Below are 70,115 nucleotides of genomic sequence, written 5' to 3' on the forward strand. Positions count from 1 at the left end.
CCGTCCCCAAGCCCACGCAGTGAAAAGACCACCCTTGAGGCTGATTCCGGGTCCAGTTGGGAGCGGCCAGCCGTAAATCACCGCCCCCGTGGGCCGTACCATTCTGGCCGGGGGGACCTGGGAGGGGACGCGCGGAGGGCTTCCCCCGGGGACTGCTCTATCGAGACTCTCTCCAGCCCAACAGGAGGATGGGAAGGAGACTTGTGTGGGGTCCTCGGGCTGGCGGGTCTCGGGTTCCTTATCCTCCGCCTTGGCGCCTCTCCGCCCACCGCCCACCGCCCCTCCCTGGCATTGGTTGGCGCCAGGGGAAGCCGAGGCTCCATCCTTTCTGCGCAGGTTCCCGCCGCACTGGCGCAGACCTAGCGCGTCCAGGTGGGAGGTTGGTGTGGCCCGGGCGTCCGCTCCTCAGCGGATGTGGCAGCCCCGAGCCATGGCTCTCGCCGTCCGAGTCGTTTATTGGTAAGCGCAGCGGCCAGCGGCCCCCCTCCCCGACCCCCGCCGGGACCCGATTCTCGGAGCCGGGGTCAGGGAGCCCCGGGGAGAGGACCCATGGGAGCCCCTGTATGGGAAAAGGGATTCCGGTGTGGGTGGGGTGGGCGTACGGAGGGGCGAAAAACAGAGGGCGGTCGTCCCTAGGCCCCGTCTTCGACTTGTGACACGCTGGGCATCTCGGGTTATAAAAGGTGGGGCTGAGACGAGTGTGTGTCAATTTCGAACCCCCGACTCCGGGGCTCCGCTGGGGAAGGGGCTGGCGGTCAGCTTTGTAAAGGGACCTAAGGCTCCTCCACCCTAAGGCTTCCCCTCCCCCAATATCCCGAACAGTCGCGGGGTGGGGACAGTGAGAGCCCAGAAGGTTCGAGAATGTCTCAGCCTGTGTTTCAGAAGCACTTGAATTGTTGGCCTCTGCCCAGTGGGTTCCCTTGGCCACGAACCCCACTCCTTTTCTGGCCTCAGTTTTCCGTCTGTGACAAGAGGGAGGCTCTGTGTCAACACCGAACACGCTTAATTTCTGCAAGTCTCAGGAAGGGTATAATAGGATAGGATATAAATTACGTTCTCTTCACTCCCCAGCACCTAATACTGTGTGGCATGCTGTAGGTATTTAATAAATACGTGTTCAATGAATTTATCCTCCCAGGAATCCCTTAAGAGAGGGGAATTTTAGGCCAGGCGCCGTTGATCACGCCTGTAATCCAAACACTGGGAGGCTGAGGCGGGTGGATCGCTTGAGCCCAAGAGTTCGAGACCAGCCTGGGCAACCCAGGGAGACCCCCTCGTCTCTACAGAAACTTAAAAAGTTAGCCGGGCATGGTGGCGCACTCTTGTAGTCGCAGCTGCTTGGGAGGCTGAGGCAGGAGGATCACTGGACCCCGGAAGGCGGAAGTTGCAGTGAGCTGAAATCGCGCCACTGCACTCCATCCTGGACAGCAGAGCGAGACTCTGTCTCAAAAAAAAAAAAAAAGTAAATTAAAGAGAGGAATTTTAGTTCTGTGTTACAGGTGAGAAAACTGAGGCTGGGACTGGGGTGGGGGCAGGTCAGTAGCTTCAAGTCTGGACTGCAGGTGACGGGTAACTGGAACCTGGGTTTGTCGGCAGCTTTCCAACGTCTCTGTCTGCTCGACAAAGCAGAGGCAAGAGTGACATTTTGAGACGCCTACCAGGCCTGTGCACCAGATTCCAGTCCCGAAATAGCCTGCTGTGGGGGTTGGGTGAGCCTGTATTTCACCCTGGGGACTGGGAAGGTGTTCAGAATCTAGGAGCTGCGGGGCCGGGTGCGGTGGCTCCTGCCTGTAATCTCAGCACTTTGGGAGGCTGGGGCGGGCCGATCCCCTGAGGTTAGGAGTTCGAGACCAGCCTGGCCAACATGGTGAAAATACAAAAATTAGCTGGGCGTGGTGTAAGAATCCAGGAGCCGCAGGGTTTTCCTTGGAGTGCTGCGAGGGCTGTGGGTGAGGGTGGTGGGTACAGGGAGTGGGTGGGGACCTTACGTGTGCTGTTCTCCTAATCCAGTTCTCCTGGTTTTCCCCCGTCCCCGTCTCTCGTATTTGTGGTCTCCTTGTCTCCTCTCTCCCCTTTTCCCCCTCCCCCTTCTCTGTCTCTTGCTTGGTGTTGGTTTTCTGTGTGTCTCTGTGTGTCCCCGCGCCACCCCCTGTGCTGCGTCCCAAAACTCTGCCTGGCTGGTGCCTGTCTTCTCTCTTGAGGGCATCTGTCACCTCTTCTGCTTGGTCATCTGTGTTCCTCTTTATTTCTTCCTGGCCCCATCTTGCTCTCTCCCCACACCGCCTGTCTCTACCCTCCTCTCCCCGATCCCCCACTTCTCCCTCTCTCCCCTGGGCCCCAATGTCTTGGACTCTCCTACCAGTGGCGCTTGAGGCTACAAGTCCAAGGTAAGCAGAGTGGATGCCCGGGGGGGGGCATTCCTGGGAGCTGGGGAGGGGTAGAGTGCATATCGGGAGGGGGCTGACTGGTATGACCCCTGCTGTGACCTCTCACCGCGTTTTCAGTATCTTCAGCTCAAGAAGAAGTTAGAAGATGAGTTCCCCGGCCGCCTGGACATCGTGAGTCTTGGGATGGGGAGAAAGACTTGAGCACAGCCACTGTGTCGGTCCGTTAGGCCTGGGTGGCACTGCAGGGGGTTAGGTCAGCCCTACGCCCTTCACCCATGTTCTCATCCCCCTGGGAAGGGGAGGGTCTCCCCAAGAGGACATCTTAGCCCCTCCAACATCTCCCCTACCCCCTTTCCTCAGTGCGGCGAGGGAACTCCCCAGGCCACCGGGTTCTTTGAAGTGATGGTAGCCGGGAAGTTGATTCACTCTAAGAAGGTATGTCTGTCTGTCCGTCCTGCCTGGTTTTGGGGCTAGCATGGGGTTGGGGCTGAGGTTGGTGTCTCGGTCCCAGCTCACCCCTTCCCTCTTCCTCCCCTCCCTAGAAAGGCGATGGCTACGTGGACACAGAAAGCAAGTTTCTGAAGTTGGTGGCCGCCATCAAAGCCGCCTTGGCTCAGGGCTAATGCGCCCTGAAGGCAGAGGTGAGGGGGCCCACTAGACAGGGACACCACCCTTTGGATCTTCTCCCTGCCCCATGCTCTGACTCCTTGGCCCAGGGTGGAGAGCCTGGGAGATGGGGGGGACATCAGTGTGTCCCCAGAGCAAGCGGGATAAAGTTAGACCCGGTTGGTGGAGGACGACAACTGAGATGGGGTCAGAGGTGTGCAGGGTGACAGCTGAGATGGTGATGGGTCAGAGATGTGCAGGATGACAGCTGAGATGGGGTCAAAGGTATGCAGGATGACAGCTGAGATGGTGATGGGTCAGAGGTGTGTAGGATGACAGCTGAGATGGTGAGTCAGAGGTGTGCAGGATGACGGCTGAGATGGTGATGGGTCAGAGGTGTGTAGGATGACGGCTGAGATGGTGATGGGTCAGAGGTGTGCAGGATGACGGCTGAGATGGTGATGGGTCAGAGGTGTGTAGGATGACAGCTGAGATGGTGATGGGTCAGAGGTGTGCAGGATGACGGCTGAGATGGTGATGGGTCAGAGGTGTGCAGGATGACAGCTGAGATGGGGTCAAAGGTATGCAGGATGACAGCTGAGATGGTGATGGGTCAGAGGTGTGCAGGGTGACAGCTGAGATGGTGATGGGTCAGAGGTGTGCAGGATGACGGCTGAGATGGTGATGGGTCAGAGGTGTGTAGGATGACAGCTGAGATGGTGATGGGTCAGAGGTGTGCAGGATGACGGCTGAGATGGTGATGGGTCAGAGGTGTGTAGGATGACAGCTGAGATGGTGATGGGTCAGAGGTGTGCAGGATGACACCTGAGATGGTGATGGGTCAGAGGTGTGCAGGATGACGGCTAAGATGGTGATGGGTCAGAGGTGTGCAGGATGATGGCTGAGATGGTGATGGGTCAGAGGTGTGCAGGATGACGGCTGAGATGGTGATGGGTCAGAGGTGTGCAGGATGACGGCTGAGATGGTGATGGGTCAGAGGTGTGCAGGATGACGGCTGAGATGGTGATGGGTCAGAGGTGTGCAGGATGACGGCTGAGATGGTGATGGGTCAGAGGTGTGCAGGATGACGGCTGAGATGGTGATGGGTCAGAGGTGTGCAGGGTGACGGCTGAGATGGTGATGGGTCAGAGGTGTGCAGGATGACGGCTGAGATAGGGTCAGAGGTGTGCAGGATGACAGCTGAGATGGGGTATGCAAGATGACAGCTGAGTTGGTGGTGGGGTCAGAGGGCTGCCCTAAAACAGCTCTCCTGGTTTGGGAATGAAAAGTGCTAGCAACCCAACGGTTCAGAATCCAGAACTCTAGGTCTTTGTCCCATTGCCAAGAAACAGTTCCCAACCCAGCAGGTCATGTGACAGCGTCCGGCCAAGTTCCCAGCATGTTTTGAGACAGAATTTCCTTGCTCCACAATTTCGAGTAGGTCACTAATTATCACCGGGCTCTGAACCTGAGAATTAGTTCTAGGAATATTCCAGACCTGATCCAGCTCCAGAAACTTACCCACTTTGGAACTGAACATGAGTCCAAAAATGCTCTAGAAACAAATGCTAACTCTAGAATGGATTGTCTGCTCCAAAAAAACCCTAGAGCTGACTCCCAGTTCTCCCCATAGAGCCGAGAATGAAATACACCACCAGCTCCCAACACACTGTAAACCTGAGCCCCCCTTCCCAACCCAGCAATTGAAAAATGTGAACCAGCTCCTAAGCACTAGAATTGACCACTAGTTCCTGGAGTTGGCTACTGGTTCCTTATCACTGTTTTTTTCTTTCTTTCTTTCTTTTTTTTTGAGATGGAGTCTTGCTCTGTCTCCCGGGCTGGAGTGCAGTGGCACGATCTTGGCTCACTGCAGCCTCTGCCTCCCGAGTTCAAGCAATTCTCCTGTCTCAGCCTCCCAAGTAGCTGGGATTACAGGCACATGCCACTATGCCCGGCTAATTTTTGTATTTTTAGTAGGTCTGATCCTGTTGGCCAGGCTGGTCTTCAGGTGATCCACCTGCCTTGGCCTCCCAAAGTGTTGGGATTACAGGCGTGAGCCACCGTGCTTGGCCTCCTTATGCACTCTGAACCAAGTATTGTTTCCAGCCTAATACATTGTGGAACAAGTGGCAATTTCTATATGAACCTCAGGAACAAAGAACTACTTTCCAGCACCTTCTGAGTCTGATTTTCCAGTTTGTAAGCCAGTATGGTCCAGATAAGCTTGAAACCCAGCCCATTCTAGAACAGTTACTAGCCCTTTTTCTGGTCTCTGGCACTGCAGGGCCTGGAGCATAGTTTATTTTTTGAGGTGGAGTCTCGCTCTGTCGCCCAGGCTGGAGTACAGTAGCGTGATCTCGGCTCACTGCAACATCTGCCTCCTGGGTTCAAGGGATTCTTGTGTCTCAGCCTCCTGAGTAGCTGGAATTACAGATGTCTGCCACCATGCTGGGCAAATTTTTTTTTTTTTTTTTTTTTTTTTTAAGATGGAGTCTCTGTCGCCCAGGCTGGAGTGCAGTGGCATGATCTCGGCTCACTGCAAGCTCCGCCTCCCGGGTTCACGCCATTCTCCTGCCTCAGCCTCCCAAGTAGCTGGGACTACAAGCGCCTGCCACCACGCCTGGCTAATTTTTTGTATTTTTTAGTAGAGACGGGGTTTCACCGTGTTAGCCAGGCTGGTTTTGAACTCTTGACCTCAGGTGATCCGCCGGCTTTGGCCTCCCGAAGTGCTGGGATTATAGGCGTGAGCCACTGCGCCTGGCCATACTTTTTACTCCCCTCTAAACTTCAGCACCAGTTCCCATTCCATGTTGATCTAGAACAGAGTATCCCATCCCAACACACTGTGGACCCAAGTACCAGCTCCCAGTGTGCCTTGTGCCAGAAAACTAGTTTTCAAATGCGTTAAACTCAAGTTCCATTTCCTAAAATTCTTTACCAGAGCAGAATGAGGTCATGTTCAATGTGAATTGGGACGTGCCAATTTGAAGTAATGCAGAAATGATATCTTGCCTTATGTGCAGGTCTGAAACAAAGCAAATCCCTCTAACATAAAGGAAAAGAAAAATGGAATTGCCTAATTCCAAAGCTGCATCAGCTGAATGCATTGTGGACTGTTGCTGTTGAGCGTGGGGTGGGGTACCACCAGGCAGGCTTTGAATTCTTTTTTTTTTTGAGACAGAGTCTCGCTCTGTCACCCAGGCTGGAGTGCAGTGGCGCGATCTCAGCTCACTACAACCTCCACCTCCCAGGCTCAAGCGTTTCTCCTGCCACAGCCTCCCAAGCAGCTGGGACTACAGTTGTGCACCATCACGCCCAGCTAATTTTTCTAGTTTTTGTAGAGATGGGTTTTTTTCACCATGTTGCCCAGACTGGTCTCAAACTCCTGGGCTCAAGTGATCCGCCCGCCTCAGCCTCGCAAAGTGCTGGGATTACAGACATGAGCCACCACACCCGGCTGTCTTTCTTCCTTTTGACATGGGCCCCACACCTGGCCTCTGTTCCTGCAAACTGACTCCCTACCCCAACCACCTCTTTTTCTCTCCACAGTCCAGGGACCTTGACCCAGCCCCTCTCAGCAGACGCTTCATGATAGGAAGGACTGAAAAGTCTTGTGGACACCTGGTCTTTCCCTGATGTTCTTGTGGCTGCTGTTGGGGGCAGAGATTGACGCCCCCGGTCTTTGCCTCTGAGCGGGAGAGTCTGTGTATATGTGTCTTCCCCGGAATCCACACCACCCCACCCTCCTCCTGTCCCGTGGTTTCATCATATCTCTTTGCATACCCCATGTCTTCCCCAGTTGTCCCCTGGAGTTTGGGGGGACATCCTGCCTCAGGCATCCTTCTCAAGGGGAAGCCAAGAGAGGCATCAGGATGGGTGGGTTTCTGATTGTGGCAACGTTTGCAACCGTTCACGATTCAATAAATATTGGACGAATTTAACCGAATGTGCCTGTGAGGAGTGTATCTTGTTTTACCCCTGTGCCTCCTCCCTCCAGGACCCCGTCGCAGAAATTAGCAACCACGTGTTGAGTGCTCAGTGCACCAACCCTCTGTAGGGAAGCACCTTACAGCAATGCTGAGGTTGTTATTTTTTAAGACAGTCTTGCTCTGGAGTGCAGTGGTGCGATCCCAGCTTACTGCAGTGTCCCTCTCCTGGGTTCAAGTGATTCTCCCGTCTCAGCTTCCTGAGTAGCTGGGACCACAGGTGTGCACTGCTATGCCTGGCTAATCTTTTTCTTTTTCTTTCTTTCTTTTTTTTTTTTTTTGAGACGGAGTCTTGTTCTGTCGCCCAGGCTGGAGTGCAGTGGTGCGATCTTGGCTCACTGCAACCTCCGCCTCCCGGGTTCCAGCGATTCTCCTGCCTCAGCCTCCCATGTAGCTGGAATTACAGGTGCCCGCCACCACACCCAGCTAATTTTTTGTATTTTTAGTAGAGATGGGGTTTCACCATGTTGGCCAGACTGGTCTCAAACTCCTGACCTTGTGACCCTCCCGCCTCGGCCTCCCAAAGTGCTGGGACTACAGGTATGAGCCACCGCGCCGGACCTAATTTTTGGATTTTGTAATAGAGACAGGGTTCACCATGTTGGCCAGGCTCGTCTTGAACTCCTGACCTCAGGGGATCCGCCCGCCTTGGCCTCCCAAAGTGCTGGGATTATAGGCGTGAGCCACCATGCCCGGCTGTTTTTGTAACTATTGATAGCCATGAAGTGCATGGACACTTTCCTCAAATCAGGTACAATTCTAAACTGTTTCACTCTCAAACCTTGACCCACTCATTCTGGGAGGACAGAAATAAAATTGTTCCTCCCCCAAGTCAAATGCTGCTGACTCCTGAAACCCACCACATTCCATGGATCTCTGCTCAGTGACATCTGGGAAACACAAGACAGCCATCAACAATAGCAACAAGAGGCCGGGTGCAGTGGCTCACGCTTGTAATCCCGTCACTTTGGGAGGCCAAGGTGAGCGGATTGCTTGAGGCCAAGAGTTCGAGACCAGCCTGGGCAACATGGTGAAACCCCACCTCTACTAAAATTAGCCCAAGTGTGGTGGCAGGTGCCTGTAATCCCAGCTACTCGCCACCTGCCACTAGGTTGAGAACCGCTTCAACCTGGGAAGCAGAGGTTGCAGTGAGCTGAGATTGTGCCACTGCACTCCAGCCTGGGCGACACAGTGAGACACTGTCTCAAAAAACAAAAAACCCCCAAACCAAATGAACAATAGCAACAAGAAACAAGCCCCCACATGGCTTCATTTCTAATGATTCTGAGGATTTTCTTAGTATGACTCCTTTGGCGGTATAGTTCTTTATTTTTTTTCTAAGACAGGTTCTCTGTCACCCAGGCTAGAATGCTGTGGTAGGATCGTGGCTCACTGCAGCCTCGACCTCCTGGGCTCAAGTGATCCTGCTTCAGCCTCCTGTGTATCTGGAATCACAGGCACATGCCATCATGCCTGGCTCTTTTTTTTTTTTTTTTTTTTTTAGAGATGGGGTCTTGCTATTTTGCCCAGGTGGTCTCAAACTCCTGGCCTCAAGTGATCCTCCTCCTTTGGCCTCCCAAAATGCTGGGATTACAGGCGTGAGCCACGGAGCCTGGCCTGGTGGTGTATTTTTTTTTTTGAGATGGAGTCTCACTGTGTCGCTGAGGCTGGAGTGTAGTGGCGCGATCTTAGCTCACTGCAACCTCCACCTCCCTGGTTCAAGCAATTCCCCTGCCTCAGCTCCCGAGTAGCTGGGATTACAGGCATATGTCACCACGCCTGGCTAATTTTGTGTGTGTGTGTGTGTGTGTGTGTGTGTTTTGTTTTTCTTTTTTCAAGTAGAGACGGGGTTTCACCATGTTGGCCAGACTGGTCTCAAACTCCTGACCTCAGGCGGTCCCCCCCGCCTCGGCCTCCTAAAGTGCTGGAATTACAGGCGTGAGCCACCGCACCGGGCCCTGGTGGTGTAGTTCTAAGCTAGGTAGAGAGAGATCACAGAGAGTGGCATCTGAACATCTGAGACTCAATGGAGGTTGACCGTAATCCCATTTGCCAACTGGTCTCACATTTGGGGTCAGCCCAGTATCAACATCCTCAGCTGTCAGCACTCCACCTGTTAGCCAAGGCACACTGTGGCACCCGTTCATCATTTAAATGACACGAGACTTTTCAGTTCTTTGTTTAAGCAAGAATTCTGGCAGGGCTGGGCTAGGTTGGCTTATGCTTCAGTGGGAACAAACCAGAACGAACCTAAATCTCCATGGATGAACACAGCACATGCAAAGCCCTCTCCAGAGCAACAGTTCTCCTGCTTCTAGTCAGGAATCTAGCGCAATGTTGTCCAATAGAACTTTCTGCACGATGGAATTTTTCTTTTTTTGTTTTTTTTGAGATGGAGTTTCACTCTTGTTGCCCAGGCTGGAGTGCAATGGTGGGACCTTGGCTCACTGCAACCTCTACCTCCCGGGTTCAAGCAATTGTTCTGCCTCAGTCTCCCAAGTAGCTGAGATTACAGGCGCCCGCCTGTAGCCACCATGCCTGGCTAATTTTTTTTTTAAATGTATTTTTAGTAGAGATGGGTTTCACCACGTTGGCCAGATTGGTCTCAAACGCCTAACCTCAGGTGGTCCACCCACCTCGGCCTCCCAAAGTGGTGGGATTACAGGCGTGAGCCACCGTGTCGGCTAGCACGATGGAATTTTTCTATATCTGCCCTGCCCAACACCATAGCAACTGACTTCATGTTACTGGTGACAACTTGAAATGTGACACGACCAAGGAACTGAATTATTACATTTATATTTGGCCGGGCACAGTGGCTCACGCCTGGAATCCCAGCACTTTGGGAGGCTGAGCTGGGAGGATCACTTGAGCCCTGGAGTTTGAGACCAGCCTGGGCAACATAGTGAGAACCTGTCTCTACAAAAAATACAAAAAACAGCTGGGCATGGTGGTGCATGCCTGTAATCTCAGCTTCTTGGGAGGCTGAGGTGGGAGGATTGCTTGAGCCTGGGAGGTCGAGGCTGCAGTGATCTGTGATGGCACCACTGCACTCCAGCCTGGGCGACAGAGTGAGTGCCTGTCTCGAAAAAAAAAAAAAAAAAAAAATAACATTCAACCCATGTAATATGTGGCTAGTTGTTATGGGACTGCAATTCTGTTATTCTGTTGCTGCACCTGGCCCCAAAGCAGCTTTAGTAGACAGAGCGGAGACAGCGTAGGCAATCTTTCATTGGCTTTTCTTTTCTCTTTTCTTTCATTTTTTTTTGAGACAGAGTCTTGCTCTGTTGCCCAGGCTGGAGTCCAGTGGCATGATCTTGATTCTCTGCAACCTCCACCTCCGGGGTTCAAGCGATTCTCTTGTCTCAGCCTCCTGACCAGGTGGGACTACAGGCGCACGTCAACACGCCCAGCTAATTTTTGTATTTTTAGTAGAGACGAGGTTTCACCATGTTGGCCAGGCTGGTCTCAAAGTCTTGACCTGGTGATCCACCCTCCTTGGCCTCCCAAAGTGCTGGATTACAGATGTGAGCCACCGTTCCCGACCTGCTTTTCTTTTTTTTAAAGAGACGAAGGTATCGCTGTGTCGCCCAGGCTGGAGTGTTAGTGGCATGATCATGGTTCACTGCAGCCTGGAACTCCTGGGCTCAAGCGATCTTGCCACCTCAGTCTCCGTAGTAGCTGGGACTACAGGCGCACCACCACTTCCAGCTAATTTATTTTTTTTTCATTTTGTTGGGGAACTGGGCGAGGATGGGGCAGGGTGGGAGGCCTTGCTATGTTGCTCAGGCTGGTCTCGAACCTGGCCTCAAGCGATCTTTCCCGCTTCGGCCTTCAGAGCAGGCATTGGCTGCTAAAAGCATCAGCCAGGAAGTGATGCGCATCAGCTTTCGTCACAGCCCATTGGCCAGAACCAGTTACACAGCCCCGCCCACTTTGAGAACCCCTACCTGCAGATCTTGGCTGGGGAACTTAGTCTTCCTATGTTTAGGAAAGGGATGAGAACTTGAAAACTTGGTGAGCACTACAAATATCTACCAGGGCTCTTATTTTAATCGTACCGTATGCATGAAAACGCCACCATCTGATTTTGGCGTAATCAAGACAATTCACACCTTCAAAGAATTCAGCCTGAACATCACCCAGCCTGAAAAGGGGAGACACCGTGAATTCCTTTCTAACAGCGACAGCATGTGGCCGCGTCTGAGAACTGCATCTTCTCAGTTCACCTCGGATCACCGCGGAAGACCAGGAATCACTGTGGAATCCCTGTGGGTCACCAGGAATCACCTCCGGTCATCTAGATTTTAGGGTAGTCAAGTGAATCACCATCTTTGAATTGGTGACATGACACTTTCTTTTTAAAACTTAAAAATTAAAATTTAGCCGTGCGCGGTGGCTTACGCCTGTAATCCCAGCGCTTTGGGAGGCCGAAGAGGGCGGATCACGAGGTCAAGAGATCTAAACCAGTCTGGCCAACATGGTGAAACCCCGTCTCTACTAAAAATGCAAAAATGAGCTGGGTGTCGTAGCTCCCAGCTACTCGGGAGGCTGAGGCAGGAGAATCGCTTGAAGTCGGGAGGCAGAGGTTGTAGTGAGCTGAGATCGCGCCACTGCACTCCAGCCTGGGTGACAGAGTGACAAAAAAAAAAAAAAAATTAAAATTTTTCTAGGTACATAGTAGGTGTATATATTTATGGGGGACATGGGCTATTTTGATACAGGCATCCAATGCATACTAATAACATCAGGGTAAATGAGTTATCTATCCCCTCAAGCATTTAACTTTTGTGTTACAAATAATCCAGTTAAACTCTTTTTTTTCTTTCTTCTTTTTATGAGACGGAGTCTTGCTCTGTCCCCCAGGCTGGAGTGCAGTGGCAAGATCTCGGCTCACCGCAACCTCCGCCTCCTGGGTTCAAGCGATTCTCCTGCCTCAGCCTCCCGAGTAGCTGGGATTACAGGCATGCGCCACCACTCCCGGCTAATTTTTGTATTTTTAGTAGAGATGGGGTTTCACCATGTTGGCCAGGATGGTCTCGATCTCTTGATCTTGTTATCCGCCCGCTTCGGCCTCCCAAAGTGCTGGGATTACACGCGTTAACCACCGCACTTGGCCTTTTTCTGTATTTTTAGTAGAGACAGGGTTTCACCATGTTGGCCAGGCTGGTCTCAAATTCCTCACCTCAGGTGATCCACCCACCTCGGCCTCCCAGAGTGCTGGGATTACAGGTGTGAGTCACTGTGCCCGGCCATACAGGCGTGAGCCACACTGCGCCTGGCCAGGAGATTCTTTTTAATTTAACAGTTTTCAGAATATTAAATTGGAGCCTCAGCAACTTTCTCTAGTTTTTTTTTCTTTCTTTTTTGAGGACCATTGTGAACCAATGGACTTTCATGCATCTGACGTCTTTCAATTCATTGCAGCTCTTCTTTGTAAGCTCAAGTTGTTCAGCCTTTGGTTTCTTTTCTTTTCTTTTAAAAAATATTATTATAGAAACGGGGTCTTGCTATGTTGTCTGGCTGGTCTCGAATTCCTGGGCTCCAGCGATTTGCCCGCTTCGACCTCCCAAAGCAGGAGGGGCTTTTGTTTTATCCAAGCTCTCTGTCCCCGCCCCCTCCCCCAGTAGCCTGTCGGGTGTCTCCTGCCTCCAAATCGGATCTAATTCTCTGCTCTGCTGAGACTGGCCTGGCTTAAGAGGATTGGGACACTTGCTAAATGGGACCAGGACAGGGTCAGAGAACCAGCGCTGGGGAGACCCAAGGGCCAGGATTGCCACCAGGGGGCAGCAGAGAGGCAGAGTAGCAGAAGGAAGAGATGGGGTTGCTTCCATCTGACGGCGGGCAGTGGGAGGGCGGGGTGGTGGACGAGGAGGGGATGGTATAGAGGGAACAGTCCTCCCACCCCCACCAGAGTGGGTTAACAGTACTTACATGGTCACTGGATGCGTATTGAAAAATGAGCCCGGGCTCAGTGATTCACGCCTGTAATCTCAACACTGGGAGGTTGAAATGGGAGGGTCTCTGGAGGTCAGGAGTTCGAGACCAGCCTGGGCAATGTGAAAAAACCCCGTTCCTACCAAAAATACAAAAGATTAGCCAGGCGTGGTGGCACGCGCCTGTGGTCCCAGCCACTCGGGAGGCTGGGGTGGGAGGATCCCTTGAGCCCAGGAGGTGGAGGTTACAGTGAGCTGAGATCACACCCATTGCACTCCAGCCTGGGCGACAGAGTGAGACCCTGACTCAAAAAACAAACAAACAAACAAACAAACGAAAAAACAACAACAACAAGATAATTGAAGAAGATGTGGGCCAGGCGAGGTGGCTCACGCCTGTAATCCCAGCACTTTGGGAGGCCAAGGTGGTTGGATCACTGGAGGTCAGGAGTTCAAGACCAGCCTGGCCAACATGGTGAAACCCCGACTCTACTAAAAACACAAAAATGGCATGGTGGTACGTGCCTGTATTCCCAGCTACTTGGGAGGCTGAGGCAGGAGAATTACTTGAAACTGGGAGGCAGAGGTTGCACTGAGCTGAGACCGCATCACTGCACTCTAGCCCCTGGGTGACAGAGAGAGACTTCATCTCAAAAAAAAAAAAAAAAAAAAAGAGAGAGAGACTGACAGAAAAAGACCAAGAACATTCTGTATGTGATGCTATTATTAGCTATAATAATGGCAGATATGGTTTGTTGATCACTGACCATAATCAGTGTTAAGATTTACATGATTTGACTCATCTAACCCTTCTCCAAACCCTCCCTTTCACCAAAAAATCTTTCATATTAAAAATTCACAGAGTTTTTTTTTTTTGAGATGGAGTCTCACTCTGTCACCCAGGCTGGAGTGCAGTGGCATGATTTCAGCTCACTGCAACTTCTGCCTCCTGGGTTCGAGAGATTCTCCTGCCTCAGCCCCCCAAGTAGCTGAGACTACAGGCACGCACCACCACACTCAGCTAATTTTTTATTTTATATTTATTTATTTTTATTTTATTTTATTTTTTGAGATGGAGTTCCGCTCTTGTTGCCCAGGTTGGAGTGCAATGGTGCGATTTCTGCTCACTGCAACCTCTGCCTCCCAGGTTCAAGCAATTCTCCTGCCTCAGCTTCCCGAGTAGCTGGGGTTACAGGCATGTGTCACCACGCCCAGCTGATTGTATATTTTTAGTAGAGACGGGGTTTCTCCATGTTGGTCAGGCTGTTCTCAAACTGCCGACCTCAGGTGATCTGCCCGCCTCGGCCTCCCAAAGTGCTGGGATTACAGGTATGAGCCACCGCACCAGGCCCAATTCACAGAGTTTTAAAACATCAACTTTTAAAGATAGATGCTTTCTTTACATTAGATAAAACACACTTGTCTTAAGTGTTCAGTATAATTGCTTTGATAAATGTATGCAACTGTCTGGGTGCCGTGGCTCATGCCTGTAATCCCAACACTTTGGGAGGCTGAGGCAAGAGTATCACTTGAACCCGAGAGTTCAAGAGCATCCTGGGCAACATAGCAAGACCCTGTCTCTACAAAAAATAAAAAAAATTGGCTGGGCATGGTCGTGTGCACCTGTAGTCTTAGCTACTTGGGAGGCTGAGGTGGAAGGATCACTTGAGCCTGAGAGCTTAAGGCTGCGGTAAGCCATGTTTGTGCCACTGCACTCCAGCCTGGGTGACACAGTGAGACCCGTCTCAAAAAAGGATCATCAACAACAAAGTATACAACTATGATACCAGCACCCAAACAAGAAGCATCCATCAGCCCCCAAATTTCCCTGGGACCTTTTTGCAGTCATTTTATATTCATTCCCAGACCTGCCTGGGCAACCACCAATCTGCTTTCTCTAACTATAGATTACTTCTGTCTCTTCTAGAATTTCATATAAATGAAATAGTATCATATAGAGCTTTCTGTGACTACAGATTATTTCCATATCTTCTAGAATTTCATAGAAATGAAATTGCATCACATACAACCTCTTGTGTCTGGCTTTTTTCACCCAACATAAATGATTTTGAGATTCTTCCATATCACATGTGTATCCACAGCTTGTTCCTTTTCAGTGCTGTGTTATAGTCCATTGTATGGACATACCATAATTTGCTTAACCATTCACTTGGGCTGTTTCTATTTTGGTCTTTTATGAATAAAGTTGTTATGAATATTCTTGTACAAGTCTTCCTGTGGACATATGTTTATTTCTTATTTATTATTTTTCTTGAGACAGGGTCTTGCTTTGTCACTGAGGCTGGAGTATAGTGATCATGGCTTGCTGTATCTTTGTCCTGGGCTCAAGTGATCCTCCCATCTCAGCCTCCTAAGTAGCTGGGATTACAAGTGTGTACCATCATGCTCAGTTAATTTTAATATTTTTGTAGAGATGGGGTCTCATTATATTGCCCAGACTGGTCTCAAGCAGTCCTCCTGCCTCAGCCTCCCAAAGCTTTTTTTTTTTGAGACGGAGTCTTGCTCTGTTGCCAGGCTGGAGTGCAGTGGCATGATCTCGGCTCACTGCAACCTCCACCTCCTGGGTTCAAGCAATTCTCCTGCCTCAGCCTCCCAAGTAGCTGGGACTACAGGCATGCACCACTACACCCAGCTAATTTTTGTATTTTTAGTAGAGATGGGGTTTCACCATGTTGGCTAGGATGGTCTCGATCTCTTGACCTTGTGATCCACTCGCCTCGGCCTCCCAAAGTGCTGGGATTTCAGGCGTGAGCCACTGCATGTGGTCCATTTTAGTTTTAATATGCATTTCCCTGATGATTTTTGATGTCATGGGCTTACTGGCCTTTTTGCATATCTTTTTTTTTTTTTTTTTTTTTTTTTTGAGACGGGAGGCTGGCTCTGTCACCCAGGCTGGAGTCAGTGGCACGATCTTGGTTCACTGCAACCTCCACCTCCTGGGTTCAACCAATTCTCTAGCCTCAGCCTCTGGAGTAGCCACCACACCTAATTTTTGTATTTTTAGTAGAGACAAGGGTTCACCACGTTGGTCAGGCTGGTCTCGAACTCCTGACCTTGGGTGATCCTCCGGCCTTGGCCTCCCAAAGTGCTGGGATTACAGGCATGAGCCACTGTGCCCGGCTTTTTTTGTATTTTTAGTAGAGACAGGGTTTTGCCATGTTGCCCAGGTGGTCTTGAACTCCTGGGCTCCAGCCATCCTCCTGCCAAAGCCTCTCAAAGCGCTGGAATTACAGGCATGAGCCACTGTGCCCAGCCTGGTCTAAGAAATCCTTGCTCACTCCAAGAGTTTAAAATATTCTCCTATGGATGCTTCTAGAAGCTTCCTGGTTGTAGCTTTTCATTTGGAGTGAGGTGGGAGTCAAGGTTTTGTTTTTTTTTTTTTTGAGACAGAGTTTTGCTCTTGTTGCCCAGGCTGGAGTGTAATGGCGTGATTTTGGCTCATTGCAACCTCCACCTCCCGTGTTCAAGTGATTCTCCTGCCTCAGCCTCTCGAGTAGCTGGGATTACAGTCATGCACCACCACGCCTGGCTAATTTTTTGTAGTTTTAGTAGAGATGGGGTTTCTCCATGTTGGTCAGGCTGGTCTTGAACTCCTGACCTCAGGTGATCTGCCCGCCTCAACCTCCCAAAGTGCTGGGATTACAGGTGTGAACCACCGCGCCCAGCCCAGTTTATTTTTATTTATTTACTTTTTTATGGTGAAAAGATATACATATATTGAGAATTAGCCAGCTGGACTCAGTTTAGATGATCCCAATTTTGTTGGCAACATCCAAAGCATTGTAACCAGGAGTCGGTTGAACATGTGTCTTCTTCTCTCCGTCAGGCCGAATCAGAGCTTCTTCACAGCCTGTTTGATCTGGTGCTCCTTGGCTTTAACATCTATAATGAAGGCAAGCGTGTTGTTGTCTATCTTCTTCATGACGGACTCAGTGGTCGGTGGAAACGTGATGATCGCAGAGTGGCCAAGCTTGTTTCTCCAGGGGGCGCTCTTCCGAGGATATTTGGGCTGCCTCCGGAGTCGCGCTGTCTTGGGCCGCCTGAAGGTGGGTGACCTGCGGATCTTCTCTTCTGTGTGGCTGTGGACGGCTTTCAACACTGCTTTCTTGGCCTTTAAAGCCTTCGGTTTGGCTTGGGCTTTAGGAGAGGCAGGAGCTTCCTTCGCTTTCGGCACCATCTTGTGAAAAGACAAGGTTAATTTTTGTTTTTGACCTTTTTTTTTTTTTTGAGATGGAGTCTTGGCTGGGCGCGGTGGCTCACGCCTGTAATCCCAGCACTTTGGGAGGCTGAGGTGGGCGGATCACGAGGTCAGGAGATCAAGACCATCCTGCCTAACACGGTGAAACCCTGTCTCTACTAAAACTACAAAAAATTAGCCGGGTGTGGTGGCGGGCACCTGTAATCCCAGCTACTCGGGAGGCTGAGGCAGGAGAATGGTGTGAACCCGGGAGGCAGAGGTTGCAGTGAGCCGAGATCGCGCCTGGCCTTATTTAGGTCTTCTTTAACTTCTACGGGCAATGTTTTGATAATTGTGGTCGTAGCTGTCCTGCACATCCTACTTTCTTCCTAGGCATTTTATAGGTGTGTGTGCATGCGTGCGTGTGTGTGTGTGTGTATTTTGAGACAGGGTCTTGCTCTGTTGCCCAGGCTGGAGTGCAGTGGTGCAGTGATGCTGCCTCAAACTCCTGGGCTCAAGCAATTCTCCTACCTCAGTCTCCCAAGTAGCTGGGACTACAGCTGTGCACTACCATGCCCAGCTAGTGTTATTTTTAATTTTTTTTTGTGTAGATGGAGTCTTGCTTTATTTTACAGGCTGGTATTGAATTCCTGGCCTCAAAGTAGCTGGGACGACAGCTGTGCACCACCATGCCCAGCTAGTTTTATTTTTTATTTTTTTGTGTAGATGGGGTCTTGCTATGTTGTACAGGCTGGTCTTGAATTCCTGGCCTCAAGCGATCCTCCTGCCTCGATCTCCCAAAGTGCTGGGATTACAGGAATGAGCCGCCACACTCAGCCTATTTTATGTTTTTTAATGCTTTTGTAAATAGTGTTTTTAAAAAACTTATTTTCCAATTTTTTGTTGCTATTATATAGAAATATAATTTGTTTCTTTTTTTAAAAAAAAAATTCCCACACAACACCAAGATATACAGTTGGTTTTTGTTTATTGATTTTGTATCCTGGAACCTTGCCAAATTCATGAATTAATCCCAGGAGTTTGAGTATGTGTGTGTGTGTGTGTGTGTCTGTGTGTGTGTTTATTCTGTAGATATTTTCTTATGTTAGCTACAAGAGTTACCACTTTATCCAAGATACAGTTCTGTAATGATAAAATAAAAGCACTTCTCTAGCAAGAAATTCTGAGTGTACAAAAGTGAATAGGCCGGGCGTGGTGGCTCACATCTGTAATCCCAGCACTTCGGGAGGCCAAGGCAGGTGAATCACTTGAGGTCAGGAGTTTGAGACCAGCGTGGCCAGCATGTGAAACCCTGTCTCTACTAAAAATACAAAATTAGCCAGGTGTGGTGGAGGGCGCCTGTAATCCCAGCTACTTGGGAGGCTGAGGCACGAGAATTGCTTGAACCCAGGAGGTGGAGGTTGCAGTGAGCCGAGATAGCACCATTGCACTCCAGCCTGCGTGACACAGCAAGACCGTCTCAAAAAAAAAAAAAAAAAAAAAGTGAATGAATCCAGAACTAAAAATAAATTTCCATTCCATCCCCATTCCCAGAGCTGACTGCAGCCAAAAGACAGAAGAAAAAAGTGGAAGGGTTTACTTTTTTTTTTTTTTTTTTTTGAGATAGAGTCTCGCCCTGTCACCCAGGCTGGAGTGCAGTGGCACGATCTCGGCTCACTGCAGCCTCCGCCTCCAGAGTTCAAGCGATTCTCCTGCCCCAGCCTCCTGAGTAGCTGGGATTACAGGTGCCCGACACCACGTCTGGCTAATTTTTGTATCTTTAGTAGAGACGAGGTTTCACCATGTTAGCCAGGCTGGTCTCAAACTCCTGACCTCGTGATCGGCCCGCCTCAGCCTCCCAAAGTGCTGGGATTACAGGCGTGAGCCACTGCGTCCGGCCGGTTTACATTTTTCATCACATATGCAGAGAAAATCAGGTGTGTCTGTGGAACATCTACAACACGTTGTTCCACTCACTGCCCCAATCGGGGAGAGCAGATTCTGCAGCTTTGTTTTGTCTTCCTGGGGAGTCTCTCTGGGGCTTATATAGGGGAAGGGCTCCAGGAGACCCTGACAGCACCTACTGCTGTAACTGAAGTCTCACGGCCAGTAAGGAGGCATGAGAAGGTGCCAGCACGGGCTTGAGAAGGGTTTTGACATCATCCACCAATATGTCCCATCTCCCCTTCAACTCTTCTGTGACCCGGCTGAGATTCTGCAGATGCCGCCTCACCTGGCTCTAAGAGGATTGGGGCAGGTGGTGAGTTAGATTAGGTCAAGGCCAGGGAGACCGGCTAGGGAGAAACGCAGGGACTGAGAGGGAGGGAGAGAGACTAGGGAAGGAGAGGGAAGGGGAGCATGGGTCTGCACAGGGCAGAGAGAGGTAGGAGATGAGTCAGAGGAGGGAAGAGATATGGGAAGAGGGTGTTGTCTAAATGGCAGAATAATAAGATCACCCGTTTCCTCCGAGCTTCCTGTAAGCTAGGCTCTGTGCTGGGCATGTCAATGACACAGCTCCATGTTGCTCACACCCCACACGTATGGAGAAGGTGTAGTTGATACCCAAAGTCTCATGGACATCCAGCTGTCCACAGGTCCTCCTCCAAACAGTCCAAGAAGCAGATGAGCTTGGTATCACTCGATAGAGTGGAGGAGTTAAGGGCTGTGCTCTTTGGCTGGGTGGCCTGGTACATGCTCAGACTGAATCTTTTTGGTCTTCTCAGAAAGGGACTTAAACACCCTGATGTTTGGCGTAACCCCCCGTAGGCAAAGGGATTACAGGCTGCCAGCCTCAAAGGATCTTTTGTAAGGATATTAGAGCACATAGGACAGCTGCTGTCACGTGGGAAGTGACACGGGCTGGGGAGACCCTACCTGTTCTGGTTTTGAGGGCAGGAAACTCCCATGCCTCAGTTTCCCCTTTTCTTTGCACCTCACTTTCCCTCTCTCCCTCCCCCTCAGTCTCTCCCTTTTCCCATCGCTCTGCCTCCCTTGGGACAGTCTCAGTGTGGTTTTCTGTGTACATCCCTCTCAGGGTCTCTCTGAGGAGCAGGAGCATTTTTCATTATATCCCGGCAGTCTGTCCCCACCTCCAACCACAGCCTGTCACATGTTTCCCCCAAATCCGCACTAATTCTCCCTATGTTTTGCTGAGGCTGGCCTGACTTAAGAGGATTGAAGCATTTGCTAAATTAGACTGGGACAGGGTCAGAGAACTAGCTGTGGGAAGACACAGGGGCCAGGATGGCCACAAGGTGATGGCAGAAGAAGCAGGAGAGGAGAGAACAGAGGCAAAGGGTGGCATGCTATTGGTGCAAGGATATAGAGACCAAGAACCCAATAGAGACTTTCTGTAGAGCCAGTCATTGTGGCTCACACCCGTAATCCCAGCAATTTGGGAGGCCAAGGTGGGAGGATCACTTGAACCAGGAATTCAAGACCAGCCTGGGCAACATGGTGAGACCTTGTTTTTGCAAAAAGTAAAAGGAAATTAGCCAGGCATGGTGGTGTGTGCCTGTGGTCCCAGCTACTCAGAAGGCTGAGGTGGGAGGATCAGTTGAGCCTGGGAGGTTGAGGTTGTAGTGAGCTGTGATTGTGTCACTGCACTCTAGCCTGGGCAACAGAGTAAGATACTGTCTCAAAAAAAAAAAAAAAAAAAAAAGCCAGGTGTGGTGACTCATACCTGTAATCCCAGCACTTTGGGAGACTGAGGCTAGTGGATCAATGAGGCCAGGAGTTCAAGACCAACGTAGCCAACATGGCTAAACCCTGTCTCTACTAAAAATACAAAAAATTAGCTGGGCATGGTGGTGCACGCCTGTAAACCCAGCTACTCAGGATGCTGAGGCATGAGAATCACTTGAACCTGGGAGGCAGTGGTTGCAGTGAGCTGAGATGATGCCATTGCACTCCAGCCTGGGCAACAGAGTGAAACCGTCTCCAAAAAAAAAAAAAACAAAAAATAAAATACAAAAGAGTTTGTAGATACAGACTCATACATTAATGAACCCTTGATTTATGACAAAATACAAAATAAATTGCAAGCTTCTCAATAAATTGACAATTAGAAATCCATGAGAAAATAAAAATCCTTACCTCACACCATAAACAGTCAATTATACATGTATTAAAGACCTAAATATGAAAGGTAAAACTATAAAAATTTAGAGAAAAAAATGGAATACCTTCATCATCATGTGATAATGCAAGATTTCTTTTTTTCCTGCTGTTTACCTGATCTTGGGGAAAGTTTTTTTTTTTTTTTTTTTTTTTTTTTTTTTTTTTTTTGGAGATGGAGTCTCACTCTGTCACCCAGGCTGGAGTGCAGTGGCACGATCTCGGCTCACCGTAACCTCCGCCTCCTGGGTTCAAGCGATTCTTCTGCCTCAGCCTCCTGAGTGGCTGGGATTACAGGCATGTGCCATCACACCCGGCTAATTTTTGTACTTTTAGTAGAGGTGGGGTTTCACCATGTTGGCCAGGCTGGTCTCAAACTCCTGGCCTCAGGTGATCCACCCTCCTTGGCCTCCCAAAGTGCTGGGATTACAGGCATGAGCCACTGTGCCCGGCCTGGAGAAAGACATTTTAGACAAGCTATTAAAAAAAAAAAAAAGCATTACTCTTAGAAGGCAAAAGTGAGAAAATGTAGCAATTTTCGAAGCAGTAAGCTGGACACCTCAGACTGGTGCCACCTGTGGGCTTTGTCTCCAATTAGTAACAATTAGTAACAGAGGACTTTTAGAAACACCAGCTTTTAGAAGTTTTTCTGTCAATTTGAAAATACAGATATATTGAGATATTTTGTAAAAGTCATTTTATTTTATTTGATTATTTTATATTTTTTAGACAAGGTCTCATTCTGTACTCCAGGCTGGAGTACAGTGATACGATCTCAGCTCACTGCAACATCCACCTCCCAGGTTCAAGTGATTCTCCTGCTTTAGCCTCCCAAGTAGCTGGGACTACAGGCACCTGCCAGCATGCCCGGCTAATTTTTGTATTTTTTTTTTTTTGTTAGTGAAGATGGGGTTTCACCATGTTGGCCAGGCTGGTCTCAAACTCTTGACTTCAAGTGATCCACCTGTTTTGGCCTCCCAAAGGGTTGGGATTACAGGCATGAGCCACCATGCCTGGCCCATTTTAATTTTTATTAATAACTTCATTGTGTTTTACAACATTATCAGTCTGCCACTGATGGAAATGAAAAATAAAACAAGACAAAACTGGTCCATAACAATAGGTAATTTGAAAAGCAGTGAAATAGACAACATTAAAATCAAGAAATACTAATGAAACAAAATGCAAATAGGAAAGGCATCTGCAGAACTTTAATTGCCAAGAGAATATAAGAATACATTCAAATAAATGAAGGAAAAGGGGTAAACAAATACACATTATGAAGATTTCTAAGGTTCAATTAACATGTGAGAGTTTAACTTCTCAATCATCAGGGAAATGGATATTACAACCACAACAAAACCACAAGTCATTGGATCGACAAACATTAAAAAGTCTCACAATCCTAAGTGTTGGGGAAGATGCTGACCATCAGAAGCACTGGGAAAAGCCCTTTAGAAAGCTCTCGAGCAGCATCCACTAATGCCAGATATCCCAGTGAGCAGCGACTCCAATCCCAGCAGAGAAACGCTCAGGCTCAATTCAAATGAGAGGCAGGCACATTCACAGCAGAGCCACCTGTGATGGCTGCACAGTGGAAGACAGCAAATGTCCACCTGCAGCAGGGTGGGTAAAGGGTAATGCATTCACTGCAGAAAGTCACCAGCAGTGTAGATCAGCCACTCCAGGCCCACTGGGATCTGAAGAACTTTGCAGGCACAGGCCCCCTATAAATCCAGTAATAACCTGGGGCCTGAGTGATTTTCATTCACAGAGCCACCCTCCTCTTGGGGATGAGACCCTGAGTGTTTTTTGCCCATAGAGTCATCCCCTTCTTGGTACTGAGAGGTCATGGTGGAGACTGAGGATCCCTCCAAGGGGTCTAGGGGTGGGAGCAGCTCTGTGAAGTGAGGGAATAACTGGTTGTCTGGCAAGAAGTCGGAGGCATCGGGGCTCTGAGGCCATAAGGGGGCTGGGGCTGGGAGTGATCCTGGGCCTGGGATTGGAGCTGGGACTGGGACTGAGCCTGAGCCTGGGCCTGGGCCTGGGCCTAAAATCGGGGCTAGGCCTGGAAGTGAGCCAGGGCTTCGCATCCGGCCAGGACTTATGATGGGACCTGGGCCTTGGAGTCTGCCTGGGCCTGGGATCTGGGCTGGGCTGGGAATCGGGCCTATGATTGGGCCTGGGCCTGAGATTGGGCCTGGGATTGGGCCTGGGATCGGGCCTGGGATCGGGCCTGAGATCGGGCCTGAGATTGGGCCTGGGATCGGGCCTGGGTTTGGGCCTGAGATTGGGCCTGGGATCGGGCCTGAGATTGGGCCTGGGATCGGGCCTGGGTTTGGGCCTGAGAATGGGCCTGAGATTGGGCCTGGGATCGGGGCTGGGCCTGAAATTGGGCCTGGGATTGGGCCACGGAATGGGCCTGGGATCTGGACTGGGCCTGAAATTGGGCCTGGGATTGGGGCTGGGATCGGGCTTGGGATCTGAGCTGGGCCTGAAATTGGGCCTGGGATTGGGCCTGGGATCTGAGCTGGGCCTGGAATTGGGCCTGGGATTGGGCCTGGGATCTGAGCTGGGCCTGGAATTGGGCCTGGAATTGGGCCAGGGAGTGGGCCTGGGATCTGGGCTGGGCCTAGGATTGGGTCAGGGAGTGGGCCTGGGACCTGAGCTGGGCCTGGGATTGGGGCAGGGATCGGGCCAGGGCCTGGACTCAGGGCAGCTGGGATGCCCTTCTGGGCTCTGCACCCAGGGCCACCCCAGGCCTGGTGGAGGCTGCAGATCGTGGGTTCCGCCGCTGGAAGGATTCCCGAGGGGCCCGGCTGAGGTGCGGAGGCAGCGGCTGCAGGGACTAGGGGCGCAGCGCGGGCTCCTCGGCCTCTCCGCCCAGGGACGCGCTGGGGCTGCTGCTGGAGCCGCCGCTCCCGAGCTAGTTTGGCGCGGCGATTCTTGAACCACACCTGGGGGGCAGAGGGGACAGGGAGAAGGTGTGAAGAAGGGGCTTGCGCGGCCCAGTGAGCCGTTTGGGGTCGGGGCCAGCCTCAAGCCTCTCCCTGTGCTCAACAGCCCCCCAGCCCCCACCCCACCAAAAGAGGGCCCCGGCTCCGAGGCCTGGAGAAGGGAGGGAAGAGGGAGGGAAAAGTAGGGGGAGGAGGGTGGCGTGGGATGGGAGGAGCGGGGTCTGCCACCCAGGTGCCCGGGGGGCCAGGGAGGGTTCGAGGGGAGGGACCGCGGGTTCTCACGGGTGCCTGAGGTCCGGGCACCGGGAGACCCCGTGGGGGACAGCCTGGGCCGATCATGTGGGCGAGTTTGGGCTAGCATAGAGTTGGAACAGGACTCAGGATGCAGCCCGGGTCTACACTGGCGGGACCCCTTGCGTGGCAGGGCGGGAGGTGGTCGGGCGGGCCAGGCCCCGGTGAGTGACAGCGGTGGGGAGGCTCCTTGGGGTGACTGGGGCGGGCGGGGTGGGGGTGGGGGTCAGACCTGCAGCTGTTGCTCCCTGAGGCTGAGCATCTCCGCCAGATTCAGTCGCTGGTCGTAGTTCGGGTACTGGTCCTTCTGAAAGTAAAATTCTAGCACTTTCTGCTGGCTTTCAGTGTAGACCGTGCGCTCCTGCCGCTGTCTCCTTGGAGGGTCCAGGGCCAGGGGAGGGCCTGGGGGCGGGGGGGAAACAGGTCACAGAAACCCCCAGGCAGCCCCCAGCCCCCCTAGGGACCCCGTCCCCTGCGCCAGGCCAGGAGCCCAGGCAGTGTGGGCTGGGGCGGCACCGCGGATAGCAGCCTGGTATCCAGACCAGACCTTGCTCCTCTCTGGGCCTCAGGGTCCACATCTAGGAAATGGGCGTGATAACAGCTCCTGGGAAGGCAGGCAGCGTAGGCGCCTCACCTCGGAGCAGACGAGGCTGCCTCAGGCCTGCTCAACCCTCCCCAGCTGCCCCGTCCCCTCCCATCCAAGGGTTATAGGGACCCTGACACTTGCAGGGGAGCCGCCACCTGCCCAGTCCTCTGCTCCACTCAACTGCATGGTTTAATTTCTTTCCTTCTTTCTTTTTCTTGGAGGGGATCTCGCTCTGTCACCCAGGCTGGAGTGCAGTGATGTAATCACGGCTCAAGGCAGCCTCCACTTCCTGGGCTCAAGGAACCCCCCGCCTTAATCTCCCGAGTAGCTGGGACCACAGGTGTGCACCACCACCCCTGGGTAATTTTTGTATTTTTGCTAAAGACGGGTCTCCACTATGTTGGCTCGGCTAGTTTCAGAGTCCTGGGCTCAAGTGATCCTCCCACCTTGGCCTCCCAAAGAGCTGGGATCACAGGCGTGAGACGCTACACCCAGCTGCATGATTTTTCATTTCCCAGACACCACTAAGTTCTCCCCCGTCTGCAGGACAGGAAGCCGCCCGCACAGGCCCAGCCCTTTTCTGGCTGCCCAGATTTGCACTCTGCAGCCTCAGCCACAGGATCAGCCCAGACCCCTCACACCTCTGTCCCCACTCACCTTGGAGATGACCAGGGTCTTGCATCCTGAGTCCTGATCTGTTCCCAAACACAAGTGTGTACTGACAAGGGCTTGGCTCTTAAATCACTTCTCTGCTGTGCCCACCCTGGCCCACCCTGCCGGGACCCTCCCTTTCCCACCCTGCCCTGCAGTCCCGCCCCCTGGAGGAGTTGAATGATGGATTAATCCTTCATCACTGATCAGGTACTGCCTGCCCAGCTGTGCTAGGAGCTGGAGAACCTCAGTGGACAACACAGCCTTGGTTTCACCCTCATGGGCCCTAGCCCAGGTGAGGTGGCATTCCATGCGGGTTTGGTTGGGGGAGTCAACATCGTGACCTGTGGTTGGGGTCCCCATCTCAGGAGAGGCACTGCCAGCCAGCCCCCAGGAGTCATCCTTGTTCCTTCCCAGGGCTGGGGCCCCGCGTGACCAATGCCAGTGAGTCTACCCACTCCTTCCGGCTCCTGGGCTGCCTGCCTTGTCCAGCCACCATCCCTCCTTCCTGGATGACCTTGCAACCTCCTCTTTGGTACCTCAAGGCCACTCTGGCCCCTACTCTCCATTCCAAAAATTGCTCCCTAGGTGCCTATAGGTGTAAGCAGAGCTTAGTACACATTGGCCCTGCTGATAATGGTTTGGTTTCTGTAGTGGATTTGCCTATGGGGTGAAGTTCTGATAGGCATTCACATAGACCTCTGTTGGTTTCTTCTGGAGAGTAAATGACCTCAGTGCTGGTTTATTCCAGTTTATATACGGGGCTCTTGTGCTGGGTTCACATGAGCCCAGCCTCTCCAAGCTGCATAGACCTGTATCAGGAGGGGGCACAGGTCTGATGGACGTGCCCATGGACCGCTGCTGGTCTGCCCTTGTGAGTGAATGAACCTACTGCTGATGATACAGGGGACCCATGACCTTGGTCTACAGAGATCGGATCCCTCAGAGATGCGTCTTCTCTGTCAGACACCTGGCTGTCCTCATTTCCCCATGGCAGGACCCACGTGGGTTCAGGGATTAGAGAGATTGACAAGGCTCATGGTGCAGGGAACTAGAAATGACTCATGCAATCAATTTCAAAATTCAATAAAACGTAGACATTGTTACCACGGGTCTGGCTCATTGTTTTCACCTGCTACTTAGAGTTCTATTGTAGAAAGCGGCATCCCCAGCAATGATTCCTCATCGCACACGTTGTCTGGCTTCATCTACAGGACATGCTGGGAACACAGTAGTGACCACAGAGATTTTGCACCATGGCTATTTATTTGGTCAATAAAGACATAAACAGATGAACAAGCTCACTGGTACTATTTTGTGAAAATAGACATTTAAATATAAGCAAGTTCACGGCAGCATGATTCACTATTGCCCAAAAGGAGAAAATGCTGAAAACATCGATCCACTGATGCATGGATAAATAAAATGCTGCATGGCCAGGCGCGGTGGCTCACGCCTGTAATCCCAGCACTTTGGGAGGCTGAGGCAGGCAGATCACCTGAGGTCAGGAGTTTAAGACCAGCCTGGCCAACATGGTGAAACCCTGTCTACTAAAAATACAAAAATTAGCTGGGCGTGGTGGCCAGCACCTGAATTTCAGCTACTTGGGAGGCTGAGGCAGGGGAATTGGTTGAACCCGGGAGGCGGAGGCTACAGGGAGTGGAGATTGTGCCACTGTACTCCAGCCTGGGCAACAGAGTGAGACTCCATCTCAAAATAAATAAAAGTGGCTGGGCACGGTGGCTCACGCCTGTAATCCCAGCACTTTGGGAGGCTGAGGTGGACGAATCACTTGAGGTCAGGAGTTTGAGGCCAGCTTGGTCGACATGGTGAAAACCCGTCTCTACTAAAAATACAAAAAATTAGCCAAGCATGATGGCGGGAGCCTGTAATCCCAGCTACTTGTTAGGCTGAGGTAGGAGAATCACTTGAACCCGGGAGGCAGAGGTTGCAGGGAGCTGAGATGGTGCCACTGAACTCCAGCCTGGGTGACAGAAGGAGACTCTGCCTCAAAAAACAAAACAACATCCCCCAAAAAACCCCACAAAAACTAGAAACCCAAAATGTCATATATTTACACAATGGGATATTACTCAACCATGAAAAGGAATAAAGCTCTGATACGTGCTACAACATGGATGAACCTTGCCAACATGATCCGAGTGAAAGATGCCAGACTCAAAAGCACATATACGATTCTATTTATACAAAGTGTCCAGAATAGGCAAATCCATAGAGACAGAAAGCAGATTAGTGGTTTCTACGGGTTGGGGAGAAGGGAAAATTGGGACCAACTGGGAATAGCTATGGAGATAGCTATTGGGGACGGTGAAAAATGTTCTAAAATTGACTGTAGTGATGGAGGCACAACTCTGCAAACAGACTAAAGACGATTTAATTTTTTTTTTTTGAGATGGCGTCTTGCCCTGTCACCGAGGCTGGAGTGCAGTAGTGGTGTGATCTCGGCTTGCTGCAACCTCCACCTCCCGGGTTCAAGTGATACTCCTGCCTCAGTCGCCCAAGTAGCTGGGATTACAGGCATGCACCACCACGCCCAGCTAATTTTTTGTATTTTTAGTAGAGAATGGGTTTCACCATGTTGGCCAGGCTGGTCTCGAATGCCTGACCTCAAGTGATCCACCCATCTCGGCCTCCCAAAGTGCTGGGATTACAGGTGTAAAACACCGCGCCCGGCCAAAACCATTTCATTTTGTACTTTATGATTATTCTTTTCTTTTTGTTTTGCCGTGTTGCCAAGTCTCGTCTCGAACTCCTGAGTTTAAACAACCAGCCCACCTTGCCTCCCAAAGTACTGATATTACAGGCATGAACCAGCGTGCCCGGCCTGAATTGTATACTTTATTTAATTAAATTTATTTATGTATTTGTTTTGAGACAGAGTCTCTGTTGCCCAGGCTGCAGTGCAGTGGATTGATCTCGGCTCTGCCTCCTGGGTTCAAGTGATTCTCATGCCTCAGCCTCCTGAGTAGCTGGGATTACAGGTGTGTGTTACCACACCCAGTAAAAAATTTTTTCTATTTTTAGTAGAGATGGGGTTTCACCATGTTAGCCAGGCTAGTCTCGAACTCCTGGCCTCAAGTAATTCGCTCTCCTTAGCTTCTCAAAGTGCTGGGATTACAGGCATGAACCATGGCACCCAGCCCTGAATTGTATACTTTAAGTGGGTACTTTTATATTACGTGGATGACATATCAATAAAAAATATAAATTAATGCAATACTCAGCATATTGCCCTGTGGATTGGCCAAGATCAAAGAGATGGATCAAGTGTAGACCCAGAGAATGTGGTTTTCTCTTGCCATTGATGAAGTGTAGGTTGGTAAAATATTTTTGGAGATTTTTTTTTTGAAATTGACTCTGTGACATCTATTAAAGGATGAAATGTGTATAGTACCCTTTGACTCAATGATTGATTTTTTTTGAGACAGGGTCTTGCTCTGTTGCCCAGACTGGAGTGCAGTGGAGTCAATCGAAACTCACTGCAACCTCGAACTCTGGGGTTTAAGCGATCCTGCAACCTCAGCCTCCTGAGTAGGTGGGACTACAGGCAAGTACCACCATGTCCGGGTAATTTTCTTATTTTATTTTATTTTCTTTATTTGTTTTGAGATGGAATTTCACTCTTGTTGCCCAGGCTGGAGTGCAATGGCGCGATCTCAGCTCACTGCAACCTCCGCCTCCCAGGTTCAAGCAATTCTCCTGCCTCAGCCTCCTGAGTAGCTGGGATTACAGGCACCCACCATCATGTCTGGCTAATTTTTGTATTTTTAGTAGAGACGGGGTTTCACTGTGTTGTCCAGGCTGGTCTTGAACTCCTGACCTCAGGTGATCCACCCGCCTCGGCCTCCCAAAGTTCTGGGATTACAGGTGTGAGCCACCACGCCTGGCCAATTTTCTTATTTAATTTATTTATTTATTGAGACAGAGTCTCGATCTGTCACCCAGACTAAAGTGCAGTGGCTCTGCACTTTAATGCAGATATCGGCTCACTGCAACCTCTGCCTCCTGGGTTCAAGTGATTCTCCTGCCTTCCGAGTAGCTGGGACTACAGGCGCCTGCCACCACATCTGGCTAATTTTTAAATTTTTATTTAATTTTTATTTTATTTTTAGTAGAGATGGGGTTTCACCATGTTGGCCAGGCTGGTCTTGAACTCCTGACCTCAAGTGATCCGCGCACCTTGGCCTCCCAAAATGCTGGGATTACAGGTGTGAGCCACCGTGCCTGGCCTCAATGTTTTATTGTAAGAGACTTATCCTGGGAAAATACTTGCTCCGCTGTGAATAAGCGCAGATATCAGTGTTCAGTGTAACATTTCTTTGAAATATCAACTGAGTTAATTGGATTAATTCACGCCCACAAATTAGATGATTAATTTGTGGCAGCCTCAGACTATGGAATGCTAATGAAAGTTTAAGAAAGGGATGAAGTGGTAACCAATTAGTAAGAAATGATGATTTTTAATGTATTTGTTGTTTTGTTTGCCTGGTGGATGTCTGCTTGCTGTTTGCTGAAATAAATGTGTCTTGAACACAGAGACTTTGCTGGGCTTTTTTTTTCCCTCCCAAATCCCCATGTCTGTAATAGGAAAAGCTCAAAGGTGCTGAGTAATAATGTACTAAATGATTGAGTTTGTGTTTTCCATATCAAATGCTGTCTCAGTCACATTGTTTATTTTGAAGAATGTACACATTTAATAAGCACATATAAAAAATATATATTATACATATACATGTTCTTTTTTCTTTTCTTTTTTTTTGGAGACAGGGTCTCTCTCTATCACCCAGGCTGCGTTGCAGTGTCATGATCTCGGCTCACTGCAACCTCTCCCTCCTTGGCTCAAGCCATTCTCCCACCTCAGCCTCCCAAGTAGCTGAGAGGACAGGGGCATGCGCCACCACATCTGGCTAATTTTTGTATTTTTTGTAGAGACGGGGTTTTGCCATGTTGCCCAGGCTGATCTTTAACTCCTGACCTCAAGTGATCCATCCATGTGGGCCTCCCAAAGTGCTGAGATTACAGGTGTGAGCACAATATATTTGAATGAACAATAAATAACAACAAAGATAAAAACTCCTGCAAAAGTAATTACCCAGAGATGACGCGGAATGTCTATTTTCTCTATTTCCTGCTGTTTATAATTATTATTTTTTAATGGACAACCTGGAAAACAAGAAGCATTTCTGGCCTTGAATGCCACCCTAGGACTCGTCAACACCCTGCCCACAGAAGTCCCCATGCCTTTTCTCGTCCTGATGTGTCTTCAGGGTTGGATGGAATTTCTGGAGATTCCTCCTGGGGCTCCCCAGGCAATGGCCAAATTCCTACAGTCAGGTGGATGGAGGGAGGTCTTCTGAAGCCTGGGGCAAAAGTGATGTAAGTGGGAATGAAGTCGGTGGAAAAGTGTGAAGAAGGGATTATGAAATCCATTCTTGGCCAGGCGCAATGACTCACACCTGTAATCCCAGCACTTTGGGAGGCCGAGGTGGGCGGATCACCTGAGGTCAGGAGTTCAAGATCAGCCTGGCCAACATGGCGAAACCCTGTCTCTACTAGAAATACAAAAATGAGCTGGGTGTGGTGGAGGGCGCCTGTAATGCCAGCTACTTGGGAGGCTGAGTTAGGAGAATCACTTGAACCCTGGAGGCAGAGGTTGCAGTGAGCTGAGATTGTGCCACTGCACTCCAGCCCCGGCGACAGAGTGAGACTCCATCTCAAAAAAAAAAAAACAACACCATTCTTATTTGATTCCTTCAGAACAGAAACAGAAACAATAGCTCTCTCCTTATCCATCAATTTTTTTTTTTTTTTTTTTTTGAGACAGAGTCTTGCTCTGTCAACCAGGCTGGAGTGCAGTGGCCAGATCTTGGCTCACTGCAACCTCTGCCTCTCAGGTTCAAACCCTTCTCCTGCCTCAGCCTCCTGAGTAGCTGGGATTACAGGTGCCCACCACCACGCCCGGCTAATTTTTGTATTTTCAGTAGAGACAGCATTTCACCATATTGGCCAGACTGGTCTTGAACTCCTGACCCTGTGGTCTGCCCGCCTCAGCCTCCCAAAGTGCTGGGATTACAGGCGCGTCCAGCCTTCCATCAATTCTTCAATCTCCTCTTTTACCCTATGCCTGTGGGCTCTGATGGGGTTGACCTCTTGGTGGGGTTGACTCATCTTTGCTCCTGCCCCCAAGAGGCCCACAGATACCTCCCCATCCTCTGCATTGTGAGGGTATCTCTTGGTGCAGGGGGAGGGGGTTCAGGAGGGGCACATGGGCAACAAGGAGTTGTTTGGGCTTTGAAGACAATATTGGGGCAGATCAGAGTGGGGGTGACAAAGGCATGAGGTTGGCCTTTGCTTTCTAGAATCTTGTTGTTCAATGTCTTTCTGACATTGGGGTTCCTCTCGGTGTCTGGACATTCATTCTTGAAACACTGTCCTTGCTCTCTGTTTTTTTATTTTAATTTTATTTTTTGAGACAGGATCTCTCTCTGTCACCCAGGCTGGACCGCAGTGGAGTGATCTCGGGTCACTGCAACTTCTGCCTCCCGGGTTCAAGGGATTCTTCTTCCTCAGCCTCCAGAGTAGCTGGGATTACAGGCGCCCGCCACCATGCTTGGCTAATTTTTGTGTTTTTAGTAGAGACAGGGTTTCACCATGTTGGCCAGGATGGTCTCAAACTCCTGACCTCAGGTGGTCAGCCCTCCTCAGCCTCCCACAGTGCTAAAATTACAGGTGTGAGCCACCGCACCTGGCCGGGCCTGAGTTTAATTTGAATGAATCAACAACATATATTCAATAAGGTGTCTTTAAACCGAAACACGCATGAACCAGGGTGAGGTACTGATCGATTGATGACAATAGTGTGAGCAGAGCCTTGTGGGACCCCAAATCTGTATTTCCCCTGGGAGCAGTGGTTCCTTATTGGCTGAGACCATGTTCATGGCAACTTTTTTTTTTTTTTTTTTTGAGACAGCATCTCACTCTGTTGCCCCGGCTAGAGTACAGTGGCGCGATCTCGGCTCACTGCAACCTCCGCCTCCCGGGTTCAAGGGATTCTCCTGCCTCAGCCTCCTGAGTAGCTGGGACTACAGGCACGCGCCACCACGCCCAGCTAATTTTTGTATTTATAGTAGAGATGGGGTTTCACCATATTGGCCAGGCTGGTCTCGAACTCCTGACCTCGTGATCCGCCCTCCTCAGCCTCCCACAGTGCTAAAATTACAGGTGTTAGCCACTGCACCTGGCCGGCCCTGAGTTTAATTTGAATGAATCAACAACATATATTCAATAAGGTGTCTTTAAACCGAAACGCGCATGAACCAGGGTGAGGTATTGATCGATTGATGACAATAGTGTGAGCAGAGCCTTGTGGGACCCCAAATCTGTATTTCCCCTGGGAGCAGTGGTTCCTTATTGGCTGAGACCATGTTCATGGCAACTTTTTTTTTTTTTTTTTTTTGAGACAGCGTCTCACTCTGTTGCCCCGGCTAGAGTACAGTGGCGCGATCTCGGCTCACTGCAACCTCCGCCTCCCGGGTTCAAGCGATTCTCCTGCCTCAGCCTCCTGAGTAGCTGGGACTACAGGCACGCGCCACCACGCCCAGCTAATTTTTGTATTTATAGTAGAGATGGGGTTTCACCATATTGGCCAGGCTGGTCTCGAACTCCTGACCTCGTGATCCGCCCACCTCAGCCTCCCAAAGTGCTGGGATTACAGGCGTGAGCCACCGCGCCCGGCTAATGGCAACTTCACAGAACATAACAAGTAAGAATGAGGAGAACTGCCTGTATTTATTTATTTTTAATTTATTTTATATATATTTTTTGAGACGGAGTTTCGCTCTTGTTGCCCAGGCTGGAGTGCAATGGTGCAATCTCAGCTCCCTGCAACCTCTGCCTCCTGGGCTCAAGCAATTCTCCTGCCCCCGCCTCCCAAGTAGCTGGGATTACAGGCACCTGCCACCACGCCCGGCTAATTTTGTATTTTTAGTAGAGATGGAGTTTCTCCATGTTGGTCAGGCTGGTCTTGAACTCCTGACCTCAGGTGATCCACCCACCTCGGCCTCCCAATGTGCTGGGATTACAGGAGTGAGCCACCCGCGCCCGGCCTGAGAACTGTCTGTATTTATTAAGTGCTCAGTACATTCAAGGGACTGATCTAGGCACCTCCAGAGAGTTAACGGGTGCAGTCCTTGTTCTCAGGGAACTCGTTGTCCAGGTGGGGGAAGGCAGGCGTTACTCAAAGAATCACAGAATAGGCTGGGCGCTATGGCTCATGCCTGTAATCCCAGCACCCTGGGAGGCTGAGGTGGATTGCTTGAGGCCAGGAGTTCGAGACCAGCCTGGGCAACATAGCGAGACCTTGTCTCTCTTAAAAAATATAAAAAAATGGCCAGCCATGGTGGCTCATGCCTGTAATCCCAGCACTTTGGGAGACCGAGTCAGGAGGATCAATTGAGGTGAGGGGTTCGAGACTGGCCTGGCCAATATGGTGAAACTCTGTCTCTACTAAAAGTACAAAAAATTAGTCGGGCATGGTGGTGTGTGCCTGTAGTCCCAGCTACTTGGGAGGCTGAGGCAGGAGAATCGCTTGAACCCAGGAGGGGAGGTTGCAGTAAGCCAAGATCACACTGAGACAGAAATTAAAAGAGAGAAACAGAATAAAGCAAAGGTTAAGTGAGAAACACTGCACTTCATCCTGGGCCACAGAGTGAGACTCCATCTCAAAAAAACCCCCCAAAACCAAAAACTAAACAAAAAAAGCCTGGGCCTGGTGGCTCACGCCTGTAATCCTAGCGCTTTGGGAGGCCGAGGCGGGTGGATCACTTGAGGTCAGGAGTTCAAGACCAGTCTGGCCAACATGGTGAAACCCTGTCTGTACTAAAAATACGAAAAATTAGCCAGGTATGGTGGCACGCGCCTGTAATCCTAGCTACTCAGGAGGTTGAAGCAGGAGAATCGCTTGAACCCAGGAGGTGGAGGTTACAGTGAGACGAGCTGACACCACTGCACTCCAGCCTGGGCGACAGAGTGAGACTGTGTCTCAAAAATAAATAAATAAATAAATAATAATAAATAAAACAACCCCCCCCCCCGCCAAAATTAGCCAGGCGGAGTGGCGTGCTTCTGTAGTCCCAGCTACTTGGGAGGCTGAGGTGGGAGGATCGCTGGAGTCTGGGAGGTTGAGGCTGCAATGAGCAGTGATTCCCCAACCTGCACTCCAGCCTGGGCAACAGGGTGAGACCCTGTCTCAACAAACAAACAAACAAACAAACAACAAACAAAACTCCCCAAAAGCCCACGACCCCCCCAAAACACACAAAAAACAAAAGGCCACATGCCAAGAATTAATAAGTAACTCTGGATGAGGGAATCAGGTCCTTGTAGAGAGGGGAGTTGTTCCAGAATTGCAGGTGGAGGCACTAGGCACTCCGGTGACCGTGGCGGCGAGAGCCAAGCTGGGAAGACACTTTCCAGGCGCGGGGAACAAGATCTCTCAGCCTCCAGGTGCCCTCTCTGCCCCTTGGCGTCCCCCCACCCTGCCCCTCTGTCTCCCCCTTTCTCTGTTCCTCAGTTTCCCCTCCTCGTTGTCCCTTGTGGGGTCCCAGTGTGTGAGTTGCTTTGTGTCTACCCCCTTCCAGGGTCTGACAAGCAGAAGGAGTTTTCATTATATCCTGGAAGTCTGTCCCCCAACCCCCAAATCGGATCTAATTCTGCTCTGCTGAGGCTGGCCTGGCCTGGCCTAAGAGGATTGGAACATTTGCTAAATGGGACTAGGACAGGGTCAGAGAGGCATCGCTGGGGAGACCCAGGGGCCAGGACGGCCACCAGGGGGCGGCAGAGGACGAGGGAGATCAGAAGACAGAGGGGACAGAGAAGGGCGGGGTGGGGGCGGGGTGGGGGCGGGGTGGGGGTGGGGGTGGGGTGGGGAGAGGCAGGGAGTGGACACAGGCATATTCCCTGGCTGTTTAGGGAACCACATTTAAGGGGTTAGAAGGGTGCCAACATTGCTGATTTTTTTTTTTTTTTTTTTTTTTTTGAGACAGAGTCCTGCTCTGTCAGCCAGGCTGGAGTGCAGTGGTGTGATCTCGGCTGACTGAAACCTCTGCCTCCTGGGTTCAAAGGATTCTCCTGTCTCAGCCTCCCAATAGCTGGGAATACAGGCAACCACCACCATGCAGAGCATATTTTCGTATTTCAGTAGAGGCGGGGTTTCACCGTGTTGGCCAGGCTGTTCTCGAACTCCTGAACTTAAGTGATCTGTTCACCTCGGCCTCCCAAAGTGCTGGGATTACAGGTGTGAGCCACAGTGCCCAGTCAACATTGTTGATTTTTAAGGTTTATTATGCGCTGTGGCTCACGCCTGTAATCCCAGCACTTTGGGAAGCTAAGGCAGGAGGATCGTTTGAGCCCAGGAGCTTGAGACCAGCCTAGGCAACATAGCAAGACCCTGTCTTAAAAAATAAGAATAAAGTTTATCATTAACCTCCACCCTGACTTTCTACTCGCTCTCCCCTCTCTGTTCCTTTAGGGATAATGGGGGCCTGGAGAGTGGGAAGGGGAGTGCAAGCATGGGGGTCTGGAGGTGTCTGATCAACACCCTCAGAGATGACCTGAGGTTTCCAGAGCTGGGAATGTTTTGGAAAGGTCTGAACTGCAAGGAATCTTTGCAGAGTCCTGGGGTCTACCTCTGATGTGAAGCATCTTGCATTTTGGAGCTGTCCAAGTAAAACATGAAAAATAATTTGATACAGAATTAAAAATACATTTTTGTTTTTTCTGAGACTGAGTTTTGCTCTTGTCGCCCAGGCTGGAGTGCAATGGTGTGATCTTGGCTCACTGCAACCTCTGCCTCCTGGATTCAAGCAATTCTCCTGCCTCAGCCTCCCAAGTAGCTGGGATTACAGGCATGTGCCACCACACCTGGCTAATTTTGTATTTTTAGCAGAGAGGGAGTTTCACTATGTTGGCCAGGCTGGTCTTGAACTCCTGACCACAAGTGATCTGCCCGTCTCGGCCTCTCAAAGTGCTGGGATTACAGGCGTGAGTCATTGTGCCTAGCTCAATAAATAGATAAATAATATATATATATATATATATATATATATATATATATACATTTTTTTTTTTTGAGACAGTCTTGCTATGTTGCCTAGGCTGGAGTGCGTGGTGTGAGTTCGGCTCACTGCAACCTCCGCCTCCCGGGTTCAAGCGATTGTCCTGCCTCAGCCTCCTGAGTAGTTGGGATTACAGGCGTGCAACACCATGCCCGGCTAAGTTTTGTAGTTTTAGTAGAGATGGGTTTTTACCATGTTGGTCAGGCTGGTCTCGAACTCCTGACCTCGTGATCCACCCACCTTGGCCTCCCAAAGTGCTGGGATTACAGGCATGAGCCACCGCACCTGGTTCAAAATATACTTTAAGTAAAATTCAAAATCTTCAAAAGTATTTTTAAAATTCCACACTTTTAATTTCTACTTCATGCCAGGCCCAGTGGCTCATGCCTGTAATCCCAGCACTTTGGGAGGCCCAGGCAGGAGGATCACTTGAGATCAGGAGGTTGAGACCAGCCTGGGCAACATAGTGAGACCCCTGTCTCTACAAAAAAAAAAAAAAAAAGGCAGGTGTGGTGGTGTGCACCTGTAGTTCCAGCTACTCAGGAGGCTGAGATGAGAGGATCATTTGAGCCCAGGAGGTTGAGGCTTCAGTGAGCCGAGATCACGTCACTGCACTTCAGCCTGGGCAACAGAGCAAGACCCTGTCTCAAAAAAAAAATGTAAAAAGAAATAATTTCCAATATAGTAAGTAGCAATAGATATATAGTCAATATCAACAAAAGCTCTTTGAGCCTTCGGTTACTTTAAATTTCAAGAGCTGGAGAGGACCCTGGAGTGTTTCTCTGGGACTTGGGACAAGTCTTATTTAGACTCTGGGTCATGTGTAGCGGGGTAGTTGAGGGCACGGTTTTGAGAGGCAAACATGGCTGACCCAAATATTGTTTTTCTGTTTATTTATTTATATTTATATATATATTTTTGAGACAGGATCTTGCTCTGTTGCCCAGGCTGGCATGCAGTGGTGTGATGAGTCTCGGCTCACTGCATCCTCCGCCTCCCGGGTTCAAGCGATTCTCATGCCTCAGCCTCCTGAGTAGCTGGGATTATAGGCGCGCACCACCATACGGCTAATTTTTTGTATTTTTAGTAGAGACGGGTTTTTGCCATGTGGGCCACGCTGGTCTCGAACTCCTGAGCTCAAGCGATCCTCCCACTGGCTTCCCAAAGTGCTGGGATTACAGGTGTGAACCATTGTGCCTGGCCTTCTTTTTAATTTTTTAAAATTATATTTTTTTGGCCTCCTTCCCCTCCTAATATATTTTATTTTGTAGAGATAGGGTCTCACTATGTTGCCCAGGCCGGCCTCAGTCTCTAATCCATAGCCTCAAATGATCCTCCTGCCTTGGCCTCCCAAACCCCTGGGAGTTTTTTTTTTTTTTTTTGAGATGGAGTCTCGCACCGTCGCCCAGGCTGGAGTGCAGTGGCACAATCTCGGCTCACTGCAAGCTCCGCCTCCCAGGTTCATGCCGTTCTCCTGCCTCAGCCTCCCGAGTAGCTGGGACTACAGGCGCCCGCCACCACGCCCGGCTATTTTTTGTGTTTTTTAGTAGAGATGGGGTTTCACCATGTTAGCCAGGATGGTCTTGATCTCCTGACCTCGTGATCCACCCGCCTTGGCCTCCCAAAGTGCTGGGATTACAGGCGTGAGCCACCACGCCCAGCCCACTGTGAGCTTTTCTTTTGCATTTCCCTGATGATCAATGAATGTGAGCCCAGTTTTATACACTGGTGGATTATTTGCTATTCTCACTTTTGAAATGCCTGTATAAGTCTTCTGCAACCTGGTTGAATATCAGGCACTGATGTTTTATGATCTCAAATGGTGGAACAAGGGAGATCAGTGTCCTTGCCCTGGGGATCAGCCTGGGAGGCCCAAGGCTGGTTCTCAGAGCTGTGGAGTTTGGCACCCACTGGGTCCCAGGTTCCCACCTGAGCAGTTGTTCTTACAGGTAAGGCCTGAATGCTCACAGCCACCTGGTGGTGCAGACACACGGATAACTCCATTCTACAGGCAGGGAGACTGAGCCTGGGAAGGAGGGAGGTGCCCACAGGTCCCAGCTTCTCACACACTGCATGCACCACAGACCTTGGGAACAAGATCTCAGGGAACAATAACTCCATGGAAACTTCCTCCCAGGCGGCTTCTGGTATCATCCCCACTTTACAGAGGAGGAAACTGAGGCTGAGAGAAGTGTAGTCTCCAGTTCTGTCTCGCACGTCAGCGGCAGAGCCAGAGCTGGGCCAGCACCTGCCCCGGAGCCGGTGCCCTCCTGATCACCAGGCGATATGGCCTCTTAGGATGCTCGCCACAGCCCCACGGAGCTCAGAGGTCCCTTTCTCAGAGGAGGAAACTGAGGCTGAGAGAGGTTTCGTCAATTCCCGAGGTCACACAGGTGATGAGTGGAAGAACCAGGGGTAGAATTTAAATCTCTTTGGTCTCCTAGCCCCACTGTTCACCTTCAAGTCTGCCTGGGATTCCTAGAAGATGGATGAGGTCAGCTTCCTCCCCTGCTCCCATGGGATTCCCAGGGCTCATTGTGACAGCTTGTCACTGTATCCACTTTGCAGAGGAGGAAACTGAGGCCCAGGAGCCCACATGAAGGGTCCAAGGCCACGCAGTGAGAAAACAACAGGATTTAAACCCAAACTCATGTGGCTCCATGCCAGCTCTTGGCAAGACCCTCCCGACTCAGCCGTGTTCAGGGCCCTCCCTTGTTGGCCCTGCCAGCCTCTCTCTGCCGCATCCGTAGGCTCCTCTGTCCAGTGAGGACAAGGAGCTGAGTGGATGCACCCACTACCAGTCATGGGACCTGGTAGAAGCAGGGATTCATGGCACAGTTAGAGCCTGAATGAATTAACTCAGGAACAATATGATCCCTGAAGCATCCAGAGATTCAAACACTAGTGGGCAGCCCCACAGTCTGACCTCACAGTGCTGCAATCACAGACCCTTGGTCCTTTTGGGAAAACATCACACCACTTCTCTGTGCCAGTGTCTCTACCTGGTTCTGCCCCACCATCCATCCATCCATCCATCCACCCATCCATCACCCATCCATCCATCCATCCATCCATCCATCCATCACCCATCCATCCATCCATCCATCATCCATCCATCACCCATCCATCCCTCCATCCATCCATCCATCCCTCCATCCATCCATCCATCCATCCATTTCTTTCACATTTATTGAACACACACTTACTGCTGTGTGTCTGGGACAGTCCTAGGTACTGGGAATACAGCTGAGAACAAGACAGACAGGGCCCCATCCTCCTGACAAGGGCAGACAAGAAAGAAGATGTCAGTAAGAGTTTTGCAAAAGATTAAATAGGATGAATGTGTTAGGGAGCTAAGGGGGTGCAGGTATGAGGAGCACCCCCCATCCTGCAGTAGAGCCTGGAGTGAAACTCATCAACAACCTGATCCAAGGATCCTCCAGTGTTCCATACATCTTCAGACTGTCCCCAGAATTTAACCCCACTTTTTTTTGTTTATTATACTTTAAGTTCTAGGGTACATGTGCACAACGTGCAGGTTTGTTACATATGGATACATGTGCCATGTTGGTTTGCTGCACCCATTAACTCATCATTTACATTAGGTATTTCTCCTAATGCTATTCCTCCCCCTGCCCCCCACCCCACAACAGGCCCCTGTGTGTGATGTTCCCCACCCTGTGTCCAAGTGTTCTCATTGTTCAATTCTCACCTATGAGCGAGAGCATGCGGTGTTTGGTTTTCTGTCCTTGTGATAGTTTGCTCAGAATGATGGTTTCCAGCTTCATCCATGTCCCTGCAAAGGACATGAACTCATCCTTTTTTATGGCTGCATAGTATTCCATGGTGTATATGTGCCACATTTTCTTAATCCTTAACCCCACTTTTTCCAGCTGCAATCATGTGCATTACAATAAGTCTCAAAGTCAGGTAGCGTAAGTTCTCCAACTCGTTTTATTTTTCCAAGACTGCTTTGATTATTCTAGATCATTTATATTTCCATAGCAACTTCAGAATCAGTTTGACAATCAATTTCTACAGAAAAATCCTGACGAGATTTTGATTGGGATTGCAGTAAATCTAAGGATTAGTTTGAGAAGAATTGACCTCTTAATAACATTGAGTCTTCTAAACCATGAACATGGTATAGTTCACTATTGACTTGAGTCTCCTTTAATTTCTTCCAGCAGTGCTTTATATTGTTTCAGTAGGATAATGATCTGAAAGAAGAGATGACAGGACTTATGGATGGATTGGATGCGAGTGGTGAGGAGAAAGGGGTTAGGGGCCAGGCTGAGTGCCCAGATTTCTGCCTGAGCCACTGGGTGGAGATGAGAAGGAAAGCAAGTTGCCTCAGAAGACCTAGCTCAGAGAAGAAGTGCTTGGATTTGATTTCAGCTTAATTGATCCCAGGGCCAGGTGCAGGACCAGCTGAAACCCACCTCTCTGTACCCCCACCCCTGGAAGGACTCTGGATCCAGGAGCCAACCAGTACCCAGATTCCCCAGGGCAGGTGATTTAAGAGTTGCTGACACCTTCTCTGTCCAGCTGGAAGTTATTTTCTCCTCCCTCTCCCTGTACAGCTGACCTTCCTTCCCTGCTGCAGGGCCAGGGGGTCTGTTCCAGGACTGGATTCTCCCATCAGGAGCCTCTGGACTGGTCGCCGAGGGTCAGACGGCCCCTCCCTCTCTTGCTGTCACCCCTGGCTCTTCAAGCTAATGAGACCTGTCCTGATTCCTCAGCCAGGCCTGTAGCCTTAATCTCTCCTAGCAGGGGGTTTGGGGGAGGGAGGAGGAGAAAGAAAGGGCCCCTTATGGCTGAGACACAATGACCCAGCCGCAAGGAGGGATTACCGGGCGGGTGTGTGTGTGTGTGTGTGTGCGCTTGCGTGCGTGTTTGAGTGCACGGGGAAGTGAAACAGACCCGTGTGGGACCCAGGAGCTCAGGGACATATTAATATCTAGCGAGACAGACGAGAGGAGAGAGACACAAAGAGGGCCAGAGACCAGGAAAATCAGAAATACAGAGCAACAGAGGTACCAAGACAGGGAGAAGGACAGAAATGAAAGGAAATCCTTCCAGCTACTCGGGAGGCTGAGGCAGGAGAATTGCTTGAACCGGGGAGGTGGAGGTTGCAGGGAGCCGAGATGGTGCTAGTGCACTCCAGCCTGGGTGACAGAGCAAGACTCTGTCTCCAAACAAAAACAAAACAAAACAAAAATGAAGGGCAATCCAGGGAGAGGGGAAGCAAGAATCAGAGAGAGAGAGAGAGACAGGGAAAAAGAGAAGGAGGAACAGAGATTGGAGCTGCAGAGGATAAGCAAGGACAGAGGGACAGAGATGAGGCTGGAGTTACAGGGACAGGTGGACAGGCAGAAAGACAGCAAAGAGAGGGACAGACAGACAGGAACAGAAGGACACGGAGGCTGAGGGAGAGGGGAGAGAGAGCAAGATAGACAGGGAGAGACAGAGAAAGAGAATAAGAGAGACCAAGGGGATAATGCAGGTTTATCAACAGAGACAGGGATGGAGAGGAGCAGATGGAGAATGAAAGAGTGGTATTCAGGCAAGTAGGCAGAAATGCCACAGCCCAAGGCCCACAGGAAAAGAAACTGAGGTACAGAGAAGCCAGACAAAGACCAATGGTGTGTAGAGAGATGGTGAGTGCTGGGTTTGTTGGCTCACGCCTGCAATCCCAGCACTTTGGGAGGCCGAGGTGGGAGGATTGCTTGAGGCCAGGAGTTTGAGGCCAGCCTGGGCAACATAGAGCGACTCCATCTCTACGAAAATAAAAAAATTAGCTGGGCATCATGGTATGTGCCTGTAAAGTCTCAGCTACTGGGGAGGCTGAGGAGGGAGGATCCCTTGAGCACGGGAGGATCCCTTGAGCACAGGAGGTCAAGGCTGCAGTGAGCCGTGATCATGCCACTGCACTCCAGCCTGGGTGACAGAGTGAGACCCTGTCTCAACCAAAAAAAAAAAAAAAAGGAAAAAAAAAAGAAAAAAATCCCAAACCCCCAAACTCCACCAAAAACAGAAAAACAAAACACCCTTTCTAATAAGTCTGCCTATTTTCAGTGCTGGAAGCAGCCCCTGCCACCTCCGCCCCCCAAAAGAGGAGAATATCATGTCTGACAACACAGAGACAGAGAGGCCACAGACAAGACTTGACCAAGTCAAAGAGAGAGAAACAGGGGAAACTGAGGCAGAGACCAAGAACAATGAGGCACTACAGAGATAAACTAGCTGTCGGACAGACTGTTGTGGAGAGAAAGGGGGACCCAGGAGAGGGATCCCGAAAGCTCCGTGCCTCTCTTTTTTCAGACGATCTCTCAGGACCCTCTGACAGTGCTCTCCTTCCTCTTTGATGCCTCTCTCTTGGGATACTAGCTGAAGCTGGAGAGACACCAGTTAGACCTAAGGAAGGACTTCCCTGAGAAGTAGGGGCTTATGGTCACCGGCAGGAGCTGGGGCCTCCCTTCCCCATCAGCCCTAATTGCCAAGATGTCATGGGGGGAAGAGGAGGGGATTAAGCAGACGGGTGCCCCTCCCCCTCCCAGCCAATGTCACCTCCTGGTGCCCAGTCGAGTCCCCCACCTTGGCCGGGATTACCCTCCGAGATCCAGGCCATGACAAATGACATCACTCCTGGCCCAGGCTTAAAATCTCCCCATGTGAGGGGATGTGTTTCCTTCAGCCTCTGCTGTCTGGCCGCTCTGTCTAGGTCCTGGGCCACCGGAGAGCCCTGTCCCTCCTTTCTGAAGGTGAGCATCTGCAGGAGAGGCGGAGGGGACCGAGGAGGGGAGAGGGAACGGGGGAGAAGAAAGAGAGGGGAGAAGTTGGGTTTATCTTATTCGTGGCTGTGTTTGCCGTGCTCTGCAGGTGATGTTTGCTGAATAGGCACACACAAAACAGAGGTGCCGTCCTGGCATTTGTGGAAACGGGGCTAGGCTGTGATTGCAGCAGGAGGGAGTAAGGTTAGACAGCAGGGACTGGCTGACGGCACTCGGGGCATTGGGAGGATTCAGGGTGGCTTGTGGGAGAGGGGGTCTCCTCAAGCCCTGACGGCATCCGGGGTTGGGGGCTTCTCACCGTGGTTCTAAGGCAACTCCTCAGCACACCGCTCTGTTGGATGTTCTTTAAAACTCTTAGCACTGCCTGAAATTTTCATTTGCGCGATGATCCACAAATGGCCTGTCTCCCTCCCTTGTTGAGCACTGATTTTTCCCCAGTGCCCAGCGTGTGGTTGGGATTTGCCTAAATATGTGTTGCATAGATGGATGGATGAATGACAGACAAGGGACGGAACAGACATATATGCAGAGAGCCCAGGTCTGTGGCTACAACAGGAAGAACTCCGGGTGGACTTGGGCCTGCCCGAGAGAGCCAGATATGTGATGACTGGGGATCACTGTGCTGGTGAATTGATCACTTAGGGCCTCAATGCACCCAGAGGCTCTGGCTTTCAGCCCAGGCTCTACTTCGGGACTGGGGAATCCTCACGCCCCCGCCCTCTTAGCTTCCAGCACAGTCACTCTCTCTGATCTTCTTTCTGCAAAGTTTTTTTTTGTTTGTTTTTGAGATGGAGTCTTGCTCTGTTGCCCAAGTTGGAGTGCAGTGCCACGATCTCCACTCACTGCAACCTCTACCTCCTAGGTCCAAGCAGTCCATCCACCTCAGCCTCTTGAGTAGCTGGAATTACAGGCGCGTGCCCCCATGCCCAGCTATTTTTTGTATTTTTAGTAGAGATGGGGGGTCTCTCCATGTTGTCCAGGCTGGTCTCGAACTCCTGACCTCAAGTGATCAGCCCGCCTGAGCCTCCCAAAGTGCTGGGATTATGGGTATGAGCCTCTGTGCCCAGCCGGTCTCCTGCAAAACTCTTGATTGACACCTTGTTTCCCGTCTGCCCCTGTCAGGAGGGCTGAGGCCTTGTCTGTCTTGCTCTCGGCTGTATTCCCAGTGCCTGGGTCAGTCCTAGACACACAGTGAGTGCTCAGTGAATATGCAGAGAATGAATGAATGAATGAAGGGCAGAAGGGTAGAAGCAGGTAGACAGACTGCCACAGAGAGGAGGTGTGATGCGGTTTTCCCAAAAGGAACGAGCGAGGGCTGTGATTGCCACAGAGTGAGGTCCGACTTCAGGGCTGCCCACTGTGTGTGAATTTCTGGATGCTTCAGGGATCACACTGTTGATCATCGAGTTGATTTGCTCAGGCTCTAACTGTGCCGTGGATCCCAGCTTCCCCCAGGTCTCATGGCCGGCAGTGGGTGCATCCACCCAGCTCCTTGTCCCCGCTGGACAGAGGAGCCAACAGAGGCTGCAGAGAGAGGCTGGAGTGGCTGACAAGGGAGGGCCCTGAATGTGGCTGAGCTGGGAGGGTCTTGCCAAGGGCTGGCATGAAGCCACATGAGTCTGGTTTTTTTTTTTTTTTTGAGACAGAGTCTCACTCTGTGGCCCAGGCTGGAGTGCAGTGGCATGACCTCAGCTCAGCGCAACCTCCACCTCCCAGGTTCAAGCGATTCTCCTGCCTCAGCCTCTCAAGTATCTGGGATTACAGGCGTGCACCACCATGCCTGGCTTATTTTTGTATTTTTAGTAGAGATGGGGTTTCACCTTGTTAGCCAGGCTGGTCTCAAACTCCTGACCTCAGGTGATCCACCTGCCTCGGCCTCCCAAAGTGTTGAGATTACAGGCATGAGCCACCACACCCGGCCGAGTCTGCGTTTAAATCCTGTTCTTTTCTCACTGTGTGGCCTTGGACCCCTCATGTGGGCTCTCTGGGCCTTGGTTGCCTCCTCTGCAAAGTGGGGACAGTGATAAGCTGTCACCATGATCCAGCCAGATGAGCCATATTGCAGGCCTGGCCTGCAGTGGGAGCAGGGCAGAAGACCAGCCTCATTCTGTTTCTAGGGTCCCTAGGTAGACCTGGGGGTGAAGAGCGGGGCTCAGGGGCCAAAGAGATTTAAATTCTACCCCTGGTTCTTCCACTCATCACCTGTGTGGCCTTGGGAATTGATGAAACCTCTCTCAGCCTCAGTTTCCTCCTCTGAGAAAGGGATCTCTGAGCTCCGTGGGGCTGTGGTGAGCAGCCTAAGAGGCCATATCGCCTGGTGATCAGGAGGGCACCAGCTCCGGGTCAGGTGCTGGCCCAGCCCTGGCTCTGCCGATGATGCGTGAGACAGAACTGGAGACTGCACTTCTCTCAGCCTCAGTTTCCTCCTCTGTAAAGTGGGGATGATACCAGAAGCCGCCTGGGAGGAAGTTTCCATGGAGTTATTGTTGCCTGAGATCTTGTTCCCAAGGTCCATGGTGCATGCAGTGTGTGAGAAGCTGGGGCCCCCTGGAGGTCCTTAAGGTCATCAGCCACCTGAACTGTGGGCACCTCCCTCCCTCCCAGGCTCAGTCTCCCCCGCTGTAGAATGGAGTTATCTGCATGTCCGCCCCACCAGGTGGCTGTGAGCATTCAGACCTCACCTGTGGGAACAACTGCTCAGGTGGGAACCTGGGACCCAGTGGGTGCCGAACCCCACAGCTCTGAGAATCAGCCTGGGGCCTCCCAGGTTGATCCCCAGGGCAGAGACACTGATATTCTTTGTTCCACCCTTTGAAATCATAAAACATCAGTGTCTGGAAATTGTTGTCATTGTGAGATCTTGTATATAAAGCCTGGGCCAAGTGTCTGCCGAGTGATGAATTCCTGGACATTCTTTTTTTTTTTTTCCTCCCCAGGAGACAGGTCCTCTTTCGATTGATTGATTTTTTTTTTTTTTTTTTTTTGGGATGGAGCCGTGCTCTGTCGCCCAGGCTGGAGTGCAGTGGTGCAATCTCAGCTCACTGCAGCCTCCGCCTCCCGAGTTCAAGAGATTTTTGTACCTCAGCCTCCCCAGAAGCTGGGACAACACCATGCCCGGCTAATTTTTGTATTTTTAGCAGACGGGGTTTCACCACGTTGGCCAGGCTGGCCTTGAACTCCTGACCTCAAGTGATCCGCCTGCTTCAGCCTCCCAAAGTGCTGAGCCACTGGCCTGGCCTGTTTTGTTTTGTTTTGAGAGAGGATCTTGCTCTGTTGCCCAGGCTGGAGTGCAGTGGCTGGATCATAGCTCACTGCAGCCTCCAACTCCTGGGCTCAAGCGATCTTCCCACCTCAGCCTCCCAGAGTGCTGGGATTACAGGTACGTGCCACCACGCCCAGCCCTCACTGGAGGCCCTTCTGTCATCAGCTGCCTCAGGTTGCTGCCAAACCCAGGGAAAGATTTCAGTGGATGTTCAATATTATTATTGTTATTATTCTCTGCTGACATCTTGTCTAGGCAGCACTTTATCATTATTATCAGCTGTTTGATCTGGGGCCCACACTTTCCTCCTGCTGAGCCTCCTCTCCCCTATCCGTTAAAAGGGATGATCCTGGCCAGGCACTGTGGCCCACGCCTGTGATTCCAGCACTTAGGGAGGCCGAGGTGGGCGGATCACCTGAGGTCAGAAGTTTGAGACCAGCCTGGCCAACATGGAGAAACCCAATCTCTACTAAAAATACAAAAAAAAAAAAAAAAAAAAAAAAATTAGCCAGGCATGATGGCACATGCCTGTTGTCCCAGGTTGGGAGGCTGAGGCAGAAGAATCGCTTGAATCTGGGAGGTGGAGGTTGCAGTGAGCCAAGATCGCGCTACTGCACTCCAGCCTGGGTGACAGAGACTCCGTCTCAAAATAACAACAACAACAAAAACAAAAACCCAGAAAGTAGTGATCGTAAATGTGAGCTTTCTTGGCTTTTCTGGAAGGTTAACTGCTTAGCCAGGCAACCTGACTCAGATTTGACGGCGAAGACAATGAAAGTGTGTGCTTTTGTTCCAGGCCCTGCAAATGGTCCCCAGTGGGGCAGGTTCACCAGTTTCCTTGTCTCCACTCTCTGGAGGTTCATATTTAACATTATTGGTTTTTGGAGAAGTGGGAGAGGACAGAGGGAACCCAGGTTAGGGGGCTGGGGGAATAGGACCTTCAGGAATTACTCTAGCCTTGAAATCCTGGATTCTCCACTGCCAGCCTGTGTGTGATCCCGGGTAAGTCACACTTTTGAGCCTGAAGATGCTCTCTAAACTGTAAGCATCAGGCAAAAGCAGTGTCTCATGCCTGTAATCCCAGCAATTTGGGAGGCTGAGGCAGGAGGATCTGCTCAGGCCAGGAGTTCAAGACCAGCCTGGGCAACATGGCAAGACACCTCTCTCTACACAAAAATTTAAAAAATTAGCTAGGCGTTGTGGCACACCTGTAGTCCCAGCTACTTGGGAGGCTGAGGTGGGAGGATGGCTTGAGCTCAGGAGGTCGAGGCTGCAGTGAGCTATGATTGTGCCACTGCACTCCAGCCTGGGTGACAGAGTGACACGCTGTCCCTAAGACCAAAACCAAAACCAAAATGTAAGCATCATAGTAATACAGTCTCTACCTCCCAAGGTTGTGCTGGGGATTTAATGACTTCCTGTATAGAGAAGGCTTGTGTATTAGTTACCTATTGCTGGGTAACACTTATCCTAAAATTTAGCAGCTTCAAACAATAAACATTTCTGATCTCTTATAGTTTCCAAGGGACAGGAATCCAAGAGTGGATTAACTGGATTATTCTGGCTCAGGGTGTTCCATGTGGTTGTGGTCAGATGTTGGCCAGGACTGAAGTCACTTAATGGCTTGGCTGAGGCTGGGGAACTAACCTCCATGGTAGCTTACTCTCATAGCTGTTGGCAGGAGGCCTCATTTCTTTGCCACATAGACCTCTCCGTGGGATGGCTTGAGCATCCTCACAACATGGCGGCTGGCTTTCCTTAGAGCTAGCCTTGGAAGCCACACTCTGTCATTTCTGCAATATCCTGTTGGTTACACACGTCAGCCAGCTTGTTAGTAGGGACTGCACAGGGCATGAATATCAGGGGGTAAGGATTACTGGGAGTTACCTTGGAGGCAGTTTGATTTTGGGGATTTAATGTAGCTGCTTTTGATTTTATTGTCAGCACTGAGCCTTCTCGTGACATTCCTACCAGGTTTTACTTGTTCTTTCTGCTTTTCTCCATGATCAATCTGCTATGGTCACACAGGGTGCCTTGTTTCTCCTCCAACAAGACCAAGTTGGAGACCCTGTCTTGCTCAGGGTGACAGTGTGAGATTCCAGCCTCCAAGCCTTTGCACCTGCCGTTTTTTTAATTTTTTTTTTTTTTTTTGCCTGGAAATCTCTATTCCAGATCCACACAACTTCCTAGATGCCTTACCCACCCCAAATGCCTTCACTCTCATAACAACCTGTTTTATTTTCCTGGGAGTTCTTGAAACTTTCTGAAGGCTTTTTTTTTTTTTTTGACATTGTCTTGCTCTGTTGCCCAGGCTGGAGTGCAGTAGTGCCATCTCAGCTCACTGCAACCTCCGCCTCCCGGGTTCAAGCGATTCTCAAGTAGTTGAGATTACAGGCACCCATCATCATGTCTGGCTAATTTTTGTATTTTAGTAGAGATAGGGTTTCACCATGTTGGCCAGGCTGATCTCAAACTCCCGACCTCAAGTGATCCTCATAACTCAGCCTCCCAAAGTGTTGGGATTACAGGCAAGAGCCCCTGCTCCCGGCCATGGCATCTTTATTAAAAAAAAAAAAAAAAAAAAAGGCCGGGTGTGGTGGCTCACGCCTGTAATCCCAGCACTTTGGGAGGCCGAGGCGGGTGGATCACATGAGGTCAGGAGTTCGAGACCAGCCTGGCCAACATGGTGAAACCCCATCTCTACTAAAAATACAAAAATTAGCCGGGTATGGTGGCAGGCCCCTGTAGTCTCAGCTACTTGGGAGGCTGAGGCAGGAGAATCACTTGAACCCGGGAGGCAGAGGCTGCAGTGAGCTGAGATCACGCCATTGCACTCCAGCCTGGGGGACAAGAGTGAGACTTCATCTCAAAAAAAAAAATTTTTTTTTTCCTTGTTCGTTATTGGTTTCTCTAGGAACGGAACCAAGAAGTTCAATTCTATGAGAACAGAGAAGCTGCGGTCTTATTTCTTCCTATATTCCTAGTTCCTAGAGCAGGGAAGGCATTCAAAAAATATTTACTGAATGAACAGCAGAATCTCAACTTAAAATAAACAGAATCTGTCCCCCTCCTCATGTGAGGGATGAGAAGGAAAGGACAGTGAGAGGAACGGAAGAGTGGGAGCTCACAATAAACACCATCCATTTTTAATTCTTTTTCTTATGTTTCAAATATTTATTGGGGTGCTGGGGACATGGCAGGAACCGAGATATTCCCAGTCCCTGAACTCAGGTAACTGATAGAATTTGAGGGAGAGAGATAGATAAACAAACATATAAATATGTCGTTTAATACAAGCTGTGTCTTGAAGAAAAGGAGGTAGGGAGTGTGTGTATGTGTGTGTGTGTGTGTGTAAAATCCAGTTTAGGGGCGTAGGTTGCTTTCTCTGGGGAAAGTAGCTGAGCTGAGACGTGGAGGAGAAGGGGTTAGCTGGTGAGAGGGGCTTTGGGGTGGGGGAGAGGCGTTCCTAGCCCAGGAAACGGCTTATGCAAATAGCTGTGGAGGCTGAGAGGTTTTCTGAGGCCATCCTAATGAGGGCAATGAGGAACCCTCAGAGGGTTTTCATGTTCTGTTTGCTTTTTTGAAGATTTCATTGTTGTTTTTGCTTTTGACAAGAACACACACACACACACACACACAATTAAAAAGTAATCCAAACTGTAGAGACAAGATATGGCTTTAGCATTCCTTCCCAGAGGCAGTCACTGGTGCCAGTAGCTTGCTTCCTTCCTGGGAATTTTCTATGCATATACAAGCGTATATTCTACACATGAGTAAAATCAATGCCTCATTTTATTTATTAATTCATAATTATAATACTTATTATTTTTGAGATGGAGTCTCACTCTGCCTCCCAGGCTGGAGTGCACTGGCATAATCTCGGCTCACTGCAACCTCCACCTCCCAGGTTCCAGAGGGTCTCCTGCCTCCGCTTCCCAAGTAGCTGGGATTACAGGCATGTACCACCATGCCTGGCTAATTTTTGTATTTTTATTTTATTGTATTTTTATTTTTAAATTTACTTTATTATGACTCTTTTTTTGAGATGGAGTTTCGCTCTTGTTGCCCAGGCTGGAGTGCAATGGCGTGATCTCGGCTCACTGCAACCTCTGCCTCCCGGGTTCAAGTGATTCTCCTGCCTCAGCCTCTGGAGTAGCTGGGATTACAGGCGCCCACCACCACGCCTGCCTAATTTTGTATTTTTAGTAGAGACAGGGTTTTGCCATGTTGGCCAGGCTGGTCTTGAACTCTTGACCTCAGGTGATCCATCTGCCTCGGCCTCCCAAAGTGCTGGCATTACAGGCGTGAGCAACTGCACCTGGCCTATTTATTGTTATTATTGAGACAAGGTCTTCCTCTATTGCCTAGGCTGGTGTGCGGTGGCATGCTCATAGCTCACTGCAGTCTCCAAATCCTGGGCTCCAGTGATCCTCCCGCTTCAGCCTCCTGAGTAGCTGAGACTACAGGTGCGGACCACCATGCCTGACCAATTTTTGTATTTTTTTTTTTTTGTGGAGACAGCGTTTTGCCATGTTACCCAGGCTGGTCTCAAACTCCTGGGCTCAAGCAATCTGCACACCTTGACCTCCCAAAGTGCTGAGATTATAGGTGTGAGACACAGCACCTGGCCATCTGCATTGTTTTAAAAATCACAAATGGTTGCGAGGTATACATACTGCCCAGCACCATACTTGTTTCCTTTGAATATATAAATATTATAATTTTATAATATTTATAATATATAATAACACAAATAATAATAAATATATATGGTTTGGTCATATACAATATATAAAATAACATTCACAAACACTTATTGTCAAAGTGCAATTAAATGGAAAAAAAAAAAAAAACCATTTGGCCAGGTGTGGTGGCTCATGTCTGTAGTCCTAGCACTTTGGGAGGCTGAGGTGGGAAGATCACTTGAGCCCAGGAGTTGGAGGCTGCAGTGAGCTATGGCAACGCCGCTGCACTCCAGCCTGGATGACAGAGGGAGACCTTGTCTCTTAAAAAACCCCAAAAAACAAATCTGATTCTCTGACGCATATATAATAAGCACAGGTCAAAGATTTATTTAAGTCATGAATGAAGGAACCAGCTGTTTCAAAGGAGAATTTGGGCCGGGTGCAGTGGCTCACGCCTGTAATCCCAGCACTTTGGGAGGCCGAGGGGGGTGGATCACGAGGTCAAGAGATTGAGACCATCCTGGCCAACATGGTGAAACCCCGACTCTACTAAAAATACAAAAATTAGCTGGGCGTGGTGGCGGGTGCCTGAGGTCAGGAGTTCGAGACCAGCTTGGCCAACAATGGTGAAACCTTGTCTTTACTAAGAATACAAAAAATTAGCTGGGTGTGGTGGCTCATGCCTGTAATCCCAGCTACTTGGGAAGCTGAGGCAGGAGAATAACTTGAACCCAGGAGGTGGAGTTTGCAGCAAGCCGAGATTGTGCCACTGCACTCCAGCCTGGGCGACAGAACAAGACTCCATTAAAAAAAAAAAAAGGAGAATTTGATGAACAGAAGTTAATAGGTTTAGTCAGGAAAGACGGGCTGGAGAAAGTTTGCCAGGTTAGATACAAAACTGGTTAAAGACCTACAGGACAATACAACTGTAACCTTTGAGGTTACCTTTTCTACCAGAGAGAAATCATTTGCAACCAAACTTCCTGGGGTTACCATTTACCTTGTCGAAGTCTAGACTCTAATCAATAATGAATAATAGACCGGGTGTAGTGGCTGACGCCTGTAATCCCAGCACTTTGGGAAGCCGAGGCGGGCGGATCACGAGGTCAGGAGTTCGAGACCAGTCTGGCCAACATGGTGAAACCCTGTCTCTACTAAAAATATAAAAATTAGCCGGGCATGGTGGCGCATGCCTGTAATCCCAGCTCCTCAGGAGGCTGAGGCGGGAGAATCGCTTGAACCCAGGAGGCAGAAGTTGCAGTGAGCCGAGATCGCGTCACTGCACTTCAGCCTGGGCGACAGAGCAAGACTCTGTCTCAAAAAAAAAAAAAAAAAAAAAAAAGAATAGTAAATCAAATACAGGTACAATCCCTTAGAATAGGGTCCGCAACCCCCGGTTTGTAGTCTGTTAGGCATGGGGTTGCACAGCTGGTGAGCAAGCATTACTGCCTGAGCCCCGCCTCCTGTCAGATCAGCGGTGGCTCTAGACTCTCACAGGAACGTGAACCCTATTGTGAACTGCACGTGCGAGAGATCTAGGTTGCACACTCCTTATGAAAATCTAAGGCACTGCCCACCCCCATCCACGGAAAAATTATCTTCTACGAAACCAGTTTTTGGTGCCAAAAAGGTTGAGGACTGCTGCCTTGGAATATGAAGCAAACTTTGGGTGGGTCTGTTAGACAAGACTCCCAGACGACTTGGAAATGGCATGCTGTCAGCCTTTTTTGTCTTACTGCCAAGCCTAGAACATTTTTTAATTTTTATTTTTTTTGAGATGAAGTCTCGCTCTTGTCTCCCAGGCTGGAGTGCAGTGGCACGATCTGGGCTCACTGCAACCTCTGCCTCCCGGGCTCAAGCGATTCTCCTGCCTCAGCCTCCCGAGTAGCTGAGATTACAGGCGCCTGCCACCACGCCCGGATAATTTTTGTATTTTAGTTGAGACGTTTCACCATGTTGGCCAGGCTGGTCTCGAACTCCCGACCTCAGGTGATCCGCCTGCTTTGGCCTCCCAAAGTGCTGGGATTGCAGATGTGAGCCACCACACCTGGCCCCTAGAACAATTTTTTAAAACTATATAATAGAGATCTTTTAAAATCAGTTCAGAGAGCAGCCTTATGTTTTTTTTTTTTTTTTTTTTTTTGAGACGGAGTCTCGCTCTGTCGCCCAAGCTGGAGTGCAGTGGCTTGATCTTGGCTCATTGCAACTTCTGCCTCCCGGGTTCAAGCGATTCTCCTGCCTCAGCCTCCCAAGTAGCTGGGACTACAGGCGTGCACCCCTGTGCCCAGCTAATTTTTGTATTTTTAGTAGAGACGGGGTTTCACCATGTTGACCAGGCTAATCTCAAACTCCTGACCTCAAGTGATCTGCCTGCCTTGGTCTCCCAAAGTGCTGGGATTACAGGTGTGAGCCACTGCGCCTGGCCTATAAATGCGATTTTCATTCCCATTTTCCAACAAGGCGACTGAGGTATACATTGAAGGTGAATTACTAGGACAAAAGAAAGATGGCATTTTACTTCAATAAGTTTGTTACAACCTGTACTGCTACCTATCTGCCATGGGAGTGCGCCTTTCCCCACACTGACACCAGTGCTGGAAGTTATCAACCTCCTTCATCTTTGCCAACCTGATAGGTCAAAAGTGATCATGGAAGATCCACACTCGCTTTTTTTTTTTTTTTTTTGAGATAGGGGTCTCACTATTTCTTTTTCTTTTTTCAGAGATGGGGGGTCTCACTATTTCTTTTTCTTTTTTTCAGAGATGGGGGTCTCACTATGTTGCCTAGGCTGGTTTTGAACTTCTGGGCTCAAGTGATTCTCCTGCCTTGACCTCCCAAAGTGCTGGGATTACAGGTGTGAGCCGCCTTGCTTAGCCCTTACTGTCGTTTTTTTTGTTTTTGTTTTTGTTTTTTTGTTTTGTTTTGTTTTGTTTTTGAGACAGAGTCTCGCTCTGTCGCCCAGGCTGGAGTGCGGTGGTGCGATCTTGGCTCACTGCAACTTCTGCCTCCCGGGTTCCAGTGATTCTCCTGCCTCAGCCTCCCAAGTAGCTGGGATTACAGGCACCCGCCACCACACCCGGCTAATTTTTGTATTTTTAATAGAGATGGGGTTTCACCATGTTGGCCAGGCTGGTCTTGAACTTCTGACCTTAGGTGATCCGTCCATCTCAGCCTCCCAAAGTGCTGGGATTACAGGCGTGAGCCACCTTGCCTGGCCCTTACTGTTGGTTTAATGCCACTCTCCCTTAGGGTGACCAACCAATCCAGTTTGCCTGGGACCATTCTGGCTCTAGCACTGAAAGTCCTATGTTCCAAGAAACACCCACCTCTCCTCCATCCTGGGCAAAGAGGGACGGTTGGTTGGTCAACCTGCAGTCCTGGGTTATAAGTGAGGCTGAGCGTGTTTGCCCATGGTCACAGAAAGAAGGGATCTTGGATGAGGATGTGTTACGGGATCAGATTTGTTTTGTTTTTTTCTTAGAGTCTTGGTGTGTCACCCAGGCTGGAGTGCAATGGCCTGAACACAGCTCACTGCAGCCCCAAACTCCTGGGCTCAAGTGATCCTCCCACCTCAGCCTCCTGGGTAGCTGGGATTACAGGCATGCATCACCACACCCAGTTAACTTTTTAAAGAACACTTTTTTTTTTTTTTTAGAGACAGGGTCTTGCTATATTGCTCAGGCTGGTCTCAAACTCCTGGGCTCAAGTGATCCTCCCGCCTTGGCCTCCCAAAGTGCTGGGATGACAGATGTGAGCCATTGTGGCCAGCCAGGACGAGATTTTTAGAGGGTAGAGTAGGAATAAGAGCTTGCACTTATGAGGCACATGATGGCTTCAGCTGTCTGCTTTGCAGAGTCTCAAGAAAGCTCTGAGAACCTTAAGCAGAGGCCATTTTACACGTGAGGACACAGAGGTACAGAGAGGTGAGAGAAATGGCCAAGGTCACATACCGAAGAGGAGAAGGAGGCAGGATTTGAATCTCAGCCTGCATGTCACCCCATGGTGCGTAACTAGTAAGTGAGTGAGCATCCCTCCTCTTCTCTTGCAGGCCCCCTGACTTGGGCCTCAGTGTCCCCGAAGATCATGATGGCATATATGAACCCGGGGCCCCACTATTCTGTCAACGCCTTGGCCCTAAGTGGCCCCAGTGTGGATCTGATGCACCAGGCTGTGCCCTACCCAAGTGAGTACGGTTGTTTCTCTTGGCACCCCAGGCTGGCCTCATCTCTTGGAGGACCTCTGGGGTCCCTTTGCCCCCAGGAAGAAGGCAATCACAGGGGCGACTTCAGGGCCATACACCAGCCCTCTGGGTTCATCTGAAATGTATGTCACTTAGAAAAACATGAGCAGTCCTAGAAATTCAGGACAGAGGTTCCTTTTGGGGTGAGGAAGAGGGGATGTAATCTGGAAGGGGAATCAAGAGGAATTTTCATCTGTTACCAAAACGTTATTATTTATTTATTTTTCAGAGACAGGGTCTCACACTCTGTCACCCAGGCTGGAGTGCAGTGGTGGTGGTCACGGCTCACTGCAGCCTCGAACTCCTGGGCTCAAGCAATCCTCCCACCTCAGCCTCCTGAGTAGCTGGGACTGCAGGTGTGAGCCATTGTGCCTAGGCTGGGTGCACTTTTTTTTTTTAAAATTTTATTTTTGAGACAGGGTCTCACTCTGTTGCCCACTCTGAAGTGCAATGGTGCAATCACAGCTCACTGCAGCCTTGAACTCCTGGGCTCAAGCGATCCTTTTGCCTTGGCCTCCCAAATAGCTAGGATTACAGGTGCACGCCAGCATGCCTGGCTAACTTTTTAAAGTTTTTGTAGATTTTGCAGGATCTGGATTATACAAAACATAGAAAAAATTATTATTATTATTTTTTGTAGAGATTGGGTCTCCCTATGTTGCCCAGGCTGGTCTCAAACTCTTGGGTTCAAATAATCCACCTGACTCAGCCTCCCAAAGTGCTGGGATTACAGGCATGAGCCACTGCACCTGGTCTGCAAAGCCTTATTTCTTTTTCTTTTTTTTTCTTTTGAGACACAGTTTAGACAGAGTTTTGCTCCTGCCCAGGCTGGAGTGCAATGGCGCGATCTTGGCTCATTGCAATTTTTGCCTCCCAGGTTCAAGTGATTCTCCTGCCTCAGCCTCCCAAGTAGCTGGGATTACAGGCGCACACCACCATGCCCGGCCAATTTTTGTAAAGCCTTATTTTTAAGAGAAGTGAGTACTCAGTTATTTGTAGCATTATTCTTTAGCTCTTGTTTTTTTTTTTTTTTTTTTTTTTTTTGAGACCGAGCCTCGTTCTGTCACCAGGCTGGAGTGCAGTGGCATAATCTTGGCTCACTGCAACCTCTGCCTTCTGGGTTCAAGTGATTCTCCTCCCTCAGCCTCCCAAGTAGCTGGGACTACAGGCATGCACCACCACACCTGGCTAATTTTTTGTATTTTTAGTAGAGACAGGGGTTCCCCATGTTGGCCAGGATAGTCTCAATTTCTTGACCTTGTGATCTGCCTGCCTCAGCCTCCCAAAGTGCTGGGATTATAGGCGTGAGCCACCGCACCCGGCCCAGACTTGCTACTTTTATAGGCTAGAAACGGTTGAATGTCAGCAATGTCACGCTTCAACTGATTATGTCTTAGTGCATAAGAAAGTTTAGAAGAGGGAAAAACGACTCACACACCTCCTCGTCGAGCTAAAGCCTTGGGGTCAGGCATGAGCCACAGAGTGCCAGGCACAGAGTGAGGTGTAGAAGGGCAGGGAATGTGTATTCCATCCTTAGTTTAGGCAGATGGCAACCAGGATGGAATTCTTGGCATCCCACCCAGCCTCAGGGCCTCACACCAGCCCATGTGGATGACCTGAGGGTCCTGTTTCCCGTCCCACCCCAGGCGCTCCCAGGAAGCAGCGGCGGGAGCGCACCACCTTCACCCGGAGCCAACTGGAGGAGCTGGAGACACTGTTTGCCAAGACCCAGTACCCAGACGTCTATGCCCGCGAGGAGGTGGCTCTGAAGATCAATCTGCCTGAGTCCAGGGTTCAGGTGGGGTGGTGGGTCCCTGGACCCCTCCCGACACTTCCTGTGATCTCAGGGGCCCTGCCCGGAACAAAGAGTGATGGGAGGAGGGAGAGATCACAGAGTGACAGCCAAAGTTATAAAGGGGACAATAATTCCTCTCCCCACCATCCCACTGACCGCCTCATGGCTCTCATTGCCCCTCGCTCCTCTCCAGCTGCGCTGGCCCTGACCTGCCTGCCAAGCACCCTCCTGCCTTGGGCCTTTGCATTCAGTTTCCTCTATCTGGAATGCCTATTTCCAGATAACCACACAGCAGGCCCCATCGCCTTGTTCGAGTCTTTGCTTATATCCATCAGTGAGACCCACACTGAACACAGCATTTAAAATTGCGTATGATTTACATATGGTATCTCAGAGTCTGTTTATTTAGACTCTGTCTCTCCCAACTAGAATGTCAATTCCACTGATGGACCCTCAGAGTAGTAGAAAATGGTTAATACATGTTTATTAACTGACTGAATAGACGGATGGATGGATGGGTGTGTGGATGCATAGATGAATGTATGTATGTGTGACTGTAGGTGTGTGTGTGCATGTATGACTGGAAGCATGGATGAGTGTATGTATGTGTATATATGAGTGTCTGTGTGTATGATGGGATGGATACATGTATATATGTGTGTTTGCATGAACGCACATAGGTATGATTAGATAGATGATGAATGTATGCATGCATGATATATGTATACGTGGTGTATGTGCACATGTATGTATACATGCTTGCATGATTGGATGGATGGGTGTATTTATTTATTTGAAATGGAGTCTCGCTCTGTCGCCCAGGCTGGAGTGCAGTGGCATGATCTTGGCTCACTGCAACCTCTGCCTCCTGGGTTCAAGTGATTCTCCTGCCTCAGCCTCCTGTGTAGCTGAGATTACAGGCATGTGCCACCACACCGGGCTAATTTTTGTATTTTTAGTAGAGATGGGGTTTCACCATGTTGGCCAGGCTGGTCTCAAACTCCTGACCTCAGGCAATCCTACTGCCTCGGCCTTCCAGAGCGCTGGGATTACAGGCGTGAGCCACCGCGCCCGGCCGGATGGGTGTATTTATGTATATATGAGTGTATGCATGTATATATGATTGGACAGATAAATAAAATGTGTGTGTTTGTATGATTGTATATAGGTATGATTGGACGGATTAATGTGTATGTATGCATGATGTATGTGTGTATGATGTATGGGTGTATAATTGTATATTTGTATGCTTGTATAATCAGATGGATGGATGAACATGTATATGATGTATGTATAATTAGATCCATTAATGCATGTATGATGTATGTGTGTATGACCTATGTTTATATAATTATATGTATAAGATAGATGGATGAATCTATGTATGATGTATGTGTGTACAATTGTATGTATCATCAGATGGATAAGTCTATGTATGATGTATGTATGATCAGATGGACTGGTGAATGTGTGTATGACATATATATGTGTGAGGTATGTATGTATGATCAGATGGATGTCTACATAATGTATGTGTGTATGGTGTATGTATGTATAATTGTATGCATGTATGTTTGTATGCTGTAGGTATGATGTTACATATATGTGCATACACACGTGTGTATGATTGGAAGGATAAATGAAATATGTATGTTTGTGTGATTGTATGTATGTATGATTAGATAGATTAGTGCGTAGCTATGTATGCTGTATGTGTGTACAAAGTATGTGCCTATAATTGTATATTTGTATGTCTGTATGATCAGATGGATGAATATATGTATGATGTATGTATGATCAGATAGCTGGATAAATGTATGCATGATGCATGTGTGTATGGTGTACGCATGTATAAGTGTATGTGTGTATGTTTGCATTAGATGGATAAATGCCTGTAGGTATCATGTATGTACGCATACATGCATGATTGGGTGACTGGGTGGGTTTATTTATGTATATATGAGTGTATGCATGTATATATAATTAGAGGGATAAATGAAATGTGTGTTTGCATGATTGTATGTATGGATTAATGTGTATATATGTATGATGTATGTGTGTACAATGCATGTATGTATAATTGTATGTTTGTATGATCAGATGGATGGATGAATGTGTATGATGTATGTATGATCAGATGGCTCCATTAATGCATGTATGATGTATGTGTGTGTGATGCATGTACACTTGCATGTATGATCAGATGAGCCAGTGAATGTATGATGCATATGTGTATGATGTATGTATGTATGTATGATCAGATAGATGGGTAAACGTATGCATGATGTATGTGCGTATGGTGTATGTATGTATAATTGTATGTGTGCATGTTTGTATTAGATGGGTGGATGAATATGTGTATGATGTATGTATGATCATATAGATGGGTAAATGTATGCATGATGTATGTGCGTATGGTGTATGTATGTATAATTGTATGTGTGCATGTTTGTATTAGATGGATGGATGAAAATGTGTATGATGTACATATGATCATATAGATGGGTAAATGTATGCATGATATATGTGCGTATGGTGTATATATGTATAATTGTACGTGTGCATGTTTGTATTAGATGGGTGGATGAATATGTGTATGATGTATGTATGATCATATCGATGGGTAAATGCAGGCATGATGTATGTGCGTATGGTGTATGTGTGTATAATTGTACGTGTGCATGTTTGTATTAGACAGATGGGATGAATGCACATAGGTATGATGTATGCATGTGTTCATGCACACATGCAGGTATGATTGGATGGATAGATGGATGGATGGGTGAATAGACGCCCCACAGCTGGATGCAAAGTAGACAGATGTGAACCCAGCACCTCTCACCAATAAGTGTCCTCATCCCCGGGCACCCTGCGGCTCTCCTGGGCCTCTTCCCCACTTACCCACCCCCATCTCCGCTCTTATCCCCCAGGTGTGGTTCAAGAACCGGAGGGCTAAATGCAGGCAGCAGCGACAGCAGCAGAAACAGCAGCAGCAGCCCCCAGGGGGCCAGGCCAAGGCCCGGCCTGCCAAGAGGAAGGCGGGCACGTCCCCAAGACCCTCCACAGATGTGTGTTCAGACCCTCTGGGCATCTCAGATTCCTACAGTCCCCCTCTGCCCGGCCCCTCAGGCTCCCCAACCACGGCAGTGGCCACTGTGTCCATCTGGAGCCCAGCCTCAGAGTCCCCTTTGCCTGAGGCGCAGCGGGCTGGGCTGGTGGCCTCAGGGCCGTCTCTGACCTCCGCCCCCTATGCCATGACCTACGCCCCGGCCTCCGCTTTCTGCTCTTCCCCCTCTGCCTATGGGTCTCCGAGCTCCTATTTCAGCGGCCTAGACCCCTACCTTTCTCCCATGGTGCCCCAGCTAGGGGGCCCAGCTCTTAGCCCCCTCTCTGGCCCCTCCGTGGGACCTTCCCTGGCCCAGTCCCCCACCTCCCTATCAGGCCAGAGCTATGGCGCCTACAGCCCCGTGGATAGCTTGGAATTCAAGGACCCCACGGGCACCTGGAAATTCACCTACAATCCCATGGACCCTCTGGACTACAAGGATCAGAGTGCCTGGAAGTTTCAGATCTTGTAGAGGACGCAGTCTCCATCTCTCTCCATCAGGCCTCGGGACCCTTTCTCTTCTGAATCTGCTTCCCTGCAGTTTAGATCCCGGGATGGCATTCCTGAGAAAGCAACCCGAACCAGCTGTCCTTCCGACAGCCGACAGCCGACAGCCGTGGTCTCTGCGGCTCGGTGTTCAGCTTACAGAGCCCACCCCTTTCCTCCACAGGGAGAGGCTCCTCCCTCTCCTGGGACAGCTCACAGGTCCTAGTGATTCTCTCAACCCTAACACCGTCTGGCACGATTGTGACCGCTGAAGTACACCATGAGCTCCAGGCTTCAGAAAGTGGTGCTGAGAACTTGCTCCAAGAAGAAGTCAAAGCAAACTTGCAGTTGATTTGGGGTCATGTTTAGGTCAGAATCACCGTGCCCTTGAACAAGCAGGTAGGGGGGCTTGATTCCTTAACTTTCCACGTGGACAGAATTTTTTGTTTTGTTTTGTTTTGTTTTTGTTTTGCAGACACAGTCTAGCTCTGTCGCCCAGGCTGGAGTGCAGTGGCACGATCTCAGCTCTCTGCAAGCTCTGCCTCCCGGGTTCACGCCATTCTCCTGCCTCAGCCTCCCGAGTAGCTGGGACTACAGGCGCCCACCACCACGCCCGGCTAATTTTTTTTGTATTTTTAGTAGAGACGGGGTTTCACCGTGTTAGCCAGGATGGTCTCGATCTCCTGACCTCGTGATCCGCCCGCCTCGGCCTCCCAAAGTGCTAGGAGCCACCGCGCCCGGCCCTTTTTTTTTTTTTTTTTTAATTGAGACGGAGTCTCACTCTTTTGCTTAGGCTGGAGTGCAGTGGTGTGATCTCAGCTCACTGACTGCAACCTCCACCTCCCGGGTTGAAGAGTTGCTCCTGCCTCAATCTCCCAATTAGCTGGGATTACAGGTGTGCTCCATCATGCCCGGCTAATTTTTCTATTATTAGTAGAGACAGGGTTTTACCATGTTGGCCAGGCTGGTCTCGAACTCCTGACCTCAAGTGATCCGCCTGCCTCGGCCTCCCAAAGTGCTGGGATTACAGGCATGAGCCATTGTGCCTGGCCCTACACGTGGACACTTCTTTAGCATATGGTTAGGGACCTTTCTAGAAATTCCAAAGACAGACTTTAAGAAGCCCCGTCGGGAAACCTTAGGCCAATGATGTGGTTACATTAAAAATAAATTATCTGGGAATTTCACAGACTTCACAAATGTCAGGCTTACATGGTAGGTTTAGGGGACTGTTTGAGAGACAAAGATCTACATTCATATATGTAGCTATACATATATGTACTTTTTCTTCTTAGTTGCTTTTTAAAGATATTTTATCACTCATTCGCTCATTAGCACATTGGGAATGTGTATATTTGGTAGGGAAATGAAAGGCACCTTGCCTGTTCCATCTCTACTCCTTTTTTCTTTTGTTTTACGATTTTCTAAAGGTGAGACACTGGTGGAATTGGGGTAGCTGCATGGGACGTACCACCTATAGTTGTGGCTATTTCACAGAGAAGAAGCAGCTAGACAGACTCCCATCTGTAAATAAACAAGAGATAGGAAGAGGGGGAAATAGATGTGGAGGAGGCAGCCCTACATTTCAAACATACATTCCCTTTTTTAGATTTTTTTTTTTTTTTTTGGTTTTCAGTTTTGATGGTGGGATTGGAAAATAGAGCTTGGCTTGAGGACATTTTCCTGGGGTGGCACCATTATTTCTTGAAATAGAATCTTACTTATGGTGACACTGGCAAGCACTTGTGAGAACCTGAAGACGGATTGAGGTCGTTTGATGCTCAGAAGTTGGGTGCTGGGTCCCTGCCTTCTCAGTCCGAGTTCTCCTTTCATTTTTGGGTGGGGAGGCGGGTTCCAAGAGCCCTTCATTGGTGGAGTTCACAAGGCAAGGTGTAAAAAAAAAGTAGGGCAGGAAGACAGTGGTGTGCTGGCAGAGGTCTAACAATGGGCTCTCCAAGGAAGAGGAAAAGGTTGGTTGTGGAGCGTTTGTCAATTTCCGTGGTGTAAATACTCCCACCACGGCTGACTTCAAGCTAGCTACCGGAGGTCACTGAACTAAGAGTTGGGAAGAGATAGGGCACAATATATGCTTACGAGTTGGTACACACTGTCAGCAGCAGCCAGGGTCAGGAGAAAGGCGAGATGTGAAGAGAGGCCGGGAGGTATCAGATGACGTTTCCAGCACCAGACCAGAAGAGGTGCACACAGCCTAGACCCCCTGAGGGGCACACCCTGATCTCTAGAGCCCACAAAGAGGTTTTTATTCAACATAAAACGTGTTCATCTCTCATAGGCCTGAGTCATGCTGGGTTCTGGGACATTAAGCCCAGGAGTGGGCCGGGTGCGGTGGCTCACGCCTGTAATCCCAGCACTTTGGGAGGCCGAGGTGGGTGGATCACCTGAGGTCAGGAGTTCGAGACCAGCCTGGCCAACATGGTGAAACCCTGTCTCTACTAATAATACAAAAATTAGACGGGCATGGTGGCACGCGCCTGTAATCCCAGCTACTCGGGAGGCTGAGGCAGGAGAATTGCTGGAACCCGGGAGGCGGAGGTTGAAGAGAGCAGAGATTGTGCCACTGTGCTCTAGCCTGGGTCACAAGAGCGAAACTCCGTCTCAATAATAACAACAACAAAAATAACCCAGGAGTGGCTCAAGAGTCCAGTGTGGGACGAAAATATAAACAGAGGAAGACAACATATGTCATTGGGGAGGCTGGGGGAGCTAGACAAAATTCACACGGGAGGGGCAGGGATGAGACAATATTGTGTCCTGGGTCTGTGCAAACGTTGGGACCAGAATCCACTATAAGTTTCATTCTTCGGAGACACGGAAGCTCTGCACTGGAGGCCGGGACTCAGGCGTGGAAGAGAATCTTCTCCTTATTCACCGGGGAGGCTGTGTCTTGTGCAAACAAGTCATAGAAACTTGATGGGAGTCGGGGAGGGACTGAAGGATGCATGCAAGGTTCTGGGAAGGAGTGAGAAGTAGTGAAGGCCAAGGGGCCCCCATCACAGGCCGATGGGGTAAGACTTCGAGAGAGCCTGATCCTGGGGTCTTCTGAGACTCCACCAGGAGCCGGAGAGGGCAGGGAGCCAAATCCAGCTAGGAGGTTACAGATTGCTTTTCCTGGGCTGGGCTCCTGAGTGTTGGTTCTTCCAGCTGTGCACAGGGGATTTCAAACGTTCTACGTCCTAAAGCCAGGAAGAGTGACAAGGCAGGTGGGGACAGAAGGAAGAAGCCAGGAGCCTCCCTGAGAAGGTGTCACCTTATCTGTCCTCCTCTTCCCCACACACTGGCCTCCGGGTCCCCCTTCTCTGTCCACCCACAGAGTGAAACCAATTAAAATGTTGGATCTCATTTAAAGTCTGGGTGATTCTTTAGTTTCTGTATTTTCTCCAGGAGGGGCAGGTAGAAACAGGAACTGCTCTGTTCCTTCTGTCTGTGGGGCCTGGGTCCCTCCATGTGTTTCCTGTCTCATCACCCTCCTTTCCTTGATATCTCTCTAAAGCCAATTTATGAAGGATCAGGGGCTGGGTGCAGTGGCTCACGCATGTAATCCAGTGCTCTGAGAAGCTGAGGAGGGAAGATTGATTAAGGCCAGGAGTTTGAGACCAGCCCAGGCAACATAGCGAGATCTCTGTCTCTACAAAAAATTAAAAAAATCAACCGGGTGTGGTGATGTGTGCCTGTGGTCCCAGCTACTCGGGAGGCTGAGATGAGAGGATCGGTTGAGCCTAGGAGTTTGAGGCTGCAGGGAGCTATGATTGCACCACTGCACTCCAGCCTGGGTGATGCAACAAGAGACCCCGTCTCCAAAAACAAAAAATTAAAAAAAAAAAAAAAGAAGGAGGAGGAGGAACAGGGGTCCCCAGGGCCAGCCCCAGCCCCACCCATCTGTAACCTTCCAATGACCCTCCCGAAAAAACAGGGGGGTGACGAGAATGCTCCCTGCCTCAGTGGCAGGATGTGAAGCTTAACGCCAGCATTTAGAGCCACGCCCAGCCTCTGGCCCGCCTTCCCTCTCAGCATCCAGCCTTCTGCAGCTTCAGCTCTTCCACCCCTTTGCTTTCCATCTCTTCCCCCGGATGCTTTTCAGTTTCTCAATCTCACCCTTGCTCTGTCATCTCTTCTCCTCTCTCTCTTTCCTTTCTTCCTCTTGCCTTTCAGACTCCCAGCTCCTCATTTCATTTGGATGGATTTTCACCTTTTTCTTTCTTTCCTTCCCTCTCGTCTCTTTTTCTTTGCTGCTTACTTTTTTCTGACTTTCTTTCTTTCTTTTTTTTTTTGAGACAGGGTCTCACTCTCTCACCCAGGCTCAAGTGCAGCAGCGTGATCTTGAATCCCTCCAGCCTCTGCCTCTTGGGTTCAAGCGATCCTGTTGTATCAGCCTCCCGAGTAGCTGGTACTACAGGTGCCTGCCACTACACCTGGCTAATTTTCGTATTTTTAGTAGAGACAAGGTTTTGCCATGCAGCCCAGGCTGGTGTCAAACTCCTGGGCTCAAGCAATCCACCTGTCTCGGCCTCTCAAAGTGCTGGGATTATAGGTGTGAACCACCATGACTGGCCCACCTCTGAGTTCTTGTTTTTCCAGCTCTAGGTCATTTTTTTTTTTTTTTTTTTTTGGAGACAGTGTCTCGCTCTGTCACCTAGGCTAGAGTGCAGTGGCTCGATCTCAGCTCACTGCAACCTCTGCCTCCTGGGCTCAAGCGATTCTCCTGCCTCAGCTTCCCAAGTAGCTGAGACTTACAGGCATCCACCACCACGCCTGGCTAATTTTTGTATTTTTTAGTAGAGACGAAGTTTCACCATGTTTGCCAGGCTGGTCTCAAACTCCTGACGTCAAGTGATCCACCCCCCTCAGCCTCTGAAAGTGCTGGGATTATAGGCGTGAGCCACCGCTCCTGGCCTCTAGGTCATCTCTCTCTGCCTGTATTCCTCTCAGTTGCTGAATCCCACGTTAAGATTTTTGTTGGGGGATGACTGGGAATTATATACAGGAGGGAGGGTCAGGCAGACTTGCTGTCCAAGCTTGGCTTAGCCTCTTCTGGTCATCTGACCTCGGGTGATTCATTTCTCCCAGCCTCAATTTCCCCACCTGTAGCATGGAGCATCTAAGGAGACCCATCTCAAGAGAACGAAATGGTGTTATTCTATTAATTACTTGGACCTGAAGCCGGGTCCAGGGTAAGAGCTCAATAAATATTTATCTATTTTGTGGTAAAATACACATACTATAAAACGTACCACTTTTCCCATTGCATGATTCTTAATTCATTTTTTCCATTTTAAGTTACTTAATTCAGTGGCATTAAGTACATTCACAGAAGAAGCCAGACACAAAGACCATATATTGTATTATCCTAATTATATGAAATATTCAGAATAGGCAAATCCAGCCAGGCACAGTGGCTCATGCCTGTAATCCCAGCATTTTGGGAGGCTGAGGTGGGTGGATCACTTGAGGCCAGGAGTTTGAGACCAGCCTGGCCAACATGGTGAAACTCCATCTCTACTAAAATACAAAAATTAGCTGGGTGTGGTGGCGTGTGGCTGTAACCCAAGGTACTCGGGAGGCCGAGGCAGGAGAATCACTTGAACCTGAGAGGTGGAGGTTGCAGTGAGCTGAGATCGCAGCACTGCACTCCAGCCTGGCAGCCTGGGCAACAGAGTGAGACTCTGGCTCAAAAAAAAAAAAAAAAAAAGAAAAGGCAAATCCATAGAGACAGAAAACGTAGTGGCTGCCAGGGGCTGGGGTGAGGGGTGCTGTGTGGTGGAATGGGGAGTGACTGCTTAATGAATATGGGGTTTCCTTTTGGGACGACAAAAATGTTCTGGAGCAATATAGTGACCTTATAATTCTGCTCTGAAGTATATGCTGCAAAGAACGGAAAGCAGGTGTTCAGACAAAAACTTGTAAGCTCAAATTTATAGCAGGATGATTCACAATGGCCAAAAGATGAAGCAATTCAAATGTCTGTCCACAGAAACAAATGAGGTCTACCCATGCAAGGGAATATTGCTCAGCCATGAAAAGGAAGAAGCACTGATAAACACAACTTGGATGACCTTGAAATCATCATGTTAAACATTTATCTTTCTTTTTTTTTTTTTTTTTTGAGACAGAGTCTCACTGTCACCAGGCTAGAGTGCAGTGGCGCGATCTCGGCTCACTGCAACCTCCACCTCCCAGGTTCAAGCAATTCTCCTGCCTCAGCCTCCCGAGTAGCTGGGACTACAGGCATGCACCACCACGCCCAGCTAATTTTTGTGTTTTTTAGTGGAGACGGGGTTTCACCATGTTGGCCAGGATGGTCTCCATCTCTTGACCTCCTGATCCACCCGCCTCAACCTCCCAAAGTGCTGAGATTACAGGTGTGAGCCACCACGCCCGGCTGCTAAACGTTTATCTTAACCTATTATTATTATTATTATTATTATTTTGAGATGGAGTCTTGCTGTGTTGCCCAGGCTGGAGTGCAGTGGCGCGATCTCTGCTCACTGCAACTTCTGCCTCCCAGGTTCAAGTGATTCTCCTGCCTCAGCCTCCCGAGTAGTTGGGATTACAGATGCGTGCCACCATGCCCAGCTAATTTTTGTATTTTTAGTAGAGACGGGGTTTCACCATGTTGGCCAGGTACTTGGGTCTTTATTATTATTATTTTTACTCAACTTGTACTTATGCTATTCCTGGCAGCTTTAGTCGTAATGGCCCCAAGCTGAAAACTATCCAGACGTCCATCAGCAGGTGAAGGCAGAAACAAACCCTGATGCATCCCTACAAAAGGATACCCTGAGCCAGGCACGGTGGCTCACACCTGTAATCCCAGCACTTTGGGAGGCCTAGGTGGGTGGATCGCTTGAGGTCAGGAGTTCGAGACCAGCCTGGCCAGCATGGAGAAACCCTGTCTCTACTAAAAACACAAAAATTAGCTGAGCGTGGTGGCACGTGCCTGTAATCCCAGCTACTTGGGAGGCTGAGGCATAAGAATCGCTTGAACCCAGGAGGCAGATATTGCAGTGAGCTGAGATTGTGCAACTACACTCCAGCCTGGGCGACAGAGCAAGACTCTGTCTCAAAAAAAAAAAAAAGATATTCCTCACTGATGAAAAGGAATGAACTCCCAGTAGTCAATACCCCAGGAAAAGAAACTAGGGCTGGGCACAGTGATTCACACCTGAAACTCCAGCACTTTGGAAGACTGAGGTGGAAGGATTGCTCGAGCTCAGGAGTTCAAGACCAGCCTGGGCAACAGAGTGAGACCCCATGTCTTTAAAAAAAAAAAAAAAAAAGAAGAAAGAAAGACAATTAAATCCAGGCTGGGCACGGTGGCTCACCCCTGTAACCCCAGCACTTTGGGAGGCCGAGGTGGGAGGAGGATTGCTTTAGCCTGGGAGTTCCAGACCAGCCTGGGCAACATAGTGAGACCCTGTCTCTACTAAAAAAATTCAAAACATTAGCTGGGTATGGTGGCACATGCCTATAGACCCAGCTACTTGGGGTGCTAAGGTGGGAGGATCGCTTGAGCCCCTGAAGTTGGGACTGGAGTAAGCTGAGATTGCACCAATGTACTCCAGCCTGGGCAACAGAGTGAGACCCTGTCTAAAAAAAAAAAAAAAAAAAAAGAAACGAAACCAGAAACAAAGAAGCAAATACTGCTGAAATAAATAAATAAAAATAAAAAATTTTTAAAAAGAAGCAAATACTGTACAATTCCATGCCTATGAGATTCTAGAAAAGATAAAACTTATACAGGGCAGAGAGCAGATAGTGCTTGCCAGGACCTAGGGAGCAGCTGGTGAGATTTACTGCAAAGGAACAAATGAGGATCTTTTGGGGGTGCTACAAATGTGCCCTATCTTGATTATGGTGATGGTTCTGGGACTGTATATAATTCCCCAAACTTATCACACCCTAGAAAACAAATGTATTTCAATAAGAGAGTGAACAGGGAGTCAGGTAGGCTGGGTGCGGTGGCTCACGCCTGTAATCCCAGCACAATGGGAGGCCGAGGAGGGCGGATCACCTGAGGTCAGAAGTTCGAGACCAGCCTGGACAACATGGTGAAACCCCGTCTCTACTAAAAATATAAAAATTAGCTGGATGTGGTCACGGGTGTCTGTAATCCCAGCTACTTGGAGGGCAGAGGTGGGAGAATCACTTGAACCTGGGAGGCAGAGGTTGCAGTGAGCCGAGAATGTGCCACTGCACTCCAGCCTGGGCGACACTGAGACTCTTATCTCAAAAAAAAAAAAAAAAAAAAAAAAAAAAGAGAGTTGGGGAAAAAACAGAATGGATTTTATAGGACATAAATTATACCTTAGTAATCAGAAGGAAAAGAAAATAAAATTATTGAGCAGGCAGTGGTGTAAGCCGGTTCTAACTCTTTTAATCCTCAGAATGATACTATTTTTATGATCCCTGTTTCACAGATGAGAAAACTGAGGCAGAGGGCGGCTGGGTGACCTGCCCAAGGTCCCAAGCTAGGAGGGGATGGACCCAGTCTTGATATTCATCTTGTCAGGTGGCCAGCCTCCTTGCTGGTCTCTGTCCCCTCCATTTTCTGTCCTTCATTTTATTGCTGTTCTCGAATTTTTATTTATGCATTTGTAGAGATGGGGTCTTGCTATGTTGCCCAGTCTGGCTTTGAACTCCCGGGCTCTAAATGATCCTCCTGCCTCGGCCTCTCAAAGCGCTGGGATTACAGGGGCAAGCCACTGTGCCTGACCGCCACTCGTGTTCTCTTCTCTCTTGTTTTCCCCTTCCTAGGTCTCAACGGTGAGTGATTCTCTCCCCTCGTTCCCTCTCTCCGTCTCTTCCCTCATCCCCGTATGTCTCTGTCCCTCCTGGTCTCCAAACACCCTCCCTTCCCCCAGCTGTTTCCTCTGCCCCTGA

At 49.7% G+C, this 70,115-nt stretch overlaps 3 protein-coding genes and 1 pseudogene across 3 annotated transcripts; 2 read left to right on the top strand and 2 right to left on the bottom strand.

Moving 5' to 3' along the window:
* Positions 1-252: 252 nt before the first annotated feature.
* SELENOW (selenoprotein W) lies at positions 253-6,939 on the top strand. The gene is made up of 6 exons (NM_001154577.3): positions 253-459; positions 2,363-2,387; positions 2,505-2,558; positions 2,748-2,822; positions 2,930-3,028; positions 6,543-6,939. Exons 1-5 carry the CDS (start codon positions 431-433, stop codon positions 3,008-3,010), a joined length of 264 nt encoding a protein of 87 aa, NP_001148049.1. The 5' UTR covers positions 253-430; the 3' UTR covers positions 3,011-3,028; positions 6,543-6,939.
* A 9,694-nt stretch (positions 6,940-16,633) lies between these two features.
* On the bottom strand, positions 16,634-17,113 carry LOC107972416 (large ribosomal subunit protein uL23-like; annotated as a pseudogene).
* Positions 17,114-22,879: 5,766 nt separating this feature from the next.
* On the bottom strand, positions 22,880-40,711 carry TPRX1 (tetrapeptide repeat homeobox 1). The gene is made up of 4 exons (XM_054673633.2): positions 40,562-40,711; positions 40,056-40,126; positions 24,710-24,879; positions 22,880-24,186 (listed from the first exon to the last, which is right to left on the bottom strand). The coding sequence occupies exons 1-4, from the start codon at positions 40,639-40,641 to the stop codon at positions 22,957-22,959; spliced, it is 1,551 nt and encodes a 516-aa protein (XP_054529608.1). The 5' UTR covers positions 40,642-40,711; the 3' UTR covers positions 22,880-22,956.
* A 14,937-nt stretch (positions 40,712-55,648) lies between these two features.
* CRX (cone-rod homeobox) lies at positions 55,649-61,217 on the top strand. Its single transcript, XM_016946879.3, has 3 exons — positions 55,649-55,773; positions 57,477-57,628; positions 60,556-61,217. Exons 1-3 carry the CDS (start codon positions 55,674-55,676, stop codon positions 61,201-61,203), a joined length of 900 nt encoding a protein of 299 aa, XP_016802368.2. The 5' UTR covers positions 55,649-55,673; the 3' UTR covers positions 61,204-61,217.
* The last annotated feature ends 8,898 nt before the right edge of the window (positions 61,218-70,115 follow it).

The sequence above is a fragment of the Pan troglodytes genome, chromosome 20, assembly GCF_028858775.2.
Source record: "Pan troglodytes isolate AG18354 chromosome 20, NHGRI_mPanTro3-v2.0_pri, whole genome shotgun sequence".
In the NCBI taxonomy this organism is placed as follows: Eukaryota; Metazoa; Chordata; class Mammalia; order Primates; family Hominidae; genus Pan; species Pan troglodytes.

Coding starts and splice junctions, on each gene's coding strand:
- TPRX1 (XM_054673633.2), bottom strand. CDS start 40,641: ATGGATGAAGCTGGAAACCATCATTCTGAGCAAACTATCACAAGGACA. Junction 40,127..40,561: donor CCGCATGCTCTCGCTCATAG/GTGAGAATTGAA, acceptor TGCCCTTGTCAG/GAGGATGGGGCCCTGTCTGT. Junction 24,187..24,709: donor TCAGGGAGCAACAGCTGCAG/GTCTGACCCCCA, acceptor TCTGCCCCCCAG/GTGTGGTTCAAGAATCGCCG.
- CRX (XM_016946879.3), top strand. CDS start 55,674: ATGATGGCATATATGAACCCGGGGCCCCACTATTCTGTCAACGCCTTG. Junction 55,774..57,476: donor CCAGGCTGTGCCCTACCCAA/GTGAGTACGGTT, acceptor GTCCCACCCCAG/GCGCTCCCAGGAAGCAGCGG. Junction 57,629..60,555: donor TGCCTGAGTCCAGGGTTCAG/GTGGGGTGGTGG, acceptor CTTATCCCCCAG/GTGTGGTTCAAGAACCGGAG.